Source organism: Lachnellula hyalina (genome assembly GCF_007821495.1).
Source record: "Lachnellula hyalina strain CBS 185.66 chromosome Unknown contig00063, whole genome shotgun sequence".
Classification (NCBI taxonomy): domain Eukaryota; kingdom Fungi; phylum Ascomycota; class Leotiomycetes; order Helotiales; family Lachnaceae; genus Lachnellula; species Lachnellula hyalina.
The window spans coordinates 1-54894 of NW_022157177.1; the positions used below are offsets into that span (position 1 = coordinate 1).

General features: G+C 47.9%; 15 protein-coding genes across 15 annotated transcripts; 5 read left to right on the top strand and 10 right to left on the bottom strand.

Annotated features, from left to right (window-relative positions):
- Positions 1-10: 10 nt before the first annotated feature.
- LHYA1_G004695 (putative ribonuclease P protein subunit) lies at positions 11-565 on the bottom strand (the record flags this gene model as incomplete). Its single annotated transcript, XM_031149652.1, has 1 exon — positions 11-565. A coding segment is annotated over one exon (555 nt), but the record flags the coding sequence as incomplete, so codon positions are not given.
- A 629-nt stretch (positions 566-1194) lies between these two features.
- ala1 (Alanine--tRNA ligase) lies at positions 1195-4315 on the bottom strand (the record flags this gene model as incomplete). Its single annotated transcript, XM_031149653.1, has 4 exons — positions 1195-1371; positions 1423-3885; positions 3939-4084; positions 4234-4315. The coding sequence occupies 4 exons, from the start codon at positions 4313-4315 to the stop codon at positions 1195-1197; spliced, it is 2868 nt and encodes a 955-aa protein (XP_031005499.1).
- A 327-nt stretch (positions 4316-4642) lies between these two features.
- LHYA1_G004697 (uncharacterized protein) lies at positions 4643-5385 on the top strand (the record flags this gene model as incomplete). Its single annotated transcript, XM_031149654.1, has 2 exons — positions 4643-4739; positions 4799-5385. The coding sequence occupies 2 exons, from the start codon at positions 4643-4645 to the stop codon at positions 5383-5385; spliced, it is 684 nt and encodes a 227-aa protein (XP_031005498.1).
- Positions 5386-5605: 220 nt separating this feature from the next.
- Positions 5606-6248, bottom strand: LHYA1_G004698 (uncharacterized protein; the record flags this gene model as incomplete). The annotated part of the gene is made up of 3 exons (XM_031149655.1): positions 5606-5929; positions 5980-6108; positions 6159-6248. The coding sequence occupies 3 exons, from the start codon at positions 6246-6248 to the stop codon at positions 5606-5608; spliced, it is 543 nt and encodes a 180-aa protein (XP_031005496.1).
- Positions 6249-9754: 3506 nt separating this feature from the next.
- Positions 9755-11153, top strand: LHYA1_G004699 (uncharacterized protein; the record flags this gene model as incomplete). Its single annotated transcript, XM_031149656.1, has 3 exons — positions 9755-10171; positions 10248-10804; positions 10826-11153. The coding sequence occupies 3 exons, from the start codon at positions 9755-9757 to the stop codon at positions 11151-11153; spliced, it is 1302 nt and encodes a 433-aa protein (XP_031005495.1).
- A 255-nt stretch (positions 11154-11408) lies between these two features.
- On the bottom strand, positions 11409-16273 carry Vps8 (Vacuolar protein sorting-associated protein 8-like protein; the record flags this gene model as incomplete). The annotated part of the gene is made up of 3 exons (XM_031149657.1): positions 11409-15406; positions 15457-15901; positions 15950-16273. 3 exons carry the CDS (start codon positions 16271-16273, stop codon positions 11409-11411), a joined length of 4767 nt encoding a protein of 1588 aa, XP_031005512.1.
- Positions 16274-19227: 2954 nt separating this feature from the next.
- On the bottom strand, positions 19228-20745 carry Rnf167 (E3 ubiquitin-protein ligase; the record flags this gene model as incomplete). Its single annotated transcript, XM_031149658.1, has 2 exons — positions 19228-20440; positions 20501-20745. 2 exons carry the CDS (start codon positions 20743-20745, stop codon positions 19228-19230), a joined length of 1458 nt encoding a protein of 485 aa, XP_031005511.1.
- Positions 20746-22591: 1846 nt separating this feature from the next.
- Positions 22592-23468, top strand: cyp-3 (Peptidyl-prolyl cis-trans isomerase H; the record flags this gene model as incomplete). The annotated part of the gene is made up of 4 exons (XM_031149659.1): positions 22592-22629; positions 22683-22708; positions 22822-23198; positions 23268-23468. The coding sequence occupies 4 exons, from the start codon at positions 22592-22594 to the stop codon at positions 23466-23468; spliced, it is 642 nt and encodes a 213-aa protein (XP_031005510.1).
- Positions 23469-26121: 2653 nt separating this feature from the next.
- Positions 26122-26686, bottom strand: cmc2 (COX assembly mitochondrial protein; the record flags this gene model as incomplete). The annotated part of the gene is made up of 2 exons (XM_031149660.1): positions 26122-26462; positions 26533-26686. 2 exons carry the CDS (start codon positions 26684-26686, stop codon positions 26122-26124), a joined length of 495 nt encoding a protein of 164 aa, XP_031005509.1.
- A 333-nt stretch (positions 26687-27019) lies between these two features.
- UTP11 (U3 small nucleolar RNA-associated protein) lies at positions 27020-27830 on the top strand (the record flags this gene model as incomplete). Its single annotated transcript, XM_031149661.1, has 2 exons — positions 27020-27151; positions 27249-27830. The coding sequence occupies 2 exons, from the start codon at positions 27020-27022 to the stop codon at positions 27828-27830; spliced, it is 714 nt and encodes a 237-aa protein (XP_031005515.1).
- A 319-nt stretch (positions 27831-28149) lies between these two features.
- Positions 28150-28818, bottom strand: LHYA1_G004705 (uncharacterized protein; the record flags this gene model as incomplete). The annotated part of the gene is made up of 1 exon (XM_031149662.1): positions 28150-28818. One exon carries the CDS (start codon positions 28816-28818, stop codon positions 28150-28152), a length of 669 nt encoding a protein of 222 aa, XP_031005514.1.
- A 2614-nt stretch (positions 28819-31432) lies between these two features.
- On the bottom strand, positions 31433-33225 carry LHYA1_G004706 (1,3-beta-glucanosyltransferase; the record flags this gene model as incomplete). Its single annotated transcript, XM_031149663.1, has 3 exons — positions 31433-32884; positions 32943-33053; positions 33121-33225. Coding segments are annotated over 3 exons (1668 nt in total), but the record flags the coding sequence as incomplete, so codon positions are not given.
- A 2992-nt stretch (positions 33226-36217) lies between these two features.
- PXA1 (Peroxisomal long-chain fatty acid import protein) lies at positions 36218-38847 on the bottom strand (the record flags this gene model as incomplete). The annotated part of the gene is made up of 3 exons (XM_031149664.1): positions 36218-36964; positions 37012-38070; positions 38215-38847. 3 exons carry the CDS (start codon positions 38845-38847, stop codon positions 36218-36220), a joined length of 2439 nt encoding a protein of 812 aa, XP_031005513.1.
- A 2265-nt stretch (positions 38848-41112) lies between these two features.
- On the top strand, positions 41113-44516 carry PSR2 (putative phosphatase; the record flags this gene model as incomplete). Its single annotated transcript, XM_031149665.1, has 7 exons — positions 41113-41212; positions 41322-42466; positions 42516-42665; positions 42713-42985; positions 43990-44188; positions 44325-44420; positions 44482-44516. The coding sequence occupies 7 exons, from the start codon at positions 41113-41115 to the stop codon at positions 44514-44516; spliced, it is 1998 nt and encodes a 665-aa protein (XP_031005523.1).
- Positions 44517-49265: 4749 nt separating this feature from the next.
- On the bottom strand, positions 49266-50389 carry LHYA1_G004709 (uncharacterized protein; the record flags this gene model as incomplete). The annotated part of the gene is made up of 3 exons (XM_031149666.1): positions 49266-49310; positions 49363-50125; positions 50175-50389. The coding sequence occupies 3 exons, from the start codon at positions 50387-50389 to the stop codon at positions 49266-49268; spliced, it is 1023 nt and encodes a 340-aa protein (XP_031005516.1).
- Between the last annotated feature and the right edge of the window lie 4505 nt (positions 50390-54894).

The following is a 54894-nucleotide window of genomic DNA, read 5'->3' on the forward strand; positions in this document are numbered from 1 at the left end:
CCCCGGCAACACCCCCACTACTAATCACCAACCCCCTCCCCTTCGTCGCCCTCACAATCCCCACCACATTCCCAATAAAATTCCTCCTCTGCTCCTGCCCCATCCCCGCACCCGTAGCCTGCGCATAGCAGATCTCGAACCGCACCCCCCGCGCCACAGCCGTCATAGCCGGTTTCGGCTTCCAGTGAAACGGGAACCTCTGCGTCAAGTCCAGCGAAATAATACTATGCTCCGTAATCGAATTACACGCCGCCAGGTACGCCTTCTCCGTCGTAGGGCGCAGTGCTAATATATCGTACGCCGCGGCCAGGGCGGGCAGGCGGTGGTTCTGCGTCGGGTCTGAGAGCGTGAGTGTGAGGCGGCGAAGCAGCGTTGTGTTGGCGGGGAGGGGCGTGGAGGGGGTGAGGGGGATGGGGTTTGATATTTGGGCGGGGATGGAGGTCGCGGAGAGGGAGTGCGTCAGGGCGAGGGTGTGGTAGCCTAGGGAGGTGAGGAAGGAGATTGTGCGTGAGAGGTCTGCGGGGGAGGTGCTGGGGGTCCAGGGGACGTTGAGGTCGTAGAGCATTTTGGGTGATAGCTGGTGGGTTGTTTAGGTTGATTGCATGGTCGTACAGCTTCTCGTGTGGGTAAAATGAACGACTGAGGTGGTGGTTGTGTTTTATCGCGGTTTGGATGGTTAGAGTTGAGGTTGCGAACTACTTGAACTTTTTAGAAAAGAGACGAGGCTGAGTGACTCACGTGCTACAACCTTGTTGGAAAAGACACTTGATTGGCTGGAGCTCAAGCTTGATATAACTTTTAATTCAATGAACTGCCCTAGCGAGCCTAGATAAATCGGCATGAGTTACTCTGTAAATATAGACCGCTAGCATAGACGCGCGATGCGCCAAAATAAGAACCATTGTCTCGCTGGCTCTTGATTTGAACATAAAATTCAGTCGATAACACAGTGTTGGCAGGTACAATGAAGCTCTATTCTGAAAATGGAAATATTTGGAGATGTCTATAGTATGCATTCGTTAGGCATCACATTATTCGTGTCTCAAAAGCGTCAAAATATCTCTATAATTTCCATCGAAATCGCCTATTTGACGGAAATACTGTACAATCAATGCATGTCAAGCCAACCAACCACAAATAATGCAACTACCCTCCATTCCCATAGACCAACCGACATATAAAAGGGTATAACACCTAAAGCGTAAGCTTCTCCTTAAACCACTTCTCCGCAACCGCAACCCCCTCGTCGATCTTCTCTGGCTTCGTGCCCTGGCCTGTTCGCGTGGGTTCCTTGCCTCCAGAACGACCACCTACGACTTCGGACACGGCAGCAACCCACTCCTCGGCTTTTACACCTTGAGATAAATGGTCCTAGATTTTGTTTGTTAGTCATGTTACAATTAGAGAGGGGTAAAGACTTACAGTGCCGACATAGACACCATGATGCACAACAGGGCCATCATCTGCAGCAAAAACAAAGACAGACTTATCCTTCGCCTTGGTCTTGAAATGGTTCATGACATCGGTGACAGCCTTGGCATTCGCAGAGATAGGTAGCTTGCCAATAAAAATCTTGCTATCCTTATTATCAGCGAAGTGGCCGGTGACAGTGTCAAGCGCGGTCTTTGATTCGGCCTTTTGCTTCTTCTTTTGCTCATCCAAAACATCCTTTTGCACTTTGCTAAAGCGCGTCTTCAACTGCTCCTTCGTCAGTGTTGAAATGGTGAGCTGATTTAGGTCTTGCTGCGTCGCCTTGACTTCAGCCTCTTTGTCAACGCCATGTGGCATCTTCTCTAGAGCCTCAATCCGATTGCCGAATTCAAGTGCCTGTCTTTGGACTTCGTGCGCAGCATCGCCAGTGTAGGCAATGATACGTCGGATACCCTTTGCAATACCGCTCTCCTCGACAATGACAAGATCCTTGATCAAACCGGTCTGGTCTACGTGAGTGCCACCACAGAACTCCACACTGACCTTTCGCCATTCTGGATTTCGGGGTTCTGCAAGCAGAGTATCTACTTCGACACCGACCGAAACCACTCTGACTGGGTTGGGATAGGTCTCTCCAAAGACAGCACGAACACCCTCAATGCCCTTTGCAGTGTCAAGATCAACATCCTTTGAATATATCTTGCAGTTTTGTTTGATATAGGAATTAGATGAGTCCTCGATCTTCTTCAGTTCTGGATTGGTGACTTGGGCCTTGTGAGAGAAATCAAAGCGCAGCTTATCCTGGTCGACCAAAGAACCTTTCTGGTTGATATCGTCACCCAGGTGCTCTCGTAATGCGTGATTGAGAATATGTGTTCCGGTGTGGTTGTTGCGGATAGGTGATCTCCGTAGCTCATCATATTCGCAAATAACCTCGTCTCCAGCCTTTAGGTGACCATACTCCAGATAACCATTGTGGATAATATATCCACCATATGCCTGAACGTCCAACACCTTGAACTCAGCAACATCGTCGATGATAATCTTTCCAGTATCGAAAACTTGACCTCCTTGCTCAGCATAAAAGTTCGTCTTATCCAGCAAAATACCAAAAGTCTTGCCCGATGAAAGTGCCTCAGTAGACTTCAAGAAATCCTTGCCGTCATAAATCAATTGAATCTTGCCTTTGCTGTCGCCTTTCGAGAACTTGGCGTCGTCATTTGGCCTGACAATTCCAATCTTGTCTAGCTCAGCAATTTGGTGTACGTCCAATTTCGCAAAGGTGTGAGCAGCTTCCTTAACAGACTTGCTTGCCTCACGAGCCTTCACCTTTGCGATCTCGATTTCAGCATCATCTGTCTCAAGACCTCTTTCTTCCGCCATGATCTTAGTCAGATCCTCTGGGAAACCAAACGTGTCGTACAAACGCCAAACATCCGCACCAGAGAGCTTCTTCGTGTTCGTCTTAATGGCCTGAGCAGCGTACTTCTCGAACATCTTCTCACCACGATCCAATGTTCTCGCAAAAGCCTCTTCTTCCTCGTCCAAAATCTCCTTGACATCTTGCTCTTTCTTCTTGATCTCTGGGAACTGTTCGCCCATTTGAGCAACAAGCGCAGGGAGAATCTGAGAGAAGAAGCTGCCAATCTCAGCGTTGAAGTATTTGCGAGCATAGCGAGACCCTCGCCGTAACACACGCCGAACGACATAGCCTCTTCCTTCATTGTTGGGCACACCTCCATCAGATATAGCAAAGGTTAGCAGACGAATGTGATCCGCAACTACACGGTAGGCAGTATCGATTCCGTCAACGTCATCTTTTCCGTATTTGTCAGAGTATGACCTAGCCCCTGTAACTTCCTGAATTCTCGCAAAAAGAGGCGAGAAGACATCCGTGTCATAGTTGGATGACCTGTCTTGCAATACTGAGACCAATCGTTCGAAACCCATGCCAGTATCAACATGCTGCGCAGGCAGAGTCTTCAAGGACCGGTCCTTTTGTCTGTCATATTGAATGAACACATTATTCCAAATCTCCAGGACATTTGGGTCATCTTCGTTAACTAGGTGAGCAGCATTTCGACCGCCTCCTAGCCTGTCATAGTGCACTTCGCTACAAGGCCCGCAAGGACCTTGGTCACCCATTTCCCAGAAGTTGTCCTTCATGTTTCCGGGCAGAATATGGTCATCCGCAACACCGACTTTACTCCAGAGACCCTTGGCCTCCAAATCTGGCTCAAGACCAGCAGCCTCATCTCCCTCAAAGTAAGTAACGTAGAGACGGTCAGGGTCGAGACCATAGACTTTTGTAAGAAGCTCCCAGGACATCTCAATAGCGCCTTGCTTGAAGTAATCTCCAAACGACCAGTTGCCTAACATTTCGAAGAAGGTGTGGTGATAGCTGTCCTTGCCAACATCGTCGAGATCGTTATGCTTTCCGCCCGCACGTATACACTACGACTCGTCAGCCTGCCCCCCATTCTACCAGCAGCACTTGGGTTGTATACCTTCTGCGAATCGGTAGCTCTCTTCAGCTGCGCCATATCGTCGGTCTTGCCTACAGTTCCGAGGAAGATTGGCTTGAATTGGTTCATACCGGCATTGGTAAAGAGGAGGGTAGGGTCATTGTGGGGGACCACAGAGGACGAGGGCACTGTAATTCTCCCATATTAGCTGAATGGCTCTCGAAAGATAATAGAGCAAGAGCCAGATCATCAGGAACTACAATTGAGCGCCTCAAACCAAGTGAGAAATCCGTTGAAGAGAATAAACGTCCTGTAAGAAAATTACCCCGCCACATACCAATAGTGTGACCCTTTTCCTCAAAGAAGTCCAAAAATTGCTTTCTGACCACCGTCGCAGTCCATTTCTGCGTGTCCGACATCCTGAATCTAGAAGCCGAGAAGTGCCTGCAGTAGAATTTGGGTGTCTGCGAAAGTGGTGTTGTGACGTGCGCGCTCAGAAAGTTGGGTGCCGGTGGAGGTCTCCAGAATATTCTCTGACTCAATGCGAGTCGGAGCTGGCTTCCACAACACCGCAGCTCATTCATCCGTCTGCCTCAGCTCCCCGAGTCTCGATGACCGTCCTGCGCGAAGTATTTTTCTTTTGCTTTAATTGAATCGACGCGCACGTCAATTCTTCTTTGTTTCTGGAGCGAATCTGCTTTTGTTGTGGTAGAGAGGTTTGTTGTATTGGTTGGAGGAGGGATGGGATGGAGCAGTTGCAAGCGCCAGGTAGGGTCAGGAAACGAAAGGCGGAGAACCAAAACAGTGAACGACTAAGTAAACGACTGAGTCTACTCAATCTTGGTTTGTATTCTCTGATCAATCCAACCCTACTTTCCAAAACATTTCTAACTAGCTTGCAGAGCGCGATGGCCAGCGGCTCTACGTTCCTGTTGAACAGCCGGCTTTCAACAGCCCACCACCGGACCGGAAACCCTCAGCTCTTAAAGATGTAGATGTAATGCAACTGGACGACTCGAAGCATAAGGTCTATATATATGACCTCGACGCTGAGCTATCAGACAGTGGCGAATCTGACGATGGCAAGCTAGTCTTCCTGCCTGATATCAAAAAACACCTCCAAGTATCACGAATACCCCCCTCCATCCTAGCGAACAGCGACGGCGAATTAGCAGGGAACAATCAGCTAGTGCTCTATAATATCCCAAGCTCTCTGACGGTACCCGAGGCACAAGATAGCGTGCGCAAAGCTATCATTGAAACAAGGGCCAGGGCAAGAGCGAAACAGGACGAGAAAGGGAACAACGATAACCTGAAGACTCCGACAATCATCACGCCTGTGGAGAATGGTCTGGACTCTCGAGACTGGTATCGTGGCAGGGTCAATGTAAATGCGCCTACTCCCACCGAAAGAATGGCAGAGGAACCGGCAGCTGTAATAGCTCAGACAGCTACGGACGATGACCCAGACGCTATGGATTTAGGATAAAGTGTTGCATACATAACCTTATATGGAAGAAGTAAATGTTTGTAAAATAGTGTTCACTACTGTTATTCTGTCTATTCCTGATAGTACGTAGTACATTTGCCTCCCAACCTTTCGTCAAGCAGTGCTGTCCGAGAATGGAATACCCATTACGCCCACTTGTCACAAATTAAAACATTCAATATCCCGAAATACCCTGTCCTAAACCCCGCCAGCGAGGAGCTCATAGTCTATATGGATTATTGGTGCTGCCCGTATGATTTGCTTGGACAGCGGCTGGAGGAGGTCCAGGCGGTGCTTCGTACGCCGGAGAAGGACCCCCCGTTTCTGCCGGTCTTTGAGTTGTTCCCCATTGCGATGGATCGACTTTCGTGGCTCCGGCTGGTGGTTGGTATGTAGGTGGTAAGGGAGCGTTTGGGTCGTACATTGGTGGAGGCATCGAGTGAAGGCCGTACTGTTGATCTTGAGGAGGATAGGTCTGATAGTATACAGGGGGATTCTGGTATAAGGGATCGTATCTGGCTCGTTGTTGTCTGTTTAAAAGCCACTGTACAACGTTAGCTATCTGAGCATATAGCTAAGTTGAAATGATCTTACTCTGTGATACTTGAGGGGTGGCAGGCCTTTGTTAATCCTCCTCTTTGCATGCCAGTATCCGATGATTATGTAGGCCATGATTAAGGTAAAGATGGCTAAGAAAATCGACCACCGAACTATCTGGCCTGTCTAAATGCGTATTAGGTGCTTGTCATCCAGAGGTTCCGCACATTACGTACCCTCGTCCACCAGAAATCAGTCCTCCTATCATCCTCGAACTCAATATCGTCGCCATCGAGATTTTGACGAGCTTGGATAGAATATGCCATATTGCCGTTCGTTCGTACTTTGATAACGTCCTAGCTCGAGTATATAAATGATCGAGGCAGTTTGCGTTATCGAAGTATTGGTGGATTGGCTTCAAATTTGGTCCAGAAGAGAGAACACAAGCGTTTTGCTAATGTCTACAGAGGTCAGTGACGATGTGGCGCTGCTGGGAGTTGAGTGCCGCGCGATATCCTCTTACAACACTCTTGCCATTCGACGTTTCAGTGCGTGTCAAACTATCCCTTCCGGTTACAGATTCGATTGGATGATGTCTTCTAAATAAAACAATGGGCGGAAATCAATTTCGAGTGCTGGATTGCGAGTCGTGAAGAATTTCAATAGTGTGACGAGTTGAAAGGATCGACTTTGTTTGTAGGAAGGGAAAGGGGATGGAATAAAGAATGCAAGTTGGAGCTCCGGTCTAAAGTAAATAAAGTAGTACGGGGTACGTACCTTACATTATTGACACTCCCATTTCAGGAAAAGCGGATGCGGCTATGCCCGTGCACAAGCATTAGCCTCTGCTAACCCTTCCCCTGATGTACGGAGTAGGTACGGCGGAGGCGGAGAATGGGGGATCACGTGTGTAACACTCAAATTGAAATCACCAGAAACCGGAGTGCAATAGAGTACGATAGGGACATCCTACTGCCATTTTACTTGCAACTCGTCGTCCAAATAAGGAATACTATAATAGCAAGTGAAAAAGAGCGATCCTGTTTGTTCTATAAAATGCGGCGGTTTTGTGACAGGTTTATTATATGTAGCTGCTGTGTACCCATAATAATGACTGAATTTACATTTGGAGATATTAGGGGTTGCAATCGTGAACAAACTGGTTATTATCATATAAACAGCGTATATACCTTTTTAGGGGTGAGATAGGGCTGTCTCCCGCTCATGAAATATTACCCTTTCTGGCAACATTATATCCATAATAATCGCAACAGGATGTCTTTAATCATCACTTACGTCCATTGGTCCAACGTTGGAGGTATTTGACAAGACATGTCTGGAGAACGTCCTCGGCATTCCTTATCCAACCTATATCTTCGCTTTGAGTGCTGCTATGAATATTTCTGAGGGCAGCGCGAGCAATATATGGGTACATTGGAGGCATCGCATCAACCGTGTCCGTCGCCGCGTTTCCGGGGGATGAGGATATGAGCCACTCGGCAATATCTACCACCATCTTCGTAACTGTGTCAAGCGCTTCTTGCGATCTCTTATACCACTTCTCCAATGGTTTAAACTTGGCTACGACAACTTGCGGAGGCTGGCCGAGGATGTGCAAATGTAATATGAATAGAGCTCTGTTTTGAGGGGAGTTAGGATGGGCTAGAGTTGCTATCCATGAAAAGGGCAAAAAGAGGGATGGACTGACCTGATGGCGATATTTACTGCTCCACAAAAGACGCCCGATTGCCCCTGGCACTGCGGCATAACCAACGAAAGAAAGGCTTGGATATTGGTATCCAGCCTGTCAAGCTGGAGCAGCTTAGAATTAATGTCTGCAGTGTCGAAACCTTTGAGGACTTGATCCAAAAGACAAGTCGCTTGAGCTGTCCGACTAAATCCTCCAACTTTTGGCGACGTCAGACAAGACACGGGGATGTTGGGTAGAGACTCCGGGTTTGAAATGTCGAGCTGGTCGAGGACTTGAGGTTCGATCGGCAGTCGAGCATCTCCACCAGGAATGACAGTAACCAGCGGTTGATCGAACACTGTCATTTCGCTGAAGAAGGTTCTGTCATCAGAACGGCCTCAGGTTAATTTGTGTCGATGACTTTCCAACAAGCAAACTAGGAGAAACATACCGCTCACAGATAACAATTCCCCACCACGTATTCGCTGCTTCTTCAGCCTGCAGTAGGAGGTCGGTATTCGCATTGTGCTCGGGTGTGTGTCCTATTTGTATCTGATGACGATCGTGAACGTGGATGTGGGCTGCGTAGGCCATCCGCGCACTACCTGCAATGGTCACAAATGCATCGTCCGGGCGGCCATGTATGTACTCATACAGGGCTAGCAAAATACTGGCTTGGATCAGAGGGACGGAAGGTGAGCAAGATACCTGGACCTGGGCGAAGAGGGATCTCGCGGTGAGATAAAGGGTCTGTTGCTCGACTAATTCAGTGGCTCCATTTCCGGAATAATATCCAAGTGCCGGAGCGTGTGTGATCAGGCAGATAGTCAGTAGCAATACGGAGAAGTCGGCGGCTGGGGCTGTTCCCAAAGTGATAAGGTTGTTATAAAAGCGTGTGCGGGAGATTATGGGCAGGTGGCAGTTAAAACCCCGGAAATAACGGGCGCTGATATCGTCCACGAATTGCCTTGTCCCACGAATAATACCATGGACCTCTAGATACACTTGACCGCTGGTTTCTGCTGGTCAGCTACGTGTCTAGACTTGCAATCAATCGAGCGGGCGAAACTATTCAACAACAAATGACCGAATGTAATCTTAGATAAACAAAAGGGACGACTAAACTGGTCAACCATTGTCTGGTCTGAGTCTGACGGTAACTTTGCGGATAGGACCATGCGAGAGGAGACGATATTCACAGACGGCCTTGCACCCATAATCGACTCAGCATGGGAGTTCTTGGCGTTAGGGACGACATGAGCATAAACACAGTCCAGCTCTTTTCTGTAACGCTGGTCAGCATTATCACCATTGCCAGTTGGCGATTTGGGTGACTAACCGGGTGCAATATCCACAAGACGGCAACGACTTGTTACACTTTTTCTTTCTGTTCTTACAGATTACGCATGCCTTGGATGCTATACGCAGTCGACCGCCATCGGCCGCCATTGTGACGGTTTGTATCGGGGACCGCTAAGCTAAACTAGCGTCGTGAGTCCTGGAGATGACTCGAATATATTCCGATGAGATTAGAGGTGGCTTGTAGGAGTCCAAAGGCACCTGTCGATGTATTATGAAACCTGCATTAGCCTTTCCTTCTGCCCTGCCCTGTTATTTGACGAGTTCGGCAACGGGAATGGGTACGAGCGAATATGTCGGTCGTTGAGAATTAAGCGAGAGCCCCCTTTTGTGATAATTGGCTTCGGAAAGTCCACTATATGATTGGCTACTAGGTCCGCTATGGCAGCTTAGCGACAAACAATTGTCGGGTTCGTCGGGCATGCTGTCGGACTTGACTTCGGATACCGCCACTTGCTTCCAGGATATGTAAATCGGTAGGGAATTTCAAAGAGGGGTATCTGGGAAGTCGATAAATGTCGCAAAAGTGTGGTTCAACTTCCCAGATGAGCCTTTCGGCTTTCCCCCCTCCCCCGCTCTAAGTGGAAGTTGAGGAGACTAAGAATCGAATAGTCCCGATTGGACATATCCTCAGCAAGTTCTGGGTACATCATACACGGATTATAGATAAAAAGTGTTCATCTAAGGCACAAAATGATCGAGTACAGAAGTACAAGAAGCATCTAACCACCCACAAGAGCTTTCGATACTTTGATATCAATCGCACCCACAACAGCTCCCATCATGGGACCAACTAGTCACATTCTCTCCGATGTACGCATTTTCACCGGAACTGACACTATCGACGTGGGCTATATCGTTGTCAAAAACGGACTCATCTCAATCGTTTCTGCCGGCCCACCACCAGTCAATGCCGATGTCCCCATCATCTCTAAGCCTGGACACACCGTAGTTCCCGGCTTCATCGACGCGCACATCCACGCCGACAAGGGCCAGGAACTCGCACTATACCAGTCCCTCAAGTTCGGCATCACCACCGTCATGGATATGCACAACGAGACGGTCAACGTGCACAAGCTGAAGAACCTCGCGGCTGACAAAAGAGACGAAGCCGCCGACTTCAAGGCCGCCGGCTTGGCAGCGACCATTGACGGCGGGTGGCCCATGGCCGTAGTGACTGCGCACGACAAAAGCGAAGAGGTGAGATCTCGGGCCAATGATTCCCCTATAGCAAGCCTTTTGCCCCTCATCGCAGAGCTAACCTCCAATCTTATAGACAGCCGCTGAAATTGCAACCTGGCCTAAACTCACCTCCCCTGCCGACGCCGACGCCTACGTAGCCCGCAATCTGTCTCCCGCAGGAGGTGCAGACTACACCAAGCTAATGCACGAGTCCGGTGCCGCCATGGGGCAAGTCTTCCCCAAGCCATCGCTCGACATCCAGAAGGCCGTGATCACCGCAACCCACGCGGCAGGGCACGTCGCCGTGGCGCACTGCCTCTCGCGCGGCGACACGCTGGAAATGCTGTCGCTGGGGATCAACGGGCTAGCACACACGTTCATAGACGAGCCCGTGAGTCAGGAGATCGTGGATGGGTACAAGAAGGCCGGGGCATGGTGCAACCCGACGCTAGCGGTGTTGGGGAGCTTCACGAAGGAAGGGGCGGCGCTCGCAGAGCGATTTGCGAATGATGAGCGGGTGAAGAGTAAGCTAACGGAGAAGGGCCATGCGACTCTGTGCCAGTGCATGGGGTTTTCGCGTGAGGGGGCTACGGTAGAGAATGCTTATGGGACGGTGCGGAGGTTGAAGGCTGAGGGGGTCCCGATTATTGTGTAAGTGATAGATGGTTGAAGACTGGTTAAGGTGCGAGTTATGGTGTTGACGCTTCTCAGGGGCTCTGATTCTGCTGGGCCGGGCTTGGGAACGGCATGGGGTGTGTCGTTCCACCAGGAGTTGTATCTGCTTGTCAAGGAGTGTGGCTTCTCGCCCAAAGAGGCTCTCCACGCTGGGACAGCATTGACCGCTAAGCTCTTTGGCTGGAAGGACCGAGGACAGCTTGCTCAAGGACTCAAAGCCGACATTGTTCTGCTTGAAGGGAATCCTTTGGACGACATCGATGCTACCCTCAATATTAGGGGTGTCTGGCGTGACGGCATTCTGGCCAAGGACTTCCAGAAATAAATAATGCGGCTAGGCAGATTGCAAAAGATATAATACTGGTTCTTCTACTCTTTACATCCGAATGGAATTAGCATATACAAAAAGAAGGAGGCAAATGGACTTTATCTTGTGATACTCCATGTTCGCCACAGTAGCAGAATTCTTCATCTAACATATATTACCAAGATTTTAAATCTCATCTTCTATCAGAAAAGACACCGTATTCCACTGAGCGGCACATGCCGTGGTATTAATTAAGTAAATTTCATCTATATACTAGCCATCTATCGGACATCTGAACTCCCTATCTGGAGACTCATCAACCTGCATAGCTTCTAAGCAAGACTCGTGATAAATATGCCTACACGCCAACACCACCAACGGGCCGAGGTCTTGCTGAACCACAGTTTCATCCTGTCCATCTGTCTCCTGGCTCTCCTCGGTATCTACAGCGCCATCAGTGGCAGTTCCTTTCCCCGTTCTTTTAGGTGTTTCAACAATGCTAGACCTGTTGCGCACATGGGCCCTTTCTTTCCCGCGCTCGACTTGAGCCCCAGCTAACTCTGATCTCCGCTCTTTCCTTCGCTTTCTATCCAGCTCTTGGCGCTCTTCCCACTTAGAAAATACATCGCCTGAAACACCATGACCCCAGACGCGACGGCCACAGCCCTCGCAAGTGGAGCCTCGCGGTCTCCAGCCTCGCTGGCGTAAAGTACTTGCAGACTTGACATTGACAAAGAGGTCCTTGTCTAGCAGGCGATTTGCTAGACTGAGGATACTCTCTTCGTAGGCGTAGGCTGAGAATATAGACGCCAAGACAGCTCGAAGGTCACTCAGGTTTGGCGAAGAGACTGATGCCCGGGTTAAAAATGCTCGGAGGATTCGGAGAAAAGATAGATTGGCGCCAGAGGGCGTTGGCGATGAGGTGGAGTTTAGCAATGCAGTAAAACAGCGCTGTACAAGTGTCCGTAGTTGAAAGAGTAGTTTTCCATGGTCGATTACCGTTGCATTTGAGCTCGCAAGATCACTCAGACTCGCAGAGAGTTTACGAGTGATCTGAACGGTAACATCAATAAGATCAAGCCAAAGTACTTCGTCTCGAAGTAGCTCACTCTTTGATGAAGACTTTCTCTGAACGGGAGAAGTGGTGGCTCTCACAGATTCCGCCTTTGCTTGACCTTGGCAGAGCCAGATTCCGACGTTAGTGTACTTCTGTAGTGCTTCGAGAAGATCTTCAGTGGCCTCTTCCATTTGCATAGATTGCATGTCCTCATCCGAACTAGCCAGGAGACCTAACAGGGCAGACTCGAGCTTCCTCAAATGCTGGATCAGGCGATCCATAGCCTCACGCATCTGACCCTCACGAGCCATCAGCACCACAGCAGCATCAATGACCCCGCTTTCTTCCATGTACGGTAATACTTTGTCAAGACGCAGATCACTGGCCTGAATCAATTCCACGTAATCGGCTACATGCGTAGACTCAAATTTACACATCAACTGTACGTATCGTTCTGTGAACTTGTTATGTGCTGTGTTCTTCGGTTCTTCAGTGTCATTTGCCTCTGGCTCTAAAATTGTATGGAGGTAAGCGTATTGCAATTGGGAATCCATTGGCAAAGAGTCCAAGAACTTTTGATGCATGGAAGGTGCATAAGATTCGATTGCTTGGGCTGCTCTCACAGCATCAAGATGAACAAGGTCGCTTGCATGAGCTTCAATAACTTCATGAACATCTCGAATTTGCCGTTTCGTCAATCCGGAGCGTGGCCTTAAACAGTCGGCTACGCAATTAAAGACATCTTCTTGATCCTCCGGATCCTCAAAATACGTCTGGATTAGCTTATTGTATTGCTTGTCGGCTTTGTAGATGCTTTTTAGAACTCGGTAGAACCCAGCTTTCTCGAATAGTGGCATAAGAGACAGCAAATCAGGAGGATGGTACACTGAGAGTAGGTACTCAGCGCTCAATTGTGCGTCATCTGCTAAGTCGGATCCAGGATAGCTGCAGAGACCAGTCAAAACCTTATGTAAGGCCGTGCCGGAAAGAAGCAGATATTGTGGGAATTTAGGGAGGTTACGTGCAATGAACATGTCAAGGTAGATGGTGTCCTCGGAAGCGAACTCGTTGGGGTTCATCACTTCCAGCAAGATCGTAATGATGTATTGCCTGTTGACAGAGAGGCCAAAGACATGTTCTTCCGACATGTTGCGAGTAGAGCCGCCATTGACCGCTCGCTCGGGGGTATCATTAAGGAACGAGTCCTCAAAAGCTTCATTCAAGGAACTCAAAAAGCTCGGCGCGTCAAACTTAAGAATCATCCTGAGGTACGGAAATGATGGCTCGTCTTCTTTGTTGGGCTGCGTCAAGAAAGGGCTTCCAGTACCCCTCGGCCACGTAATTGTTCTACCGGAAAATAGAAACCAATAGAGCTCCGCCTTGGCATTCATGGCATCTTCGTCCTCGAGGTTGTCTCCAGTAGGATATATGCGGCCAGTAAAAGTATAAGACAAATACGGGAACATCTTCAAGGCATTGACCCCGAAAATCGGGTCTTCCATAGGCTTGCCGTCCGTAAAGTAATCTCCATTTTGCACAAGAGGTATCAGAAGAGCTAGGAGGTCGATGAGAGGTGTGATATAGTCGTTCAGCGCTTGGTTCCAGACGTAGATTAGTGCATCATACAAGTTGTGTTGTTTGCATAGAGTGGTGACTTGGTCGATATCCAAAGTTATTGTCTCCATGTGACAGATTATTTCTTCTAGGCGACTTTCTAGGCCTTTGCTCACGTAGTGAGTGACCATGGCTTTGACAACTGTTGGAGGGGCAGTGGTAATTTGCTTCTCCAGTATATGAGGCTCCAAGGTCTCCAAAAAGACTCCTTCTGATTCCCCATCTTCGTACCATTCATATGCCTCATCGAAGAGGAAATCAATGTCCCCAATGCTGAGACATGCCTCGAAGCATGCTTCAGCTAGTTGCTGAAGATGGGTATCATTCGCGGTTACTGACTGCTTCTGACGCTGGCCGAAAGCAAACTTCAAGGATGCTGTCATGATTTCTATCAATTTGTCTTGTACCATTGAATGCCGTAGCTTGGTATCTTCGGGGAGCCCGATCGTGAGCTTATCGGCATCTCCTGTATAATAAGATGTTGCAAGCTGGATAGCACCAATATAATCACCATTCTCCATCAAAGCTATCAAACGGTCTGCCCAATTTGACAACGTTCCAATGGAGACATCGTTAAACCCCAGGAGGAACATCCGCCCTTTGTATGACTTGAAGCTCATATAAAATGCATCGGCAACAACTCCATGCATTGATGTATCCTCCTCATCGAGTTGCTCTACAAGATTATGCAATTGTTTTGAAAAGAGGTCTTCGTGATAAATATGCTTGTGGACCAGATCAAAAGCATCCGTCATGCGCATACTCCCATCTTCAAGGATAATCAGACGTTGGGTGATAGTCAAAACTGTCAAAACGGAACGACTGAGCCACTGCACAGCGACTATTGCTTCATCTGCTTTCCATCGGCTGCGAGGCTTGAAGGTAAGATTGGGGGGTTTGTCTTTATCAGGAGACGCTGTCTCCTCCACATCGAGAACTGTCAAAACATTTGACCAGCAATATACCAGCTTGACTTTCGATATTTCACTGCCCGTCTTAGGATCCTTGACTTTTAACTTGACTGCTGGGAACCATGCCAGACATCCACTCATGGCACTATGAGCCGCCACTTCTTTTGGTCTGGCAGCCTTATGTTGTGTTTGGGCCACAGGAGTCGTGGAGACAATGACCAGTAGATACGGAGTAAGCATCGCAGTGAGTCCCAGATTATCCGTTCCACGCTCGACATTGCCCAGAGGAAGTGGTGCAAAAGCAAGTACCGTACTGGGTTTTCGGGCCTTCCCAGAAGTAGAAACATCATTGGGATACCGACCCAAAATTCGAGTGGTCCTGACAGATCGCCCAACAGCCCCCAATCCTCTAGTTGCAAGATGGGAAAAGGCCATGCCACGATCATCAGCAGAGACGAGCGCCGTATGGCGAGTTCCTAGAAAACCTAGATGTCTGATAGGAAGGTTGGGCACATGGCCATCAACACTTCGATTTACCATTTGAGAGGGCTGAAGACTTGGTATGTGAAGAAAGGGGCGAGCTGTCTTGGCCATTTCCCACGTGAAGATACTTCCATTTGCATGCCCTCCAGCAACAATCAGATGATCGGCTGACATTGCAATAGAGGTGATAGCTCCAGATTCGACAGCTGTAATTGTCAGCTTGTGTTTTCTTGCAATAAGGAATCCCGCGACTTACCCTTTGTACCAGGTCCAATAATGGACTTGAGATTTTGGTGATAATCAAATATTAAAATTATTCCTTTCGACGTTCCAAGCACAATAGATGCCGAAACTGATATACATGTCGGCATGCCAAAACTGCGTTTGCCAACCTCTGAAAATGCTTGCCCATTCATTTTCTTCAACTTCGTCCATCTTACAACCTCCCATGGCGGCGACGGTGTGTCTGTGTCTCCACCATCAAGTATCATCTGACTGCTAATAGAGTCTTGACGTCCACGGGCTTTGAGATACGATGGGGTAGGGGACGCAGGACGCGGGGAAGCAAGGTTGTAGCTCGAGAGTCTGGACTGGAAGCGTCTGTCGAAGGGCCGGAAGGATGGGGTAGGGCTATCGAGGCCTGGCCTCGAGGCTACAGAGGGCAATATGCTGCTTCCACCAGGAGATGACAAGATGGAGCCCTAGAAAAATGGTTAGGAAATGCAGAGGTAGGAGGCTACCTGACCTACCTGAACTGAGGGAGAATCATCTGGTATGGATAACAAAGATTCGATAGGACTCGCAGCCCTCCGAGGTACAGTGTCCATAGATCCATCTTCAGAGGCACTTTCTACAGGCTCAGTAGCTCTGTATCTATTCGTACCATTGCCCAATTTCTGAGGGGGTGTTGGAGCGTCTTCTTGTTCTTCCCGTAATAGCTCGACGATTCGCCCTTCCCCCTCCCTCTCACTATTACTCTCTTCGTCTGCGGCCGCCTGCTGTCCTCCGTTGGCTACATCTCCATTGACCGTATCTTCCTCCGCGCCGCTATCATTTTCCGAGGAGGAGCTCATCGAGAATGGTTCATGGTTCCACTCCTCATTCAGGTCGATGCGCCGCAGTCCGTAGACTCATGAATACCTCAAATCTCAGCACCGCATCAGTACCAGTAGGAATCTAATCTTGAACTTTGTGATCTGCCGCTTTCCGAGAGTTGGCTGTAGCTTCGAAGCTTGGGTGTAGAGGTTGACAGCTGTTGCCAGGGTTCACTTGATAGGGAGCTCGCTTACAATCGGATTGGATTGAAGGTTAGATTGGAGTGGAGTGAACTGACGTTAAAAGCTTCCAGTTATAACAAAGTCTCAAAAGATGAGAGTAAATTACGACAGGCTACGACGATAAAAAATACAGTACTCCATATACAGTGAGAACAGAGAAGGAAGCCTAGCTCGTTGGTGTCGCGGCACAGCTTGACGCGAAGCTCGGAACGTCCCGAATCGAATCTGCAAGCTGCATATCAAATCTGTTTTGATTTCCCAATTCTACAACTATACAACACCAAATCCCATAATCATCACCATGCCTTCGGTAGGCCCCGAACTCCCTCCTCATCTTGCAAAGCGCAAGCGCTCCATCGACGATGATGCAGAAGGACCCAGTTCCCCTCCGCACAAAGTACAGGCAGCAATAGCTCCAGAAAGACGTACCCTAGGTCCCTCGTTGCCTCCTCCAAAGAACCCAGATGAGCTCGAGGTAGACGACAGTTCAGATGATGGCTATGGACCCTCGATTACAGCCACGAAGCCTGCAAATGCTCCGCGACCAGCGGTAGGGCCATCTATGCCCCCACGAGCAATCGCCGGCCCCGCCATGCCACCATCCAAGAACCCCGATGAGCTCGAAGTAGACGACAGCTCAGACGATGACTACGGCCCCTCAGTTCCCAAAACTACCGCTGCATCTATTCCCCCAAAGAGAGTCCTTGGCCCCGCTCCACCTCCCGCTTCTCTCGCGGAAATGCCTCGCACCCCCCCGACGACTCCTCAGACTCCGACTCCGACTATGGACCCTCCCTTCCTCCAGCCCCCGGCTCCGCAGCAGAAACAGCCTACCTCAACCAACGCGCAGATGAAGCTCTCGCAGAAAAAATAGCAGCATCACAACCAGCGAAACCGCAGCGCGATGAATGGATGCTTGTACCCCCTACGGACAGCGACTGGTCCACCCGTGTAGACCCCACGAAACTGAAGAACCGTAAATTCGCCTCGGGAAAAGGAGCGAAGGCGCCAGCGGAGAAGAGTGGTATAAGTGCGATATGGACGGAAACGCCCGAGGAGAAGAGGAAGAGGGTTGAAGATCAAGTTTTAGGGCGAGTGGAAGCTACGTCTCAACAAAAGGAGAAGGGGAGAGGGGGTGGAGAGAGCAAGCAGGATGAGGAAACCAGTAGAAGGATCAAAGAATATAATGAGAAGAACCGTGGGCAGAGTTTGAGGGAGAAGAGGGTGAAGGAGGGAGGTGTAAAGGAGGAGGAGGATGACCCGAGTAAGAGGGGTTTTGATCGCGAGAAGGATATGGCGTTGGGGGGACGGGTGGGACATGTGGCAAAGAGGGATATGTTGGCCAAGGCGGCGGATTTCAGCACGAGGTTTCAGAAGGGAAGTTATCTTTGAGAGCCTGGATTAGATGCGGACCATCCTAGGGCATGTGATAGTAAGGGGGGGCAGTACCCCCCTATCTGAGCATCATAGGCAAGCGAGGAAGTTCACTAGGCTTAAGACATAATGGCATATAAATGCAACGAATGTAATGAGACCGCTCTTTGCTAAAACGACCGATCGCCTTTGGCATTTATTGCACAACCATCTATTGCAAAAACATCTATTGCATTTGCACTTCTTACAATCTCATCCATAAACGTCCCTCTCCCTCAGCACCGTTCAGTGAAATCATCCGTAGTAAATCAAAGCATCTCCTTAAACAAATGAATCAACCATAATCCATGCTACCAGACAAGTCCCCCATTCCTCTCTGTCTCTCCCCCTTCATTCATTCATCCTTCACACCATCTCAGCGTAACTTCTCTCATACCTCGTCATTTACAAACACAAACACATATCCCCTAAATCAAAATCAGAGCCTAGACAGAAGCCTAACTGATATTACAACTTGAAAGGAAAACTGTCCGGACTGTTTTAAGAAGTCTCGAGGATTGGATACTTACCTAGGTACTTACCACCTAAAGATAGCAGGCCCTGCATTCACTTAATTAGAAGGCAAGAAAGACAAGCTTAGAAAGCAAGGCTAATTAGAAGGGAAGGAGAGGGAAGGGAAAGGAAAGGAAAGGAAAGGAAAGGAGAGAAAGCTGGATTTTGAAGGGCGGCGTAAGCGTACTGTATCAGATGAGGTAGGCAGTTGATGATACGGGAAGAGATGGATGCTAGAAGGAATGGAAAGAAACCAGTGCTATTAAAGTCATGCATAGATAAGCCTTGTCAGATATCGGCATGGTAGGCTTCCTGAGACAGAAATAAGTCTGTGCTATACTGAGTCACTGCATTCACATAGATCTATCTGACCTCAGCAAGGCTCCTAAACGTGCACTTCCCAGATGTATCTCATTGTCACTAATACCTAGCCTAAAGCCATGCTTCCATTGCCCAACAATCGACCTCGCGTTATTCACATCGTAGGATCCCCTACTCCGAGTTTTGCCAGACCTACTTCCTCCACTTCCCAGCATTTGAAAAAGTAAGGAAAATCGCTAAAGGGACATTCTGCCTGGAATGATATGATTTGTAATGTTCGTCAAAAAATCAAGATCATGTACGTGGTTCGTTGGAGACTTTGTACAAATGGCAATGCCTGAGGATGACGGTCAGGCATGTGATATTGTGGAATGGGTATCTCGAATCGGGTATCGACAGTCGGAGCAGGACTTTTAGAACACGGCGATAGTATGTGCCGCTTCTGATGTCCTGGACCGAGCATAGTCATGAAATGGATTTGAACATCAAAGAAAACACTGCGATCATCGTACAACGCCAGCTTCAAGTTGGGAAGGTGATGGATCGGCCGTAGCCGTAGCCGCAGGAGCCCCATTTTGTTCCGTAGGTTGGCGATTACGCCCTGGGAAATGCATGGCGGGCATAGCAATCCCACTGAATGGATTCCGAGGTCTCCATCTGCTTGGTTCAGCAGCGTTGCTGTTCGCCTGTGCTGAAGTAGCTGGAGTAGCTAGAATAGCTGGAGTTACAACAGCACCGGCTGCGTCTCCTGGAGGTGCTGCCCTACGAGCCCGTCTGGCAGCCCTTCGTTGATCATTCGTACTAGAATTACGATTATAAGTATGGTAGGTTCCAAAGCGACCACCAACACGCAGACCATTCCAAGTAGAACGAGGCTGTTGCGGCATATTCATCCTAGCATCTCTTCTTCGCCCAGAGCGTTCAGTGTCGACAGCTTCGCCTTCAGGGCGGGGCTTTGGTGTATAATAATCTGCTTTGCAAAGCGGACAGCAAGCACGACGGCTGGTTAACCATGGATCCAAGCATCCAGCATGGAAAGCATGGCCACATGTCAAGCCGCGGATATCGTCGTCCTCCTCCAATGTATCGATGCAAATTGCGCATGAATCTCCTGGGTTTGTCAGGAGCTCAGGCGGAACAGCAGTAAGGATATGATCGTCATCGTCATCCTCCTCCTCCAACTCAGTTGCGGTCGTTTGGAGTTTGTCGACAGTGCTGGTAGTAGTGGGGACCTCCTCAAGATTATTTTGTTCTTCGACTGGAGTGATGGCACTCTCTTTTTCCACAGTACTGACGTCAATGCTCTTCTTTTTATCATCAGTATGGATCTCGGGTGATGTCGTGACCTCTTCTATCTCTCGTTCTGATGTTGCCGTGGGTGGTATCGTATTGACAGAATGCTTCGTGTCAACAGGCGACGAGGGTATAACGCCTTCAGTCTCGCTCACACTAACAGCTCTACTCGGTGGTGCGGTGACTGTCACTCCTCCACTCGTCGGCAGTCCTTCCCTTGCGCGCGATGCTACCCAGGTCTTGTATTTCGTCAATGGGAATCGCTCGTTGACCTCATCCATCGTCATCAACTTCTTCTCCCTTCTCCGACGATGTGGTCGAGTAGGCATATTCTCCAAATTGATCGGGTCCACGTCCTCGCCATTTCGTAATGCACGATTGCGAGCATTGTATCGAAAACAATACTTGACGCCGACAATGATCCTTTGCATCGTGTTAATAAAAGCTTACGGAGGTTGGCAAGTCTATCAATTGGGTACTCACCATAGGTTCGTAAACACAACCCCGAATCCTAGTGCAACGAAGAACAAGAGTGGTGAAGATGTGGGCCCGCCGCCGCCGCCGCTGCTCGTAGTGGTCGCTGCCGGTGACGACGCGGAGGTCGTAGAGGGACTAGACATAGTCGATGTTGGATCAGCTGTAGTCTGTGTTCCGCCGAGGTTTCTGGGCTGAAGATGCCTCTCAGCGACGTGGAGAACCTCAACCAAGACCTGATTGATGATGGGCATCTTGTACTCGGTTTGCAAGTACGAGGTGTGCGATCTGCGGGTTTGCGGCGTAGAAGTGCAATCAAGAGGAATCCTGGCCCGTCTAACCTATGCGCGGCCGGCCGACCTTCTCTACAAGTGGCAGAATGTCGCAAACATATGGAACGTGAAGAAGGGATGTTACGAAGACAACACAACAAGTTCGTTCAACGTTGATATGAGTGATGAAGATTATTGTGGCAGGGAAGATGGCAGGTGGTGGGTGAACGGATGGACAGGTGGATGGATGTGTACGAGCACGAGTAAGTGTACTTTAAGAGGCGAAGGAAGGGAGGTCGGGGTCGGGGTTGGGAGGGTCAAAGAATCATCAACAAAGCTTCTACGAACAGTAAAGCGAGGTGAAGTAAGTTTGGTTTTAGCTGCCGATTTAGGGTGCGATTCGCGAGGCTGGAGCGTGCGTGTAGAGTTACAGTTACCAGCCCAGCCACGAATTCGACATAGACTAGTACAAGATTCGGGAGGCTTTAATAAAGTCGTGTTACGAGTAAAAGGAATCTGTGTTTGGAGTTGTGATGAACTTCTCATGACAATAGAATGATGGTACAGCAAGTAGGTAAGTAGGTAGTATTCACTGAAAGAACATGCGATACGGATGCGGGTCATAGAGCGGTTATACAGTACAGTACTCGAGTACAGCACTTCAGAACTGGTATTAAATCACTACGGACTAGAGCACCCCCCAAGCAGACAATACCTGGGTTAGGTACCTTAGCTCGCGGATGGGCCGGCGTCCCAGTGGTTGATCCAGGATAGCCTCTTCGCCATAATTGCTTATCTTAGAGTTACAGTACAGTACTGTACCTACCTGCCACCCACCCTACCTAAGTACTCGTACGATCAAACTGCTGACATGTTTTGAAGGGGAAAGTTGTGGTGATGGCACTACTAATTACACAGCTGTTGATTGATTCATCTCCTACTACTACGATAAGAACTATTCAGCAGCCGTCAGAAAACCCTCCAACATTCTGCATCTGAATGACACAGGGGAAAGCTGCAGAGGACTCAAGCCTCCCAGCCTTTGGTTTGGGGACTAGGCGCTTGGCCTGCCTCTCCTCTTTACCTGCAGGGAAAGGGTTTGAATGCACTCCGCATACACGTCAGCGAATCACGCAGGGTATGCTATACTCATCATGGAGATTGTAATTCTGGGGATCCGAAGAAGGGGTTTCTGGAAAGCAGTGCACTAAGGCAGATAATCAAGTTGAATCAGTAGCCTCGTTATGCTTGATTCAGACATCCGAGAATATCGGTACCATGTGTTTATCCGCCGTTAGTAGGTACTGTAGGTATTTATACTGTCTATTGTAATATCATACAGACCGAGACGAGATGGAAAACACGAGGTTGGATTCTTTCCACCAGAGCTTCACCCTCTCGCCACACACCCACTTCCCCCTCTCGAGTCTCGAGTCTCGAGTCTCGACATCCAACCCCACCTTCCAAAATCAATCCCCATTGAACCTAGCCGTCGATCATTTGCCCGCTTATCTGCAAGAACAATCACAAGACAAGCCCGCTTCAACCAATGAACCTTCAATAATAATCCCATAATCCAGCGTCATTCGGCAGCGAATCTACCCGATTTTCTATACGTCTCCCATCCCGCACCGAAACACCGTCGGCGTCATCAAAACTAGAAGGAAGCTGTGCGTGCAAGATAAGCGACTAGTCCTACTGTTTAGGATAGAGACCCTGCAGAACTGTTCGCACTGCACAGTAAAGCGGATCATTGCACTTCCGCGGGGGTGTTGACAAAGCCAAAGAAAGAAACTTCAAAAGGCACAAATCAATCCGTCTCATAGAAATGGCGCCTACGCAACTCCCCGAATCGGGAAATCCCCTGTAAGTGCCTCTCTATAGTCACCATCTCACCCAGCTAACATAACAATCTGCAGCGTATTCTTTGATATCACTCTAGGAGGTTAGTAGTCCTCCCCTGATCCGCCTCTTCAGTGACATCACGTGATGCTACTCTACCCTTTTAAGCCTACTCAAACCACCTTCGTTTCAATACTGATTGAATATGGCGTATAGGGGAACCACTAGGTCGCATAACCTTCGAGCTCTTCGCCGACACTGTCCCCAGAACCGCAGAAAACTTCCGCCAGTTCTGCACCGGCGAGACGAAGAGCCCGCTTGGTCGTCCACAGGGATATAAAGGGAGCAAGTTTCACAGAATCGTGCGTTTCTCGTTCTATATAATATTCCAATCTATCTTTCTTGCTTCTTATTTCAGATGGGGCACTGTACTGATTAACGGGTTGGATTTCCAGATCAAGGATTTCATGTGCCAGGGAGGAGACTTCCTGAATGGCGATGGCACGGGCTCGACGTCTATCTATGGGCTAAAAACCTTTGACGATGAGAACTTTCTGAGGAAACACACAGAGCCAGGCTTGCTATCTATGGCTGTATGTCATTCCCCCCACCACCCCTCCCAACATCATTTTCACAGTAATTGCTACTGATAACATAAACAGAACGCAGGCCCCAATGGCAACGGTTCCCAATTCTTCATCACCACCGTCCCTACACCATTCCTAGACGGCAAACACGTTGTCTTCGGCCGGGTAGCAGATGGTATGGACGTTGTGCAGAAGATGGAGAATACGAAGACGGGGTATCGCGGGAAGGATATCCCGAATTTGGATGTAGTTATTGCACAGTGTGGGGAAATGTAAAGGGTGCCGTGATTAATGAGAGGCCTGGGTGGAAGGGGCAGCCGGCATTACATTACTGGGATCGCGAGTATTTCCAAGGAGGGCCAAAAAAAAAGTACGAATGCTGCAAGCATCACATCGAAACAGGAAAAGCCGATCAAACGAGGTGGTTCACGGAAATATCCTTCACAACTCGCAAGTTCAGTTTAAACCCAACCCACGAGAAGAACGAAATAAACAAACAAAATGACGGAATGAACATTAGCTAAATAACGCGGAGATTAAAAAAGACAGTCAATCCCCCTACAAGACGAGGCCTTGTCATCAAGTTCCTAGTACTCCTGAACGACCTTCACTCGCCTATACCCCATTGCTTGTCTCGCCGATCGACCAATTATAAGAAGTTAAAAAAAAAGTCTTAGATGACATTTACAAATCAACATATAGCTCCGATCCTCCCACTCCCCCATCTCCCCTCCACCCCCCAGAGTCACACATGCCAACCACCCCTTCCCCTCTCGTCCTCCAATACTAACACTAACAGCAACGCTCAATCTCCCCCCTGTCGTACCTCAAAGCTGCATCTACTTCCACCTCCACTCCCACTTAACTTCAAGCCACAAACCACTACCTACAGTACTACTCGGTAATAGATTTGATCAATATGAACGAACTCGGCTTTCGAGACGTTTATTAAGGATAACATGAGTATGTACTAACCTCATAGGTATTTTCCTATTAGCAATCTATTAACTCGGAGTTTTCTTATACACATCGCGGTCATGATAACTCGTACTGTACTCGTAGTGTTGTTAAGCGAGATGTTGTGCACAAACAAGTATAGTAAAGTACGGTACGGTAAGATGTCATATCACATCTATATTCTTACGACCTGCAACAAAAATCCAAAAGAACTGCTTGCTGCATAATCTTACATATCAAGATATGAAAATGAAAACCATCCATCTGAACAAAGCTTTCTGTTTTTTTTTTTAAAAAAAGCAAAAAAAAAAAATATTTTAAATTCCCTCAGGCGCGAGTCGAACCTGTACAGCTGTTAGCAGCTGACTGAGAGAAATTTCTTTTATTTGAGCGGTGTACACATACGCGCGACATTCCGGTAAGACTGATAACAATTACAGCCGGACGCCATAAACCAACTAGACGACCGAGGGTGGAGATGTTTTTGTCGAAGCTTTTTGTTATTGCGGTATGTGTATAGACCCGCTGGTGGGTTTGAGGTGGGGATTTTGCTGCGTTGGTTGATTGGTTGGGCGGGCGGGTTGCATGTAGGGTGGGGTGGGGTGGGTCAAGTCTAGTATGAATGCGTACGCGTGTTTGCTTTATATGCTATATCTCTTGGATATAAGGTAATAATAGGTATACGGCGAGTATAAGAATAACATATACTATTACTTTGATATATATTTTAGTAAAGTTTAGTTAAAGGCAATAGAAGTCACGTTATGGATCGCATTCGCTTACGCTCCGCAGAGACATAGCATAGTCTATACCTGAGCTGCCACTCTCGTGGAACTGCGTCTAATTAGTAGCAGCATATGTATACCTAGGTAGATGCTGCATTTCTATAATAAGTAAATCCAGAAAAAAAAAGTTCTCAAATCGGAAGATCTATAGTCAGGCGGGAATCTTCTATATAAAACAAAAAGATAAGATAAGAAATACCATAATACGTAGAGAATGTGTGAATATCGAAAGTAAATGACGTATAAGTAAGTATATATTTGCATGATAAGTAATAGGTAGCCTCGCTTAGGTAGAAGAGTAGAGGAAAGGCTACGTAAAAATAAGTTGTAAAAAACGAAAAAATCCCAAAAGAGCAACAAAAAGGTTCCACAAGTTCCGGATCATCGCCTTCGCGAGAGGAACTTGTATAATCCTTGCTTGATTTCTTTTGGAATAAGAATAATTCATTGAGATTTTAGTTTATAGTCAGGTCTCTCAACCGCTTGCGGACTGGCCATTTTTGGGCAGAACTGAACGCATTCTCGGACCATCGTCAGGAAAAGTCCTATAAAGTCCTATCTGTGTCATACTCGAACTTGACTTTTTTAGTATGATAAAGACCGGTCTTGACCTGAGAGTAAGCCTGCATATCAAGAGGATGTTTGGCTTTCCTTATGGAATTTGTTCGCTTCTGTTCATTTTGACAGACCTTTTGCCCAAATTGAATTATAGAGGGTGTCGGGGAAATATATCATTATGCCGTCCTCGAGAGCAGCCAGGGAATGGGTGAAGCATAAATGTCAAATGCTGTGAGCTTTGCTGATTTTTGATGAAGTGTAGAATAACAGAAGTACCAAATAGAGATTGAGAGGCACTTCGAGATCCAAATGACTCCATTTGATTTCAGACAGCATTACGAGTCTCAGGACACCCTACTTCCAAAAGCAAAGAAAGATGTGCAAAGAACAGCTAACTGTATAAGAGGGAAGTTGTCCATGCATGCAAGAAAACAAAATGTCAAAAGAAGCAAATGGAAGCAGAAGATCAACGTTAAACCAGAGAGGCATTTGCATACAAATCTGCCATATATACACCATCTTAACTTACAAGCACATCTCAGTGCAAAAATAATAATCCATGACTCCATCCAATGCACCTAAACTCCTCGTCTTTCCTTTCAAGATATCCTCTCGTTCTCAGTCAGATATCACCTGTGCCTATCCTTACTCAACTCCCCCTCCCTCTCCCGTGACGGGAAGCCACCCACCCGTTCCGCCTTCTTCATTACCGCATTCCCCTTCTCGCCCTCTCGTTCCTCAATCGGCAAGCCCCACCACTCCTTATGGAACCGCTCTTGCTCCTTCCTCCTCTCTTCCTTCTTCTCCCGGTCCACCTGCCTCTGCAACCGCAACGCGAACCACTCCTCCCTCGCAGCGTCCTGTTCATCTTGGGAAGAATGAGATATCATGCATGAATTCATGACTCGGTTCTGGGCTCGACATTTGAATGGTGCTGTGAAGGTGCGGCCGAGGGCACAATCGGCGAATGCTGCAGAAACGGGAGTCGGTTAGTTCAGTTGGAGCTTGAGAACGAGGCAAGTAAGCAGAAGGGTACAAACCCTTGATCTCCGTGGCACAATAACCCCTCACTCTCGCATGATATACCTCTCTAACCTGCGCTTCCTGTGATGAACTCAATGGCATTGGATTCCTGCTGGGCATAGGTAGTCGTGGGACTTCTGCCTCCTTTTCTGCGGCTCTTGAGGGCGCCATGGCTTCCATCTACACTGACGATCCTTCTCGCTCCTATCAAAAGTGCGAATGAAGACACAATTGAGGTTTAAAGAAGACGTCGAGAAATCGTAAGGTTCGATGCCGAGAAGCTGATCAGAATAGGTTTAGGTGCCGTAGCTTGGACAGGGGTCAAAATTTTGGTGAGGCTGATAAAGTTTAAGTCGCACGGCTGGTAATTCTTTTCAACTCCAAGATACCCCACCACGATACACACCACTATAAGCAGAGTATAGATTACGCGCGATAGGATTGAAGACTCCCGTGAAATACCTAGACATCTATACACCACGACAGCCCTGAATTCCGCCCACTATGTCGTCCATGCGCAACGCCGTCCAGAGGCGCAATCATCGCGAACGAGGACAGCCTGAAGAACGCAAGAAATGGGGTCTCCTCGAGAAAGCCAAAGACTACAAACTTAGAGCCGCAGACCACAAAGTCAAAGTATGCCCAAGAACCCATAGAATCCGAGTCTTCAGCACGTCTCGAGAGCTCAGCTCCCCGACATCCATCAAAAAGTCCATGCTAATTCGTCATACAGAAAACAAAACTCAAGCAATTGAAGCAAAAGGTTCTCGACGCTAATCCCGATGAATTTTATTTCGGCATGCTGTCCCGCAGCGGGCCTGCCACCAGGGGGAAGAACCGTACAGGAACCGTGAACGGCGACCGAGGAAACCAGGTGCTGAGCCAGGAAGCAAGTCGGTTATTCAAGACGCAGGATATCGGCTACATACGCACGATGCGGAACCAAACCACCAAAGAAGTGGCTGAGCTGGAAGAGAAAGTACAGGGGATGGGGGGAGGGACGGGCAAGAAGGTCGTGTTTGTGGATGATGAGGAGGAGTTGGAGTTGAGGGTGCAAGAGGGGGAATGGGAGGTGGAGGCTGAGGAGGAGAAAGAGCAAGGATTGGGGTTTGGGGAGAAGGATTTAAGGAAGTTGCAAAGGAGGGAGAGGGAGAAGCTGGAAAATAGGTTGGGGGTTGCGAGGGAGAGATTAAGTGTGCTGACGGAGGCGGAGGAGGCATTGGAGATGCAGAGGGCGAGAATGGCGAAGAGTCCTACGGTTGGAGGGACGAATAAAAATGGTGTTAAGTTCAAGGTACGGGAACGGAAAAGATAAATATGCTTTTTGAAATAAATGCAATGATACCATATGTCGGGCTTGAAAGTCTTAGGAGTAGTGGGACTGAGAGTAGGCTCTTCAGGCTTGAATTGTCTCTCATTACGTGAATCAAAATCTTTGGATCTAGTAGGTCAACGCAGAAAATGGGGTAGTAAATATGTCCCATTATTAATTGGCCTTCAGACATGTCGAAAGCTGCATGCTGAGCTTCGTTTTCGACCATTATATACTGCATATCCAGCAACGCCTGCTCAGGTATCTAACCCGATGATCCAATCCGTTCCAGATTCCAGTCCCAACCTCTATCCTACCAGTGTCATGATTTCTTCGTCAAACATTTACTTAAAAAGATAACAATCTTCGCCAGCGCCTTGAAGCTCATCGTGATCGTCCACACAAAACACTTGATCAGCATCCATATTAGCCCAAAGAACCCCGGGACTTTCTCCTCCTTGCTCTTCTCCTTACCCCCTTTTCCTTTCAAACTATCCTGACTTTCCAGATCAAGTTCGAACGACTCCATCTTCACAGGCATCTTGCTACTCCTCTTCCATTTGCTCCCCTTTTCCTTTGGGCTTTCCTGCGGGCCGATAGGAGGAGGGGCTTCAAAATGCTCAATCTTGTGCTTCTTCTCTTCCTCAATCGCCGTAAGCAACACGGCGCAAATCGCAACATCCACAACATAAAACGCATCAATACGACTCGCAACACTAGTATCGATCTCCAAAAATCCCGTCCCGGCTCCATCTCGCACAAGCCTCACGATGTTGTGGGCTAATTCAGGGTGCTCCAACGTATACTCTACTCTTGACCACGCTGGCGAGGAAGAGATGGATATGACAAAGGGGGTGGAGAGGGCAGGGTGCACGAGGTAGTACTTTTGGCTGTCTTCGTCCCAAACTAGCCGTCCGCATTCGCGTTCTGCGACTGCGATGACGGAGGCGCTGTCGGTGCGGTGGGGCTTGGATGCCATATCGATGGCCATGTTTGCTGCGGCGCGGGGGTAGAGGAGAGCTACAAGGCCGTCGTTGGGGGGAAGGCGGCGCGCGGATCTTCGAGGGTTGTGGACATTACATCCGAGTTTGCGTCTTTTGACTTGGAGGATGAGCCTATCAACGGCGATGAGGAGGCGGCGCCTTTGTTGGGGTCTTGACGGGTCATTGTCATCTGAGCTGATGTCGAGGTTGGGACGATACGGAGCGTGTAGAAGGTTTGGGTGGCGGAGGAAAGCGTGTGGATTGGTTCTTCGGGGTGAGAAGCCATTTTCAGACAGAAGGTTCGTCCTTCTGAAGCAGAGACTCGCCAGCCATTGACAACTTTCCACAGCTCCTTCAATTCGTCCGTACTCGATGGCTCCATGATTCTTTCATCTTGCACACCACGCGGGAAGCGCCCAGGCGATTGTCCTACCGCCATGGGACTTTGTAAACCAGCTGGACTCCTGTTGATTTCGTGAATGCTGGGAGAGTATGGTCTTCGATTGATAATTGTTTTGGGTATATGTGTAGGACTAGTCTGGGTAGGAAAATATGGCTGGTGTTCGAGGGGGAGATCGGGGTTGTATTTGGGGAATATGGACCTCATCACAGGCTCCCCACGCGAGGGAGAACCATTCAAGCCAGTCTTCGCTATCGAATTGTGTGAAGAATTGCTATTACTTCGAACCAGGGTGGGGGCCTCGGAGAAGGAAGTATTTGACCTCGGAATCTCAGCAGCAATATGTGCTTGCGAGGGTTGAGTAATAGGTGAAGTCGAGACCTGCTGTGGGGTGTATCGGCCCCCAGCATACTGTACATGGTCTTGTTGAGCAACAGAACCGTCTTGAGGGGTAGACCTGCCCTCCATAGCAGCTTGCATTTGTGATGGTTCACCATTTTGTGGGAAGGAAGGAGACTCGGGTCTGTCCAGGGCAGACTGCGGAGGAGATTGGGGATTGATAGCATTCCTCCTTGTACTTGGTTTCCTCGAAGGAGTATTCTTCTTCTTCGGTGGAGGAGGAAATAATTGTAGCCCCATGTTCACAGGAGGCTGCTGAGCTTGTCCCGACATGGTGAGACAGTATACCAGATACCTCACTCTTGCAAAAGCAACACAACAATCACCAACAAACAAAAGGAGAAACCGTCACCTCTTAACTCCACACTATGAGACGCTGGAAGCTACTTGCTCCAGATATATATGCATACTTTGCTATTTGTCGTATCTTCACCAAGTAATCCCCGTAGGCGCGTAAGAGTTCATCTTGACGTGCGTGCAGGGCGTGTGATAGCGACGGCAATGGCAGATGGCTCTGAGAATAGATTACAGGTGTATGCTCTCGCCCACTCAAGCACATTTGCCGCCGAGCGAAGCGTTGGTGTTGTGCCCTTGTCAGCGGCTGCATGCACCGTGATGGAGGTGATGATTGGAGATGCAGCACTCTCGGGAACGATGTCTAGCGCGTGTTTTTCCACTGGACGCCAGAAAGGAAACCTTGCCCGCTGCTTCTGCTTGTGGCTGCCCAAACGTACCATTATCTACCAGAGAACTTACATGTTCAATTAACAAGAGATAAAAGCAGCAGTGTGTAGATCCCTAATTACGCATTTTCGCGTTTGGTGTATAGAAGGCGCGAATAACCTCTATTGGATGAACCGCTAGGAGGTATCCCATGTGGTTTCCAGCTCACCTTAGAACTTTGATTCCACAAGTTGTTCCCTTTTATAGCGATAGCGAATGCAGGCTTCTTGTTGGCCTTCGAACGGTGAAAACACCTCTAGTTAGCGTGCAGGAGTTCAGTACATTAGTGTCATTTTCCAACTTAATCATAATGTTTGTGTTAATTCTTGTTGTTTGTCTTCAATTCTCTGCTTAGTTGACCTTTCCTGCTATTATTGTTTGCAAGTGAAGAATATTGAACAACCAGCCAAGTTCTCATTTATCAAGTGGCATCTCTTGTATTTGTTTGAGGAAGAGCGATATAGTATGAAGAGAGAAAAAAATCGCAAAGATCTATACATCTGACATGTTCCCCTCCAACCTCAACTTAACCTACCTATCAATAAATTCCTCTTTCCCTCTCCCCAGCACTCTCCGCTCTCTCTCCAACTCTTCCGCCAAATAGTGACAAGTAGGGACAAGGCAAGAAGTGATAATCCGGAAGGAGGATACTTTTAGACCCCTCCAAGAGACTTGACTTGAACCGCTATAAAAGAGGTCATGCATTGGAATTGGAGCTTGGTAGTGGCACTGTAAGAAGATGCTAAGATAAGGGAGGGAGGGGTAAAGGAGGGGCCAGATGGACGATCTTTGAAATGCCTGTTGACACGTCGATCTTGCTGGACTTTGGATCATGAGTGAGTAATATTGTATCTTCCGACCACCCGAATAAGTGCTAATATTATATAATATATAATACATCCCGCAAGACAGAAAACTAGTAGTGTTATGTATGAAGCCCCTCGTGGAGCATTACTGTAGTCACACTTAACGCTTAACCAATTACTTCAATATCAGAGTGTGAGGTCAATACAAGGCATTTATTATCATATACAATACAAAGTCATAATCGATCTTCTAGTATTTCGTACTCCTCAAGCCCAAGTCAATCATCGTCCTATCTACAATAAGATCATACCAGCACCAGAGAAGGCAGCCAACAAGGTGAAGCCAGTCATGAAGGCGGTGGAGATACCCAAAGTAGCACCAACAGTCATTCCACCCTCGCTCTTCTTGGTTGTTGAGGAAGCAGCTCCTGATTTTGATGCTGTTGAAGATCCGGTACCAGCACTGGTTCCGGAGTTGGCGGATGTAGCAGCGGCGATGAGGCTGGAGCAAGTGGAAGCTGGAGAAGGGTTGCTGACAATTGTGGCGTTCCCACCAAAGTCGCAGGCAGTGTCGACACTATTCTGAGCCAGGTAGTATGCGTTCATGGCCCAGGACAACTTCTCAGTTGCATTGCAGCCTGAATATGGGCCGTAAATACCGGTTGTAGTGTTGACGACAATCCCAGTGTTGTTGGTGAAACCCTGGCCATTGTAGATTACATCGTTAAACAGTGGGCCGACGTCCGCGACCGTCACTGAAGATTTGGCAGTGCACGAGAGGCTCTGGACCATGCAGGAACATACATCCTTGTCTGGAGTTGGGGGAAGAGGAGTAGCAGCGTTCCAGTTGGTGCCAACGGCCGGGCAAGCGGCTTGGGTGTTGGTGGCGGTGTAGCTGCCCTTTGACACACCAGATGGAGCGACAGATGCCATGGCCGTTTGGAAGGCACCGAAATCATCAAGCTCGCTAACAGAGCTCGCGTCATCAGATACCTTGACCAGACCGAAGTCGTTCGTCTCTTCAAAGTACTCGTAGACGATACCACCGGAGAAAACACCAGTCATATTATCACCATAAAGAGCCGCAACTTCAGTGAACTTTCTTTCAGCAGCTCCACCGCTGTTCTTGTTGCATCCGTATTCGGCGAAGAATGATGGGACAGAGTAGGTGGAGAACTCGGTGACTCTGGTGGAGTAGCCGGAGCTTTCAAAGGTTGCATCGGTACCGCACCATTCGTAGATGTTGTATCCCCAGAAGTCGATTGAGCTATCAACATCACCACAGTTCAGGTAAGAAGCGACTTGAGCCCGGACAGTTTGGTCATCATCAGCGGCGTAGCCTACTCCCATGGTTCGGTAGTTCTTCTGCTTAATATATGCCTTGGTGTCTCGAACAGCAGCCTTCACGATAGCGGCAGAGCCGGTGTAGGTCAGGTTGTTGGGGACCTCATTTCCAGCAAAGAATCCAATGACATTGGAGTACGTCGCCATAGCATCAACAACAGATGTGTATCGGTCCAGCAGTGTGGTGGTCCATTGTGGGTCGGATCGATCAATAGAGTTAGAGGGTTCACCCAAGTCACTGATGACATAGATTCCGGCGGCATCCAGCAATGCCATGCACTTGGAGTGATCTAAGGTAGGATCGATGGCATAAGTTCGGATGGTGTTGGCTCCCAACTTTTGGAGCTCTGGAATGTCGCGAGTACAGCTATCCACATCGCCGAGAGGGTCGGTGTATTTGGTCTGTAGAGTGGAAGTTAGATAACGGAAGTATGCGAGTATGGATATGGGGAGGCCTTACAGTGCTGTTGGTGCTGGTGCTACCTGAGGTGGAAGGATTGAATCCAGCCTGGTAAGCAACGCCCTTGATGAAGAACTGGGTGTCGTTGCTGTTGAAGAAGAATTTTGAACCCTGCGAGATTCATCAATTAGCTATCGTCGGTGGTGGTGTCAATATCATTCAAAGATGCTTGGCATACCTTGATAACGATTGGATCGAGGGTGGCAGACGCGCCGCTGAAGAGCAACGATGCGACTGCAGTGAGCAGGAGAGTAGATTTGCCCATGGTGCCGGCTTGGCTTGTCTGTAGGAAAAAGGAGAGAACTGAAGCGACTGTCGAGTGTCCCAAATGGATTTAACAATGGGAAGCAAAGAAGCGACTGAAATTAGACTTGTCTATCAAGAAGAAAAGACAAGATTATGATGGAAATGAAGAATGAGGAGATCTCGGAGTTGGAGTTGGAGTTGGAGGGTTGGAGGAAGGTGCAGTAAATGAGCAGGGGTGGCTGGAGCAGCAGCGAGGCGCAGTAAGGTAAGGTCTCCGTATCTAAAATTATTTGGATAAACACGACCCACACCACACGAACTTGTGAAATACGGGGGGTGTTTGGTCTGGTTTGTTCAATCAATGACCGGGATTGGCTGGCATGGAGGAATCAACTTCAAACATTCAACGCGCTGTTCCACAAACAGGAGCTGACCTGCAGTAGTCCCGGCGTGGCCGCAACAAAACCACGAGTTATTTTATAACTCTGAGATAAATACCTTTACAATTATTATATTAGGGAGTGTCACTTCAATCAATTATCAGACGTACCATACCGTTACGGTAATAACCTTTACGTCAAGAAATGATTCGGATTGGAGAGTGAAACATCTACAAGCCTTCTCACTATTGACCGCCCAGTCCGAACCAACCCAACTTCCGAAATTATTGCGGCTGGCTGTGTCTAGAACAGTTTATTCATCGTTCAGTTTATCCGAAGAACGAGAACGAGCAACGAATGTCTTCTTAATACGAAGCTCTGCTGACCTCACTCGAAGACTCTTACTGTCTACCTGACAGGGCTTAGTGGCTCATTGTTGACCGCTTGTACTGGAGAATACAGTATCGGGGGTACGAAGTAATTCCCACGTTTGTCTTGGTGGCGGTTGGGGTTTTAGCTGAATCCTTCGAGGGATAGACTCACTCACACTCTCAAGTTAATTTACTGTCTTCTTGACGCGTCATATCACCTGAGGCAGGTAGGATCTATATCCTTCCAATCTCGTATGACTTACCTACACCACTGTTGCGGCCTATTTTTCATGTAAAATATTTCCTCGTCTCCATATAAAACGATCGTGTCAGCCTTAACGCAGTATGACAATGTCAGTTTCTCGCATACATGATCTCTGCTAGCTGCGAAGCCGCAGAACTCAAAATAAATAACTAGATGAAGACAGGTTCTTGACAAACTTTCGAAGTACGATATCTGTTCCCCAAACGCTTTTCGTTATGCTTCACTTCACTTCTTCGAATATATCGCCTTCAAACACCGTGCTGGTACCAAGCGTTGAAATGGCACTGCAAACAAATCCAAGTGCTTCACACATGGGCCTGTCTTTGTAGATTCGCTTTCATCTTTCTAATAATCCGAACATGTTTCCAGAAGGTTGGGGCTCGAGCTCTTAAACTCGTTATGCCCCTCTGATCATGTTACATCAAGCAGTACTTATGGAGGAGGCTGATTCTTGCATTTCGACCAATCAAACAATACGGTATTATTCTCTTCTAGTTAGGCCTGTCGATATTGCCTGTCAATACCTCTAGAGGAGCAGTGCGGCTCTCAATCATATGAAGTTCGACTCCAAGGAAAGATTCAGCCTTATGTCATCATCAAACATATATTTGGAAATAGAATCAGGAATCCAGATGACGTGAAGTTATATGCTCCAGGAGTATTGCCTTTTGTTATGGTTTTCCATTTTCTCCATCACACCATCTTCATATTGTAGCTTCTTCTCTCTTTACTATAGTCCTCGCCGATATGCACTTTCTTGACAGCAAGCTCGTGCCCAGACCTTATATTTTCCGGGCAGACTTACTCTCCAAACGTTACGGCGTCTAGCGTCTCTGTAAATGCTATTAAATAATGAGCCAAGAACTGCACCAACACAAATGTCAGATCCCGACGTGGGAAAAGAGACATGGGACGTGATGCAAGATCTCACAAACGTGGCCAAGAAATAGCAGAAATGTGTTTTTGAAGGCGCTACAGGGGAATAATTATACACAAATCCAGCGTGCGTAAGTTCTACCTTTTCTTCTTTCTTTACCATAGAAGGTGAGTGACGTGGCGCACGGGCTTTCATATATATACATAGAGAACTCCCTCCTTCGAATCCCTTACTTGCAGAACAAGCTTGCAGCCCCACCAACCCAAACTTGCAGCTCGTGCGAGAAATCTAATTAATACCGAGTTAAGTTGTTTTATCACCCAAACCTTTCCAACCCTATGTAAAGTATCCGAGTGGAGATTATTATATCACTCCTATAACAAACTCATACAAACCGACCCGCCCTACCTCACTCCAACACCCCCCTAACCCTAATTCAACCCTAATCCAATTCACTCCCCTTTGGACCCCACCTATTCCACCCCCAAACCCCCCACGCAACCGTCTCCGCGGTCGCAACCAGAGTAAAACCAGTCAAAAGCGCAATCTTAGCCCCCCGACTACTATTCTTATAAATATCCTTCAAGCCCGCGGATTCAAAACCCGGGTTCGGATTCGGATTCGGATTCGGACTTGGGTGTGCACCAGGTGAGGGAGTTGGGTTTTGAGATGAAAATGCTCGGTGTGATGTATTTGTGTTATGGAGGATGGTTAGAGGTGGGGGTTCTATCGGGGATGGTAAGCAGAGCATTGTTGTTGCTTGGATGTGGTGATGGTGGTGGGGGGAGATTAAGGTGCAGGCTATTTCTTGATATCAGAAAGAATGTAAAGATGGATATTTAGGGGTTCAGAGATGATGTTTGAACTTTTAATATAAAGTTTGGTTGTGAAGGGAACGTCGAGTGAGGGTGAAGTGTATATGGAAGGGGGAGGGGTGCTTTCAAGTAAGAGGGTTGATGTTACACCGTTCAGGCAGAAGGGGGCTCGCTTTTGCGAGTACCTAATTGGTTCGTTCGTTTATTACCAAGGACATTATAATAAACTTTTTGTTTATCCCGATCTCTATTGCGAACTCAACATCTCATGTATTTCAATAACGATCATTGAAGCAACGGTGGAGTCATATTCGTATATCTCTACGCAACTGGAGCACCGCTATCTTCAACATACTGCGGCCCCTCCAACTCCTCACCACCTTGCACCCAGACTTTCTCCAACTCCTTCTCGATCTCCAACTTCCTACTCTCCCACTCCTTGACCTTCTCAAGCCTCTCCCTCAGCTCCCCCAGCTCCCGCTCAACGCCCATCTTCTCCTCCTCCGTTCCAATCCTCGCAAACGCCCACTCACTACCATCCTCGCCGCCCCCAAGACTCAGATTAAAGGTATGGTATCTTTTGAGACTCGCTCGCGTACTGATCGTAATAAGGGTAATGCCCTTCTCCTTGCAAGCCTCATACAATAAGCCCTCAACATCACTGCTGACCGCACTAGTCCCCTCGTCAATAACCGCATATCGCGGCTCATGATACAGCAACCTCGCAATGCCCATGCGCTGTTTCTCGCCTCCGCTCAAAACATCTTTCCATTCTTTCCGCGTATCCCAGCCTCCTTCACGGTCAGGCAAGTATCCTAGCTTCGCTTCTTCCAAGACGTGTTTCAGCTCCATGTCGCGCCGGCCTTTGTTTCGCATCTCGAGCTCGCCATCGGGGTAGATTACTTGGTCGCGGAGAGTGCCCGGGCTGAGGTAGGGGCGTTGCGGGAGGAACATTATGCCGTCAGTTCCTGTGGAGCGTGGGCGGGATACTAGGCCGCGGTAAACGGGCCACAAGCCAGAGACGACGCGGGCTATGGCGCTTTTGCCTACGCCGTTGGGACCAGAGATCTGAGTGTCTGTTAGATGGAAGCTGGAAGAGAGTAGGCAAAACTTACGAGGAGGTGCTCGCCGGAATGAACGATTAGAGAGAGGGAGTCGATCAGCTCTTCGCCGCCGTGGGGAAAGATCGACGGGGCTACGATTGGCACGTGTTCTAAACGTACACCGTCGAAACCCTTATGTATCGTGCCTTGCACATCGGAAAGGGAGTATAATTCAGGTTGCGTTCCCCGAGGTGGGAAGTAAGCGTTTGCGTGAACTCGATGGAGTGTTGAGATTAACGTGTAGACTCGACTGGTATAACCAGCGAGCTCGGAGAGATCTTTGATGGAGTACATCATTCTTCCACCGGCATCAGCTAGGGAAAGCATAAGTCGTTTATTAGTGATAAATTCCTTCATACGACCCCTTTCTCTTCCACCAGTGATGGCTGCATCGGCGAGTTCTTGAATTCCTCCAAGGCCACCCCACGCTGGTAAGAAGACTGGCAATGAACTCAAGAGATAGCCATATGCACTCCAGCTATACTTGAGGATAAAATCTTCGAGAATGTTATAACGGATCTTCAGAGTGTAGATCCCTTCCATCCATCTCTTTAGACTCTTGAATTCCTTGTCTAAAAAGTTCTTTTCCATGTTCGCTCCACCGTAAAATGCTACTTCTTCCGCATTTGCTATGAGACGAGAATGGAGGGCTCTGAAATCTCCTTCTTTGCGGCCTTCGACAGCCTTTAGTTTTCCAAAAGGAGGAGACATCCTTCGGAGAAGACTGGCAGTGAGTAGATAGTTGCTCAGCAGGCCAGCAAATGCAAGAGGGCCGAGTGATCGATAAAGTTGGTAATTGAAAACCATCAGATCTACAAATGGCTTTCCCAACGAGGAGTAGAGACTTGCTGAAGCAGCGCAGAAGTGCGTGAGATCCTGAGTGATGAATTGGTCTATTCCTTGTCCAATTCCACCATCCAAATTTGGTAATTTGTAATAGTTGAGGTTATCATTCAGGTAAAGATCATGTATGTATCGGGTGAGACGTGTTCGAAAGGCAATTGATACTTTGGATTGTAGGAATTTGATCATGGCATTCGTGTATGAGGCAAGACTTCCAATACCACACCACTGAATGGAGTTAGCTGTAGATCATGGGATGAATCTTACGTCAGTATAGATGGGAGAGGTGATGTTTAGATTGCAGCACTCAGGAAACAAAAAGAACAGGTGGATTCCAAACAAAAAGCAGCAAGTAAGGATTCGACAGCTTACCTTGATGATTCCCCATATGAATGACCTCCCATTACCAGCAACAAGATCCCGAACAATCTCTCCGTCTAATCTAGCGACCACTAACGAAAGGTACGTCCGCAACAGCAGAAACATTCCATGACTTAACAATAGCCCTGTCTCTTTACTCGTCCATCTCGGTATCATAATACTCAGCAAACTGAGGAACTGGTGTAAGAATGCGAGATTGAGACCTGGCTTTGTCTGCGGTGGCGGTATTTGCGGGGTATCTCCATCTGTGAGCCCTGAAGCTCTCGGCGGGTTGAGGAACAGCCTGCGGTGGGCATCAAATGTAGTAGGCTTCGTAGGATTTATAGTGACTTTCGAGGTCGAGTCTTTGTATGGCACGTATATAACTCTGGATCCATCCTTGTTGAGCAGTCCTGAATTTCGCCGCAGCAGTCGTCTTCCTTGCTCTTTCTCCTTGCGCTGTTTCTTCCACCATCTTGTGGTTCCCGTACTACCTACCACTATTGAGAGAGTTAGGATGACTGCGCCGAGTAGTCTCGTTGCCTTCGAGGTGCTTCTCAGGCGCTGGCGGATGAGGTTGGAGTACTGATGGTACAGATTGGCCAGCGGATCCGCAGAATACCGCAGGGTCGACTGAGAAGCCATTGTATCCAAGAAGATTAGGTCTTCTGTCTCGCAAATTCAGTCGTCGTTCCCTTTTGCCCAGTTCACATGTTTCCTGCTGGTATGATAGCTACTTTGCTGTATTTATTGTTGTTCCCAAATCATGCACGCAGTCGTTGACGAGCATCAATTACGAGCATTTAATCCGCTGCCAGTGTGCCGGTCATTATCGTCTGAATACTTTAGAGATTCTTAATCATTGAAGTTTATGGAGTAGTCATCAACAGCGTCACCAAAAATGCTTCGAAGCTTTGTTGTGCATGTGAGTACTGCCTTTAAACCCCGGCCGAGGCATGTGAAGTTGAATCGCCCGTGACCTGATGGCTTCGCTTCCCCGCCAAAGTTCCAAGAGAATCTTCTCCAGCATCTTCTCGGCCCCCACCCCACTCAGGGTCCGGCCCGTCATCTTCAAGGGCTGTACCTCAGAAAAATAAGCAAAAGGAAATTACTTCGTACCTACGCAGAATCTAAGACACCAAGAAGAAGATGTCTCTGATGAATTATTCCCGATCATTAAACCCGCCTGCCAGTTAGTTGCCTTACCTGATCTGGGCCTTCTAGAAGGTCGAGGTCACCGGCAATCAGACCCACAACGGGCCTAAAATGCGACCACCAGGCGAAGACTGACCACTTCCAACGGTGGTAATCATCCATCTTTTGCGTGAGATGAGGATCATAAAGTGTTGTCTCGTGCATTTCTCATTCTTGCCTTTGCCCCGTCCCCGTCCTCCCTTCACCGCAAGATCTGACAGGCAGGAATGACGATGGGATCATTGGGAAGGCTTCAAGAGGTAACAAGCTTCATCCTAGTTCAAAGGGAGCTTCCCGTACATGGCGATTAACCGATTGGGTTCAACTCGTAGCCGCCATGGTGGAGACTTTTGAGTTTGGACCTCACTCAGCACGGAGTAGTATCCCCAACATCCAACAGATCTCGACTATCTCCATACAGTACGAGTATACAGGACTCGGGAAGCTTCTCACGAGTTTATAGGTAGATGAGAAGAAGCAGGTACGGAAAGAGGCGTGTTGGACCAGGCGGGCTGCCCTATCACATGTACTGGAGTACCAAACTCTATGTTAGGTACTCTACCAAAGTCAGCTTCTATTTATATCTCTCCTATCCACGGGCACGGGCAATGAAGAAGGTCAAAAGCACGAGTGGGCCGATCTACGGAGCAGGTTTGCATTGCATCGCACAACATTGCGCCTTGAGGTCCGCCTGGGGCGAATGTACCGTCCTCCATACGGGTATATCTCTTCTGACATGAGTTCCAAGTACCACCAGTACTAAGGACCTTGGTACAAAGACATGGCCGCTTTCACGGGAGAGATACACTATGACGGTTGTATTAAACAGGGTAAATAGAAGCATTCGGCAATCAGAGCCCCTGGTGGCTTGGATCGTTGTAAAGAGCTTTTGATTGGAGGAGTTGTGATGGCCAGCGCCTAATATTCGCCCCCAAGCTTCTGTGATGAGATGCGGAAATCCCCCCCCCCCCCCTTCCCGTCCCCTGATAGCGCCTTGAAGCCGTCTTGATGAGCTTCAAGGCAAAGGTTTGTTCGACGGGCAGGCGCGGAAAAAAAAAGCCATGCATGGCCAGAAGAAGCAGAGCGGAAGCAGTACCATGGGGGGGGCAAGCTCTGCTCTGAATGCAATGTGCATGACCAACTAAGGTATCTACGAGTGCGTGCGTCGTACTCATGCTCTGCAAACAAACAACTGTCCAATTTGATTCAAAAATCTAAATCTAAATCTAAATCTAAATCCAAATCTAAACCCTCTTCACTCCTGGTTCTTTCGAATAATTATTATCTCTTATTATTTGATTGTTCTTCACTTCTTAGGACTTCACTTGACTTGCTAGATCGCGAGCCAATCTTATTGTCATCTCGCTAAATTACTTGGACTCTCAACCCGCATCAAACCTCTCGGTCTCGGTCAACTCTCAGCCTCTACCCAGCTCTTCGACCTTTCCCTCTACACAGCTTCTATCAAAGCTTCTTTTAATTGTAACCTCATTCCCTCCCTCCCACCCTCCACTGTCGCATCGCGGCGCGCCAATTCTCGGGTGTTTTTGTAATCGCAGACTATGCGCAACAAGATCGAATGGTGATAAAGCCGCTTTAAAGATCGAACGAACCGCCGCAAGTCAACGACGCGTGCACCACCCACAAGTGATACGTTTTGGGAAGGCATCACGGCGCTTTATCACGGATTCACTCTGAGGACTAGCATTGCCCTCGATGAGTAATGAGACTGCTCAGCCAACTGAGCAAACTCACAACCGATCAGCATCTGTAGAGGGTACTAAGACGAGACCGCCTGCGCTGGACACATCAAGCTGTATGTTTACTTCATTCTGAAAGCCCATTTGTAGGCTTCTTGTCGATTTAGCTAGCCTCATCTCGAAGGCGCGAGTGCCACGAAAGGTCGAAGCTAATAATCAATACAGTGACAAACGCCCCCCAACCCCCCAGCTCATCGACCCAGACAACCTCTACAGCACAAAACACCGCCAGCACCGACAACTCGGAAACGCCTGTCCTATCAGGGTCACAGAACGAGAAGGACTCTCTGCGGGCAGCCGACGAAGCTCCTGAAGTGCCACAGAAGAACCGCGGTCTGCTCCACGTTCCATCAAGAACCTCTTCGCAAAAGATAGAACCATCACCAACATCCACTGGCCTTAGCGGAGCAACTGTTACCGACCCAAGAGGCAGTATAGGGGGGCGATCGAAGGATTCAAGGGGGAGCATACTGGGGAGGCGGCGGAATGGGAGTGCGACCAGCAGCAAAATGTCGATAACACCAGGTCCCGATGCGGGCTCTACTGGGCAGAACCCCACATCAAACGCTGCTGGTACCAAGCAGAAGAAGAAGAATTTCCTGTCGTTTCTTTGCTGTATGGCTCCAGACGATGTCAATACATTAGATCCTGATGAAGCTACACCTCCGAACAAAGTTTCAAAGGCTCCAGGAGGGCGTTCAACGACGTCTAGCAGGCCAGATCATTCGGCGATAAGCCAGACGAATAATGCTACGACGCAGCCTGACCAGGAAAAAGCAGCTCTGCAGAATGAGGAGCCGGGTAAAGAGCGGAATGAGACGACAAGTCTGGATTTGGGCAGAACAATCCAATCGGGAGCCGCGTTACCAGCAAATGGCGATTTAAACCGACCAGTCGACACCCGTGATGCACCATTGCCAGAATTGCCCAAGGAAGCAGAATCTTCGGGTGCCGCTCAAGCTGCGCAACAAACCCCCTCTATTGCAGTGCAAAGTCCGGTGAGAACGGAGCCAGGATCTCAAGATTCGTCCGACCAAAATGACGGAGGAGGTGATGTTCCAATGCGGGATCCGGACCCGGTACCAATAGCAAAAGATGAGTCCTCAGTTACGGCCCCTAGAAGTGATGAGATAGCAAAACCTATGCTTCCCCCACCTCCTCCAGTCCCTCAGCCAGGGCCAAGCGAAGAACCAGGAAATGAACTTGAGCAGAAGCAACAATGGCTACTTCCACCGATTGCCCCAAGATTCCAAGGAAAGAAATGCTTGGTATTGGATCTGGATGAAACACTGGTACACAGCAGCTTCAAGGTAATTCATCTATCATACGTCGAAGACTAATCGCTAACATCTCGAATAGATTTTACACCAGGCGGACTTTACCATTCCCGTTGAGATTGAAGGTCAATACCACAATGTCTACGTTATTAAGCGACCAGGGGTAGACCAGTTTATGAAGCGTGTTGGGGAGCTTTATGAAGTTGTTGTTTTCACTGCTTCTGTTTCAAAGGTATGTCACCCCGGGTTTCTCGTTGACTGAAGCTAAAGAACTTCCAGTACGGCGATCCACTCCTAGATCAATTAGACATCCATCACGTGGTACACCACCGGCTTTTCAGAGAAAGTTGTTACAATCACCAAGGAAACTATGTCAAAGATCTGTCCCAGGTTGGCCGAGATCTCAAGGAAACCATAATCATCGACAATTCGCCAACTTCTTACATTTTCCATCCCCAACATGCTGTACCCATTAGCAGTTGGTTTTCAGATGCTCACGACAACGAGCTCCTAGACCTTATTCCCGTTCTCGAAGATCTGGCAGGCTCGCAGGTGCGAGACGTCAGTTTGGTCCTCGATGTCGCCCTTTGAAGCAAATTTTGAAGTGCGATCCAGCATGCAGATACTCTTGCTATCATAGCGGACGGCGTTCGGTTGATACCTTTGGTTTCATTGTAGAATGTACTGTTTAATCTATATAATGGGGCGAATTAGCCCCACCTTTTGATACGCAGAGGAGGGCATTCAAGCGGTTTACCAAAATTGGAGAGAATGGAAGGAGCTGGTGTCTTGGGGTTGTAACAAGGAAGGGGAATATGAGTACAGGCCTCACAAAAGCTCTACACGGGCGGCCTTGGTGCCACCAAATCTTCTTTTCTTGTCCGAATCAATGCTGGAGGTGCTGGAGCCAAATATGGTAGAAGAGGCACAGCGGAAACCCCACCCCCAAATATTTTCATTTGTTATATTCATCTTCACCTCAGGCATGCGTGTATAGGCGCGGCATCATGTAACAAAGCATAGTCGAGGTTTCTGGTGTTGGATGAGGCATCGGATCATAGCCACGATGCGCTTCGTCAACAAATACAATTTGTATATGGAGTTTGTATTTTTCTAAGTATAATCGTGACCGTAAGAATTGCTATAAATTACTTATGAAACTATTACTCCTGCTTCTAAAAAAAGTACTCAATCCATTGATGAAGACTCCTTGGCCTTTGTCTCATCTCATCTCATCCCCGGACCCACTAGAAATTTAGCGCGAACTAATCCCTGTCGGAAGCGAGCCTCCCTTTCAATCGTGTCCTTAATATTTTGGACTTCACACGACTCCGACCAAAACACGACCTCGCAACTTCCACTCCTTTACAAACGCAACCTCCCTAACTTCGCCACATCATCCCAATTCCAATTCGCAAAACAGCAAAATGGTTTGCATTCCCTGCCTCCCCTATACTGCCCTGATCACTTCACCTCCTGTGCAATTCCCATCATCTCCCAACTACACTACACTCCACTCTGCCCTTCCAGAGCCCCAAGCTAATTAAATCAAACAGTCTTCACCACGCGCATCCTCTCCCGTTAACTCCCCCGCCGGCGCTTCCACCGGCCGCCCATCTTCACCCACACCCCCCGGTGGCCCCAAGACTGCCATTCGTAGACGAGCGGCTGCTGATCAGAAGGACAAGGTTGCGAATGCGCGACCGAGCTCGACGAGGGCTGCTGGTGCTGGAGGAAGCAGTTCTACTATGTTAAGTATGTGCTTGTGACTCTGTTTGCTTTAGGCGTGGTGTTGGAAGGGAGTGGTGTACTGAGTGGAGAGGGCATTGTGATGGCGGGGCTTGGAAGAACACTTGAGATGTTGAAGAACGTGTGCTAATGTGGAGAATAGGACTTTACACCGATGAGAGCCCAGGATTGAAGGTTGATCCTGTTGTGGTGCTTGTTCTATCGCTGGTGTTCATTTTCAGTGTTGTTGCGCTGCATAGTATGTCTCTACAATCCCCTGACCCTCAGGCATATGTCGACGATTACTAACGTTGGTATAGTCATTGCGAAGGTCACGAGAAAATTCTCCAGCTAGATATGAGTTGCGACGGGTGAGGGGATCTACATGTAGAGCGTAGTGGAAATGGAATTGGAGGGCGAAGTGGAAAATACATTGCATATGGTTCTGGTTCGGTCTTGGTCAATAATGCGAATTGGGCGTCGGCTTATTTTTGGGCCCAGTGTACTATAGCAAGCTGAGATTTCAATCAAAAGCCAGGAGTCTCTCACATGGGCTTTTGCCCTACAAATTTATGCTCATTACACGGGTTTACAAACGTATTGAACCATGTGTCGTATCAGAACATAAAAGTTATACCGCGCAAGACTATGAAAATACCTCCAAATCCCGAGCTATCTGTATGTTGAGCAAGAGCGGCAAATAATAGGTAGTGACGATGACCGGACCGGTAGATTCGGTGATGACTCGGTGATACGAGAAGCCGAGACCTATAAAACCCCAAATGAGCAGCATCCATCAATCATTAAAACTCTCCTCTGTCAACCAAACCCTGCTATTCCGTACATAAACACAAATAATAAAAACTACCTGCATCCCACATATCACGTATCACGTATACTTACCTCACACACTCACTCCACCACGCACAATGGCAACAACCCTCCTCCTCCTCTCCCGCAACCCTATCTCCATATCCGACGCGCAAATCCAGCTCGTCGACGATGTGGACCTAGAAATCTACACCGGCACCAACACCTCAGACGTCCGCAGTGCCTTTGAGCTTTCCTCGACCGCGACCATCGACCACGTGTTTGTGGGCGCGAGCCTTGGCATCGAGAAGAAGCTGGAGATTGTGAGGGAGGTGCATGCGCTTAGTGGGGGCCGGACGAGTGTGCATCTGAAAGGGGGGAGTGGTGGTGCAGGCAGTGGGGGGAGTGGTAATGGTGGGGGAGGCACTAGGAGTGGTGTTGGACCGAAGGGATTTCTGCCGTTCGTTAAGGCGGTGCTTGGGGGGTTGAAGGAGCCGGTTGAGGAGGGTGCTTGATTTGGGAGGGTAGGGGAGGTGGTGGGGTTTGTATGATGGAGTTAATGGGTATTACGATGTTTATGATTGGGGGGGGGTGGTCTTGTGGTGTGCAAGTAGGTAGGTATCTTTTGGAGTTTGGGCTGGAAGATGCAAAGTAAGTCTTACAAATAGAAAGGGAATATTTAGAATGGGAGCGCTTTGCTCTAAATACCATGGAATTTTGTCCTAACATTATACAGACAGCTCGGAATTTGGAGATAGTCTCATAGTCTCGCGCAAATGGGCAATATGGAAATCTTGTCGCCATGGAGTGAGAAGTTCGGTTCGTATATCTGCAGACTACCGCCTCTGGCCATACTTGATTACTTCTTTATTTGGAAGCCCATTTTTCGCAGACAAGCAAATTTTCATTTCTATATACATGGCTTAGCAAATACGAGCAAAAAAACCATCTCGACTGTCCGGGTTTTCAACTAGCACAAGGTTCTCGAACCAAGCATCATCGTTGTGGAAGTCGTGCTCATTGGGTGGATGAGGCTTTTGGAACAGAAGAGACTATCGATAGCCATGGTGGTGATTCCGTTCCCGGATCTCATATACTGGCACATACAGCTCCATGGATCTGGACCATATCCAGCTGGCAAGATTCGGAGTCTCTACTAGGCTAGAGATGACGATATGGCCGGCTTCTCTGGGGAGTTTTCGTGGAATTTTCAGGTGGCATTTCATCTGCAAAGAGAGCGGACTTGCTTAATATTATTGAGGCATATACATTAGAAGCTATCAAACTTACGAGGAATGGTGTGTGTCGTGGCATCGTCAAGTGATCGCCAGATACGAAGTTTCTATTTCACAGCCCCATGGCAATAGCGGCATCTATGATATCATTGATTTCCAGTACATGACTGAGGAAGGAATGATAGGCTTGTTGCAGGATTTGGACCCGATTCGTGGCGTTGAATGCTTGCGATTATCTCAAGTGAGCAGAAGTCAACTTATGCAGTAGGACGGCTGGGTAGAAGTCCAGTTAGACCTGACAATGCTAGCCATCAACCTTTTCTTTAACATCTGGTCTGAGTTATCTCAATTACTGTTTCCTTCGCGATCGTAGCCGCCATTTTAGTTTTTATTTCAAGCTTACCAGCCTGTACTTTTGTACAGTGTGGTACTGGTAGTACATAGGTGTATAGACTAACCATATAAAGATGATTTTCAAGTGGAGGCATATTTTCTCGTGCGGGGGATGCGCTAGCAAGCCTGTCCATCCAAGAGCTTCTCACTGCCTCAAACACAGCAGGACGAGAGCCTTGAGATGGAAGATCGCAGAGACACGGCTGCGTAGTCACGCCGCACAGAAGCATTGCATAGCCTCACCCAATCCCGGCAACTGGAAAACTTATGATTTGAGACTTCCCGTAGATTTTTATCGCATCTTGATTTATTTTACGAAGTATGTAGGAACTCGCTCTTCTTTTACATTACGTCGTATCTAATTTTATCGAAGTCATTTCGCTCTTCTTCTCTATCCCCGGGCCCTTTTACCCAATCAGGGCATCTATTGCTGATGCTGAATGAACTAGTTTTATACCAGAACAGCTAATTATATGAGTCCCCTCTATATTACCAAATTCAATATAAAGCTAGCATTACCAGTAAATTTGCTTCTTTAGGAAATACAAAGTGGAGCACTCGATACATTCGACTAGCTTAGCAGTCCTTTCAATGACTCAATCGCGCTCCAAAGTACATCTATGCAGTCTATGCAGTGGCTGAGCGAGGCATATAATGAACTTTGAAACCGAGCAAGGTGGCACAATTCCATTTTTGAAGGCTGCTCCTCGTACTTGCTCTATCAGACTTGAATCTCTTTTTACAATTCCTTAACTGCTAGCTTTCGTCTGAAGTTTTTAGACTTCAGCTCATTATCCAGAGGCTCCCACGCCAAAGCGGAAAGATAACAACGTACGGAAATTAATCTTCTAGCAATAGATACGCAAATATTGGATTTGGAATACAGTGAGCAAGTGAAAGGAAACCATGGCATACAATTATTGCCCAACGGGCTCGCCTTGGAACACCAAAATCCTCATATTGCTATGGGGTTCTCAGGCTTGCTACTCGACTATTTGCTGCATTGTTAGTAGTGCTTTGATACCTAGCAAGGCAATCGATTACAGACAAGATGATGGATTCTCGAATACGTGGTACTTGACGTATGTCCCCCAACGCATCTCACTCATAAACACCCGTCCTTCATCTTTGTCCCTAAAATACATGGCCTAACATACTTTCAGGGCCGCATGTTGCACCGTAGCCTGTACGGCCATCACCTTGGGCTTAACAATACCCCAGATCGTCCACTTTAGAGCGAACCGTCTTCATCCCAAGTTCATGTTGGTGGCAAACGTCCTCTTGGCTCTTTTCTGGCTATCTGTTCTGACCACAGCTCCTATTGCTATGGATTGGGATTTGAATAGCACGTACTCGAGCTATAAGTATCCTATTTTCGATCGTTTCGATGGGGTTCTACTGATGGATTGCATTGCTGTGTTAGTAATCCTACCGCTAACCTCCTCAATTGAAGAGGCAATCAAGTTCACCGTGTGAGAGCTGACGTCTGCTACAGTGCGCCTTACTTCCTCGGCGTAATCTATACTTCCATCATCTTTGCCCGCTTCCAGAAGAACAAGAAGCTAGTTCCGGGGAACCAAGCGGGAAATAAACACTACCGCTACACATCCTCCACATCCCCTTGGAGCAACAAGGCCCTCGTCATCGGCTGGACGACACAGTGCGGCTTGTCCGTTATCTGCACGATAGGAATATGGGCGCTCTACCCGAGCAAGTTTGGTAGTTCAGATGAGGGCGATGCATTTGATACCTTCTACATCCTGTATTTTCCCCACCCCGACCTCATTAATTAACAACTTGACATCTCTAATACAAGACTCAGGACGGCGATCATGACGGCCACTGCGACGGGCGTCTCTCTCTGCTTCATGATCCCACAAATCATCGTGTGGAGACGAAATCATCTACATCCGCTAGGTGTACTCATTATGTCTGTTTTAGCGTCAGCACTTTGGTGCACTATTCTCATACTGGCAGGAGTTGGTATAGACGCGAGGCAATCTGAGGCAGAAAATCACTCTTTTGATAAGTGGGAAGGCATCATGTTGTTCGATGAGTTGATTATGTATGTCCTCCCTCCCCAGACAGATCTGCCGGGATATGCTAACTGTTATTGACAGGATACCATATTTATTCGGAATGATCTACGCCATTGGGGTTTTTAGGAAATTTAAGAAAAGCCAAAAACTTGCAAGGACGAGACAAATTGCCGGGAAAGATGACATGGACATAGAGTTGGGAGTGAAATATGATGCTATTATGAAGGGTGCAAGTGAGAGGAGGGGTGGTCCGAGCCTCGATAGCTGAGCTACGAATACTTAATGTCGCCTGGCATTCCTCTTGGGATGAGAGAAATATTGTTTGCGGATGGGCATTAGGCTGTGGTAATTATAATGAAATGATGAGAATGTAAAGGAGCAATAGTCCAAATGACAGAGAAATGACAAACGAAGATCTGAATTCTGATGTACGAGTTGGAACATGCTTGAGAAATGACATCTCAAAGAGAGTTTTCGTAAGTGGTAGGAGAACTTGATCTGTTTTCAAGCATCTAAGAGGCCCTGTTAAAGAGAATACGAACCATACCTGTGATTTGCATGCTCTTGGATGAAAGTTGTGAAGTCTTCTTATCTGCGTCAAATTGATATCATAAATTGTGGAAGTTTCTATGTAGCACTCGTAAATGGGACCTGTTCATTACCAACGACAGTCTAAAGCTCTAATTAGGACCTGAATTCACTAAATAAGGGGCATTCGACGTACCTTCAAAACATTTCCAATTCCTGTAACTTCCCCAGAAGCATTGGCTCCCATGATGTTTGCGAAGTTCGTGGACATCAGCTGTACACCAGAAACAAAGTCCTTGTTATCAAATGCGCAATGGCCTCCTCCATTCGGCGTATTATCAACAGTCTGCAAGGCGCCGACTTGTGAAGCCGTGAGTCCGGCGTCCGTAGCGATTTTTTCATAAGCTGTAATTGCAAGAGGTATAGCGGGCTGTAACAAAGCCAGTTCGTCTTGAGTGCTTTGAAAATGCATTTTCATGGTGGCAAGATTGGCGGGATCGACGACGTCGACTTGTGGTGTGAGACCACCGCAATTCAAGGCCACTCCAGTCTTGTAGGTTGCGCCGAAAGCAGGCATAAAGAATCCAGAAAGGAGGAGAGAACCGCCCGAGACACCTGTAAAGAAGACATTTCCAGGGTCGAATGCAACATCTTGGGACAGCTGGGTTTGAATCAGGCTGTTGACTGCTGCTGCATGTGCCACTCCATCCGTTCGGTCAAGTCCAGATCCACCTCCCCAGAACAGGTCTTTGTTTGGTGCTAGGACTACAACGCCCATTAGGTTGTTTTGAAGGGCTTGGTTTGGGAAATCGAAGAACGATTGACCTCCATCGCCATGAAGAAGCACATTGAGACCCGCTGTGCCCGTAGAATTTGCAGTCGCCACACCACCTGTTACTCCTGAAGCGGCCGTGAATGAAGCTGCGGGACCACTGATTTTGTATCGAATCGAGAGGCCACTACCCAGATAAGTGATACGCTTTTGGGAAGGTGTATAGGGAGCAATACTTAATAGTGACGGTCTTGTCCAAGATCGTAGAACCATCTGTAGCTGTCGTAATCCCACCAGCTGCCGCCGCAGCTCCTCCGCCTGTCGCGGTAGTAGCAGTCGAAGCCGTGCTTGCCTGTCCCTTCTTCTTGGGAAGAGCATCGGCTGGAAAAGCGAAAAGCAAGAAAACTAGAAAAGATACAACGCCAGCCCAAGACTGTGGAATGATGGCCATAATGAAGAAACGTCCAGCGTTAAAATAAAAAAAAGATTGTAACAAAAAGACTGGACTGGAACGGAAGAGAAAACTCAGAACACAACGTAACTCCCCTCTAGATGACGATAAATTAATGCGTAAAAGCATGGCTATATCTTAAAGTAAGAATAACTTAGCGATACTGTACGTAAAGCATCTCTCTGAGCCCCAAACTGCCAAGTCCGTTTCCCCAAGGCGCGATCTGAGGTATCTTGCACGCTCTGATTCAAATCAGGAACCGAGGTTTGACTTGGCGCCGTTGGGAAGAACATCACTGGTGGCAGCGTATATTTGCGGACTAGGCTGAATGACCTTTGTCCCCTCTGAAGCTGCGTTTGGATGGTTGATCCTGAGTACTGTACATCTTTTCGAGCTGAAGTAGTTAGGTGGTTGGAAAGGAAAACAAGCAGGGCGTCGCTTCCGAGAGGCCCATTTTCGCTAGCTTTCCTAAGGGGCCAAGCCAAGTAGCTCCTTGAAACTACAGTGCACCACCAGCGTGCATGTAAAAATCTTCTGCGTGTGCACATTTCTACACATCGCGCATTACCTATTTAGACAATACGGAGCTTTTGACCATCGGAGTGTACTCACTTCCCAGATCAATAAGACCACAAGTATGTTTGCGCGAATGCGACTCCAGATAATGGCGACTCAGCGGCGTGTCTAGCCTTAATTCCCAGGCTTTGTTTCAACCCCGATTTAACATTCTGGCATTCCTGAGCTTATAGCAAAGAAACTTTTCAGTCTTAAAGAAGTCTTTCAAGGAAGTTTATTTCCGAATTCCTCAATCTGAGATAATCGTCCGAGCATATACTTTAGATTCCATCAATCGACAGGGGAAATTGTCCTGTATGAATCCAGGACTTATCTCGGATCGTCGATTTACAGGTCAAGCTGATGATTATATTTGCTTCCTTGGTTCTATTCGTCATACTTGATTCCTTGAAACCAAAATGCGAGCAAGGTCTCAGTCTCTTGGGATGAGCTTTTGAACAAGGGCTAGAATATTTTGAGCTGTTGCGAATGGATTGGATCAAAGGGCAGTTTACAAACCTCTGTATTTGGTGGGAATCTGCAGCGCAAGCCTAGTAGCACTCTAAGGTCCAATTTCAATTATTGAAAGCTAGAAAAAGGTTATTGATTTTTGCGGCGTTATTATAGGTTCTGTTCTGTTCTACTGTCATGTTGTCACGAGGATGGCACCACGAATTAATCTTGTCCCATCGAAGATTGTGTATAGGCCACACCTTCGTCTGAATGAGTTGTAGCGCAGCTCTAAACGGGTAACACAGTCTTGCAAATTTGATTATCTGCTAGTCTACTTACTTCTAGTGCTTTTGGCTTTAGTTTGAGGCATGGTTTAGGGGGAATTCCGAGACAGTTACCTCCACGTGGTGGAGGGTGTCAGTAGCCCTGTCTTCCAGTCCTGGTAAAACTAAAGCTCTCCAAGAAAGTGAAAAAGCGGTTGAGCAAACGGCACTTTGCATTCATAACTATTGATCGATATCCACTGATAAAAATGATACATGTACCTAACCCCCCAACTTTTTCATCTCCAGCGCTGGGTGTTCATTTAATCCGCAACATTGCACCGTAAACATACAGAGAATTTCTAAGTATGGTACTAAGTGCCTGAGATGCAAACAGCATAACCTTCAAACGAATGTAAGACCAACATGCGAAGGGATTTAACTAGCTGAGCCTAGACTTCGCTAAGGCACTCCTCGGTATCGCTGTAAGGCAATCAATTGAATCTGACTGCTACCTAAATACCTAGGGTAGTGGTGACAAATCCGAATCAATGTCCTGATTCTCGGGGGTGTGTTTGACCAATGACCGAACTCAAAGTCAATGTGTCTGATGGTGAATTGGTGGATGCCATTGACCTTTCTCGCCACTTAACCTTTTCAAGAAAGGGGAGCCATAGATATTCACATTGGTTTAGAAGAAAAAATAGGGTTGATTACGCATGTATTCAATATCTAAAAGTCCGCCTTGAGCTTGACACATACAACATCCTTCTTCAACCACCTTACATATCTACACCAAGAATAAGAAACCTACGCGGTGTAGTCGCCATCATGAGGCAGCCCGATATCACGCCAAATACGGTCCACGCACATGAAGTTATATCTAAACAAGACGCCCCAAGACGAGTTCAGAGCTCGAGCTTAGCTACTCCACCCTCTGGACGGCATCAAGCACAAGAACACCCGCATGATGGCAGTGCACCACGTTCTCCTGGCCAAACTGACAATTCAACACCAGTTGTTCCTCATGTCTCCGATCCTGCGCTCATTTGTTCCTGGCCAGGCTGTAGAAAACACCATACAAGTATCGACAGTAGGAAGAAGCATGAAAGGGATTGCTTTGGCGGATCCTCTACACGTCTTAACACACCTTTTATTTGCAACATGCCTTTTTGTCCTTGTGGAAACATTTATTTATCTACTAATTCCTGGTAAGCTTATTCTCAAATTTAAGAGCTGTTTTCCTCTACGGAAGCTAGGGAGCTGGAATATGTTTCAGGGGCCCACATTCCGCTTCTCGAGACTGTTCCAGGGCTCTTAGCTCTCTCCAAGCACTTTAGTTCCACTATGCTAATTCGTTGGTGTAGGCTTGCTCTTCACATTCAGCGAGAAAAGGCTCGAGAAAAGAGGAAGGCTATTTGCCAAGGCAATGTATTGCAATTGTGGCAGTGAATTCTTTAATAAACAGGGATTGAGTAAGCACTTGGCTGTTTTTCCGAGGAAGCATCTTGACAATCAACCCGGTCTAAAGGATTCCACAATGAATTTTGCCCAGGGTGCAGCTGGAAACCATCAAGCCCCAGAGGTTTCTGCTCCTTCCATGCTTCATCATAATGGCCTCCAAGCCTCCGGAGATCATGATGAAGTTGGAACAACGGCCAGTGTCTCACTCGAGCTAGGAAGTTCCAATATTGGCCGACGTGTCATGGATGGCCAGGAGCGGAGCTCAACTGACTCATTGAAGAGGAAATTCGTACGTGAAAGGAACTCCGCTATCACAGAATAATACTAACTCCCGGTGGCAAATAAGGCAACAAATATTGCCGGAACACCCCCAGAGCCTTCCAAGAGAGTTAGAGCAGGGCCGGCCACCAGTACCTTCCATCCCCCATTAACATACAACATATCGTACCGCAAGAACGATAACGACAAGATCGAAGATAGTGATTGCGAACTTCTCGCCATTAGGACACCCGCTTTCAGCTCAGTAAACACGGGTATAGTCCTCGCTGATTCTTTCCGGTTTGAAATTAAGAACATAGCCGAGCAATTCAACCAACACGCCGAGAATTTTGACAAGCTTGATGAATGGCACAAAGGTCAAATCCTGGCTCTCGAGAAGCTCAATGAGGAAGATCAGCAGACCATGCGCGAACTGCAGCAACATCGTGCAAATCATCTCGCTGAGATGGCGGGACTTTGCAAGACTCACAAGAATCAAATCGATACGTTGAGGGCGCTTCGGAAGCATGATCAGCAGACGGCCATCAAGAATTTGGAAGATAGTGAAGTTGCGCAATCCGCCAAGATTCAAGAAATCCGAGCGGGCTACGAGAACCAACTCGCGGAACTTAGGAAATCTCAAAAGAAAGATCTGGAGACTATTAAGACGTTCAAGAAAACCTCCGCTCAACGTATCGCTGACACCAAGAAGCTTCACCGAGGTTACAGAAGCAAGATCTCAAAGTTGGAAAAGTATAGGACGGTGAACCATGAGAGTATTGTGGATTTGGTGAAATCTCTCGAGGGCGGTATTAAAAGGGAGGAAAAACTCTATGCCGATTTCGAAAACCTTAGGGCGAAATACGAAGAGCTTAACACGGAACATCAAAGCCTGAAGGAGGTCTCAATTAGGCGTCTTAACAAACTCAAAGAGGCAAAGGAATGGCGGGAGAAAAAAGAAGCTGAGATGAAGACCCCGACCCAACAATCTGCCGAGCATGTTGCCGAACTTTTGAAATTGCAGGGAAACCTGTAACAAGCAGAACGACAGTCTACCAATCCTGATGTCGGAGGATCGAAGAGCACGGCGGATCAATCATGTACTAAGGCTCCTATAACAGATCAACAGGCGGAAGAGATCGACATTGCGAGACTCCAGAGAATGCACAAACGTGATCAAGACCAGATCAGCGCACTCAGTCAGTGTAGAAAGGGAGATGAAGCCAAGATTGCTGAGTTAGAGGAGCAAAACACGCAGATCAGTTCACTTGAGAAGGAGAACCAGGAATCGTCTGCTGAACTTGAGAAGCTCAAGGCCGTTCATCACCCTCGGAGTGTCGGCTGAAGGATTATTTTTGTAGGAGGGCTTTACATGAGTAATTTTCTATTTTCATTTTTGTATGAGCTTCGCAGACATGAGTGGCTTTTTGATGAATCATTAGAAATTGAGTTTGATTTCGGGGGGGTGTGGATGGATGGTATAATTTGAGTGTCAGCTCTCATATAATACAA